We start from the raw sequence: 60,948 nt of genomic DNA, 5'->3' as shown, positions 1-60,948 counted from the left end.
AGAGAGAAAAGCCTCGACGATCTCTGAGTCACCAATGCTGGGCAACTCGGTGCACTGTTTAGAGAAGCACTGGATGAAGTCTCGGAGAGACTCGTCTGGTTTCTAGCGACAACTCTTAAGGTCCTAGGAGTTTCCAGGGCACACGTATGTGCCCTGGAAATTCCCGACGAAGATCCAAACCAAGTTGCGCCAGTCGTGGATCTAAGAGGGAGGAAGGTGCTCGAGCCAGGCTCACGCTGAGTCTGATAAGAGCAAGGGAAGGTTGCGGATGATGAGCCGATCATCGTCGGTGCCACCTAGCTGACAAGCTAGGTGGTAATCGGCAAGCCAGAGCTCGGGGTTGGTCTCACCGTTATACTTGGTGAGGTTGGCTGGCTGGCGAAACCGAGCTAGAAACTAAGCATTGTGGATGGCTCTACTAAAGATTCGAGGGCCAGGTGGTTCAGGAGAAGGACTGCGGTCTTCCTCACTGTCATATCGGCTACCTCGATGCGGATGGTAGACTCGAGCGGGCCCCTCCCTGTCGTGGTGCCATCGCCGGCTGATCACCTCATGGTTGCCCTGGGCCTCACATCAGTTGTCGAGGCGGTCGTGGACCAGGGGGACCCTATTGATGGTCGGCGCCCGAGCAGGCTCAGGATGAACCGAGGCCTCCCTATCCTGCCGATGCGGTGTTGAGGGGAGCTCCGAGACGACACCGCGCCACCTGGAGGCGGAACTCTCGGCCTGCTGCACTGCGGTGGTCTCGAGGAGATCCCAGAGCTCGCTGTGAACCCATCATCCTTCCGTGGTGGAGGGCTCGGGCATCGTGCGCACTAGCATTGCCGCAGCCATGACATTCTGGCTAGCGTGATTGAAGATTGGGGGACGATCGTCCCCTTCGTCGTCGTTGATGCGATGGTGCACGTCACGAGCCCATCGCCGGGCTCCTCCGCCGTCACCGTGGCCTTGCTGCTCCTGCTCGAGAGTGCTTCGAAGCTATTGCAGAAGGAGTCGATCTTGCTCGACCTTGGCCTGAAGCTCGCGGAGTTGTTCCAGGTCCGGGCGCTGGAATTGTCTGAGGGCAAGGTTCTCGTTCCGTGCTGCGGGTGGGACAATGTGCGAAGGCATAGCATCGCCCGTTCCTTGATGAAGCGGAGTGTGGTTGTCTGCCCCCTCATCCTCGTTGCCTGTGCTTGGCATCCCAAGTCCGACATGGAAGCACTCACGAGTGGGATCATAAGTACCTTCATCGTCAGAATCAGAGTAGCCAAAGCAATAGTCGCTTGCGGCCAAGAAGCGACGCATGGTTTCATGGTCGTGGAGGTCAGAGAAATCTGCTCTGGCCCATGCCTTGTCCTCCTCCGAGGAGTTGGTGTGGGTGTGGGTCGACGTGGCAGTGTCGAAGTTGAAAGCGAAGCGCTGGCGGCGCTCTGAGAGATCCGCGTGAGCGGAAGCGTAGGCGTAAGCATAAGAGGCGGCGGTGTTTCTCAACCCGAGGGGGTATGGAGAAGGCACCGTCGCTAGGCTCTGCTTCGCTGGAGTTAGCTCCTCAGAGAGCGGCGGAGCGGAGCTTGATGTCGGGGTGTCACCGGGCGCCACCGGCGTCTTTCCCTTATCTAGGCTCAGGCTAGACAGGTCCCCAATCAGGGGCCTTGCGCCAATAGCTGGTCGTGGGATACCGTCGGAGAGCGGCGAATCGCCTTGGGTTTGCGTGGCATCGGGGTAACCCTGCTCGCATCGTGCCTAGCGAGCGCGGTGAGAACGGCCACCCAGGCGCCGCCTGCGCCTGGGCCACCGATGCATGACATCGTCGTTGGCAGGCGGGGCTCAGGGTGTGAGAAGTACCATGTCGTACTCGTGCCCTAGAGACATGAACTCTAGACTCCCAAACCAGACCACCGTGCTAAGACGCAACGGTCGTACGGGGTCTGCCATCCAGAACTTATTGGGATGACGAAATTGACACGCAGAGTCCCCTACCTGGCGCGCCAACTGTCAGTGTTTTGGACTGGGGGGTCCTCAACCAACTAGTGAATTTGTTCTGCGTGTTCCCGATTCCAGATGGTGATGCAAAGAGACACAAGGTTTATACTGGTTCGGGCAATTCGAGCCCTACGTCCAGTCTGGGAGATTGATCTTGTATTCCTTGCACCAAAGTGCTTGCAGTAGGGGGTTACAAGCTAGGTGAGAGAGGGAGCCAGTCCCAGGTCTCGGTGGGGAGTGATGCGGGCTGCTTGAGATGTTGCTCTCAAGCGGCAAGGAAGTGCGCGTGTTACAGAGTGTTGCTCTTCGTGAGAACCTGTCTCCCCCCAGAAATGGCCCAAGTCCTTTCCTTTTATAGTTTGAAGGGAGGACAAGGGTAGTACATATGCTAACTATACGGTGTCATGCGAACAGAGGTGGCGTGTCCGAGCCCTGTAGCCTGTTCCTGTGGCGGCGTAGTCATCGGAGTGGTCCGTCCTTGGAGCACTGGGGCGGCGTGCTGGTCACATCCAATCCCGTGTGTCATGGGAGCTCTAGGGCTGCCTTAGAGCGGGTGTAGCGGTCAGCGTGCGAGTCACTGTGGATTGAGTGTGCACGAGGCCGAGGCTCGGTCGGTGCCGAGGCCAAACCTCAGCGGGGGGTCTCGATAGACGTGAATCTCGAGATAACCGAGACCCTGGTGCAAAGTGCCGAGGCCCGGAGGGAGCGGTTGATCTGGTGTGTTGGTTCAGAGGCGATGATGACACGGGCCATGCTGCCCATGTCGTGTTGTTTTCGAGGTGGGGATCATGGGGTACAGTGTAGTGTGGGCGCTGATCATGGGCACAGCGTCAGAATACAGTGGCCGGTAATCCCCGCCGTGCCCTGTCTCAGCCGGTATGGCGCTGATGCGACCTCATGTCCCGTCGGCCACTCCGCGGTGTCGAGCCGTCGTCCGGCTGAGATTGCGGGAGTGGTTGACGTATTAATGGGACATGACATGCTGTTGGGAAGACCGGTTGAGGCAGAAGCGACGGGTTGTTGACAAGCCGGCCTCGAGCGATACGGAGAATAGCTTTCTTATTCGAGGCTATTCGCACGGGGCCTCGGGCGAGACGGAGATTGGGCTCCTTGCCGAGACCTCTCGCGAGAGGCCTTGCGCGAGGTGGAGATTGCGTCAGGGCACCGAGACCTCCCATGTGAGGCCCGAGGCGAGGTGGAGAGCCTGATGGGCTCGGACGGGGCTGGTGATGAGCCCATGGCTTACCCTCTAGCTTTGTTGTTGATGGGATTTGAGTGCCCCTTTTGGTGTATGCTCGGGGTACCCCATTTTATGGTACCCGACAAGGGGTATCGTTATTATGACCGTCTTACTCCCTTAATGATCACATTCATCTTTTATAGATCACTTTTACCTTCAATGCATAGTATGCATTGCATTATCTGAAGTATGGGGAAGTATCTTTCTTAATTAATCTTACATTTCTCCCCCTCGAAATGTGGTATGAACTTTTCTACCATAATTTCGAAACATTCAGAACTCTTGTGAATGAGGAAACTTTGATTACTTACTTCATCCACATGATTACATCATGCAAACAAAATTCGTATGGGAGTACATTTTCCTCATTACACTTTAAAACTCAATATAGTCTATTATTATCAATACTTCTGCTAGTCACACTTGCATATCATTCTTATCTTTTGGTTCACATGCAACTTTCTTTTGTTCTTAAACTCATTGAGTACTTAATGACCATGACACAATCAGAGTGTACGGTCAATACTAGGATAGCATAAGAGCTATCCCAAACTTCTCTCCATGTGCGGGATATTTCTTTAGAGCACATGAGTCATCACATCCTTCTCCCACCATGCGGAATAAGTACTATGCCAACTTTACCCCCCCATGCGGGTATTTTCTCAAACTTTTCCCATCATGCGAGATAATTCTCTTAAACAGACATAAATGCCAGGATTGGCTCGTGTTCAATCATCAAAATCAGAAATAAATCCAAATATTCTTTTAACACACATGTTTAATCCATGTATATGACTTTTACAACTCTCATAAGTAAAACTAAAAATAAATTCTTCTTCACAGAGAGTATATAAAAGACATTTCTCAATGAAGACTCTCATTGATCTATCTCTTTTCTTGAATCAATATCCTAGAATTCTTTTCTTTTGAAACCATTCTTTAAAGAGAACACAATCTCTTAAACAATGGCATTCTTTCATACATAACTTGCCCTTAGGCATTTCATCATCTGAGTCATAAGTACCCAGCTCATTTCTCTTACTGCCTTCAAGAGTGAAAGCATGGAGGTCTTTTGTCTGAAAAAATATTCAACAATAATGCTCATTAAACTTTGAAATCTTTATGTTCTATTCTATATCACCGTTGGATAGAAATAGAACAAAATATCATTCTTCTACATTAATTCCACATCACCATTGGGCAGAAATGGAATTAACGTATAGAAATTCAATAATCTTGAAAACATAGAACTGCTTCTCAAAATTAAATTCTCCTGTTGGTTCGAATTTAATTAGAAGACAATCAACTTCATTGCAGCGGAAACATGAAAATACATTTCTCTAGTTTAAGAGCATTCCTTCATCTTTATCTATTCTCTGAAAATTGGTCACTTTGATGCAAAATTCATCAGAGATTTAAACTTTAATCATAAAACTCATAGAATTATAATATTGTTATCATCAACGTTGGTCAGAAAATAACAATATCATAATTTTACTTTAACTATTAACTTACTATTCCTCCAAGTAAAATTTTTCGTTGGTTCCAATTTTAACTGGAGAATCAACTTTTCATCATTTTCTGAATAACTATAATTGCTCTTCAAATTAAATTCTCCCGTTGGTTCGAATTTAATGAGAAGACAATAAACTTTAACTTCGCAGCGGAAAATTGAAAAATTTTCTTTTCTACTTTTCAGAAGCATTTTACTATACTTTTCTACTCTCTGAAAATTCTAACACGTTGGTGCAATAATTATCAGAGATTTTAAATCACTCTTTGAATGAAATCATCGAAATTTGCTTCTGAAAATAATAAAATAATTCTCAATCACCACTGTACATTCGGCCCAACCGAAGATACGGCCCGACTTACTTTTCTTGAATTTTACCCATAGGAAAAAATCTCTTTTCTATTTTCTTTTGAGCCAATACGGCCCGACTTACTTTTTTTTCTGAAAAAAAAGAAAAAACAAAAAAAAACAAAAAACCAGGCTCATTCTTTTCTTTTCTCGGCCCAAGACAGCAGAAGCTGGCTCAGCCCAACTCAACATTCAGCCCGACCCCTCTCCCTCGCGCGCACGCACTGCCTGCCCAGGCCGCAACGTGGGCCTGGGCCGGCAAAGTGCCACGGCCACGCGCCCCGCCTGGGCCGCGATGCAGCCCGCTCAATCTCGGCCGTCCGCGCGCATCCGACGGCCGAGCGCGCGTCTAGGGCGAACAAAACGCCGGGTCGGCCACGGGCGGAAAAACCCTAGCTTCATTTCCTCCGTTCCCCTTCTCTCTCGCACGCCTCACGCGACAGCCGTGGCAGCCGTGGTTGCCGAGTGACTCGAGCGGGCGAAATGGCGGAGAGGGCAGCCATGGCGCCGTCGTCGGCCCCTTCGCCGGTGTGCACGCTCCCCAGCGGGTGAGCGCGCCGCCGTCGAGCGGCCTGACCGCGACGCTTCTTTGGCCGAGCCCGGGCGGATAGCTCCCCCGGTTCGGTCTTCTTCTCCCGCTCCTGCAAAAGGGTCTCCCCGAAGCACGGCGAGGTAGACTACTCCTTCCCTTTCTTCCCCATCAGATTTGGTTCTCTTTTGTGTTCGGATTGAACCGATTTGTAGTGTGGGGATCGAAGTTAGGGTTTCATTTTCTCCGAACCGAAGTTTGTTTCTCTTTCTTTTCTTTCTTCTTTTCTTTGCCTCGAGATATGGTCGCGGGTTTAGGGTTCGGATCAAGCGGTCTTGAAGCCGAGCCCCTTCCGTCTTCACCCAGCTAGGGTTAGAGTCTGTTCTTCTTCCCCACGCGCTTCTTCGTAGGGTTAGGGTTCCGGTCTGTTGGATCCGAATCAAATTCGAACTCCACTCTTTCTTTTCATTCGTTTTTCTTTGCTTTTGATTCGGAAAACCCTAGATCTACACCCTAGGGTGGCGAACTGCTAGGGTTAGGGTTCTTTTGTTGAAACCGTGTTTCAATCTCATCCACACTTTTCCCGTACACGATCTAGGGTTAGGGTTCGATTTGCTTTTCTTTCCCCGATCCAGATCCAGATACTAAACTGGACCATGCCACCCTTTCCCTCTGAATATTTAACCCCGAGATTGCCAATGATGAGCTTTTCCAGGGAGATAATTAAAGCGCTAATAGTAATAACGACAGCAATTAGCCAACACACTCATAATGATAAGCCATTTTATACTTTTATACTCCCAAACAAAATAATTTTCCAACCTTTACCCATGCCAATTCGTAACCCGACAGGTGGTACCGATAAACAATGAGATAATGCTCGTCAAATCCTGTCACACGGTGTCCAAATTATACACTCACGAGGAGACCGGAAAACCAAATGACAGGCATGCTATGAATTACTACTTGTGCAGCAGCAGTCTCACTCATTAGATCCTGCATCCTTGACCAGTGCTCGGTTTGCCCATGGAAATTCAGTGATGACACCAGACCGGTGGAAAAGGTTAGAGTTATACATGAAACTATGGCAGCCTTTGGTCTCCATACCACCATCATGTATTCATGTTGGCTGCGTGGATGCTCATTCTTCTCCTCAGCTCCAACACTCATCAGCACCAGCACCACAGAGTTCTGAAGAATAAAATATTCTGAAAACGTGCAATCTTGCAGTATGGTGTACACAAACAGAGGCAGTTGATACCAGCATGTGGTTGCAGAGCCAGAAACTGATACAGTTGAGCCCAACAAGTCGTTGCAAGCACTGATGCATCCTCCACAGACGATTGATCACCTACTTACTTTCTTCGAATATAAGCCAGTAAGTAGCTAGTAGTAAGCAGCGAGCTAAGTAGCTAATGGATTTGGAAATGCAGTTCATTTGAAGCATAATGATGGCTGCGATCTCCTTTCCAACAACCGCAATTCACCAATGATCTAATGAGCTCCACCGGTTCCTGCTGGGGTCCTTGGCTCTAAATAAAATGGTCAGTAAGTGCTTCAGTGAATCAGTGCCCAAACCGGCAGGGTGCAGGATCGCATCAGTGGCCCCTGATTAGCATGTGGATTAGTCTCGCCGCGGGTATGTTATGTGCCTGGAAAAGATTATTCATGTGGAAGTGGAACCCATGGAAAGATAAGATTGGAAGGCATCATCCCATCCCAGTGAAGTATTAGGCTGCCAGGTGGTGCTGGTGCCTGAGTCTGTAACCATTTGCCAGCAAGAAATTATTGTTGTTTCCCCAGTTTTTTGTATGATCCTGTAAGCAATTGTAGCAGTACAATACAACTCTACATGCTAGTAATCATGCACATCAAAAACTCACAAGCCATTCCTTCGTCTAACAATCAAATCGATCTGCTTGAGTTGACAGTAGCATAAAGTTAAGCAATGAAGTCTGAATGTTCTTTCTTTCATTGTCCCAATTATTTCTCTAATTACTTGTGAGTTGTGAGCATGTAATTAGATGCGCTGATGGCATATCCTTGTATGGTGCATCTAATTATTTCCCACCGGAAATGTGCCTTTATTCCCCAGACTTTTTCACCACATGTCTTTCTTTTTGTCCAATAGGATAAATATACAATGCAGTGTTTAGTATATCTTTTGCATGGAGTGACACGAGATCTGTTTAGAAAGAGGAGTGATTCATTTTGCTTTATCGCTACACAAAGAAAAAAGCAGGGAAAAAAGAAACGTTACAAAGGATTTGTTAATTAAGAGAACGAGATGTTTCCTTTTATAAATCTACTTGTCCACTGCTTTGCAGAACAAACCTACCAAACATGTTTGCTAGAAACTGTATTATCTTCTGAAGACAATGGTAATTTGTCGCTGTAAATTGTGCAGTCCTATTACCATCTCTCTGCTCTCGAATCTCGATACTAAATCGCCAAAAAAAAAGTTCACTTATACTGAGGCTCCTCTAGATCTACTGCTTGGGTGCGGTCACACTTCCTTCTTTTCTTAATGAAATACGAGTTCAAGGGCGTTCGTAAAAACTTGCACTGAGCTCTGCATGCCTGCATACACTGAATCAGAAACTTGAGGTCTCGAGTTAGTTGAGACATGCTTGCAGGTCCCATCGATTCAGTTGCTGATGAGTATAGCCCTTTTGTCATTGCGTCAGTTGACCTTTTGCTCTGCATATCCCAAAGACGTTGAGGCGATTTGATATGCCAACCACCGTTGCTGAATTTCCTCTATGTGAAGGGAAAGCAAAAGGCACTCAAAAGCTTAACCATCCATGTTGTACCGGATGATTCGTGGACTCACACACCAATACCATGACCTACCTAACAAAGGTATTGAAAAACACAACCTAACTCTTTTTTTCTAAAAAAACAACAACCAACGGAGTGTACCATCTTCGCTGCGGATATTGAAACTGACTACAATTTCCTCAATAAAAGTATCAAGCTCTACACAATTGTAATAGTCCCATGAAAAAAAACTATCTCGCGCATGATCATATTCAACTGATTTCATATCCATACATAGCATTACAACTCATTTTAATTACTACATAAGTCAAAGTACAATTGGATATAGCCTACTACAAATTGTAAGAGCATCTCCAAGAGTTCCCTACTTTTTTCTCCTAAAAACTTATAGTTTGGCAACTTCTAAAAAGATTTAGAGAGGAAAAAAGAAGGTCATCTCCGAGAGTTTCTAATGAATGGCATATAAAAACATCTAAGTACGTCGCACAAGCCAGTGAGCAGGGAGTGAGTGTGTCAGAGACTGATCGGAGCAAGCAAGGAAGCAAGCAAGCGTGCCGGCGGGGTACCTGAACGCCGGACCAGCCCTTGGCGACGTTGTCGGCCTGGCTGTCAGACTCGTTGGCCCACGCCCACAGCACGCGTCGGCCGTGGCGCACGTCGAAGAAGGTCTTGGATGCGTACACGTGGCCGTAGTCCAGCCGCCGCCAGGCGCACATGTCGTCGCCGCGCTCGGGCTCCGCCGGCACGAACGCGTCGGCCGCGTCGTCGTACCGCCCCACCATGTAGTAGTCCTAGAGCGTGTCCATCACGCTGAGCTTCAGCACGTGCCGCACCCCGTCGCCGCTCGCCGACGCGTCAAGCCCGACGTTATCACCGCGCTCAAGCACCAGGGACAGGTCCGGGCACTCCACCATGCCCGCGGCGCGTGAGGCGTGCAGCTGAGGAAGTCCGCGCTCCGGTACACGAGCGTGGATGCCACGCCGCGGACCTCGGCGGACACCGCGACACGCCACAGCCCGTCGTCCCCAAGGAAAGGATACGCGGAGTCGGAGGTACGCGTAAAGTTACGCGGATTGGCTCGATTTTTTCGAAGTGCCTAAATTTTAGATGTTAAGATTATGAGTTATTGGAGAGTGATTTTTCTTTATCTTTCTAAAAAATAAGGATTATGAGTAGATTTAGGGAACTTTGGGAGATGCTCTAAAATCGAGTCCATATGGATGGATAAAAAATAGAAAACAACGTCCACCAAAACATGATAGTAGAGATATTTGGCGATGTCTCCCATCTACAAGCATCCTTGAGTGCCGAGTCAGTATGATCCTTTACCATTCCCAATAATCATACAAGTCCATATCACGCCGTCAAAACACATGTAGGTTATGGTCAGCACAACTCTAGCTCCTAGATATATGCTGGATTTAGAGTTTGATGATATAATTAAAGTGGTCGTTTAAATATTTTTATTTAATCTAAAATATAAACGAAATGAGTCACGTAAATACACTTAACATGCCTGCAGCTCTAGTATACTTAACATGCCTGTAGCTCTAGATCTAGGATTTCCTATAGCTAGACCTATGCTCACACCTCTTCTCAACACCGATTCACATGAACATCTCCATACTTCTATACTCACATGTTTGCCTCACTCTCTAAGTGACTAGAAGAGCTCCATCCTCTTCTCATCTTAGCGGCCTCGAGCTGGATCTTAATTCACTAGGGGGGAGAGAAGAAAGCAATAATTCACGCTAGTCTGAGTATAGCACACAGCATTGTCCATGACCGAGAACGTGGGCTTGTTGTCGACGAGTCCACTTCCACCACGACCATGAGTTCATCAATCAGAATGGACTGGACTAGGCCCACCTGCCAGCACTACTGGCCCGCGAAGCGAACCCCGGCCACGCCCGGTTCCTACACGTCAGCGCCCAACCCGTCGTACCTCGATCCCCGAGTCCACCTCTTTCACCCAGCCCGGCGACCCGGCCGCGCTCCCGCCTCGCCTCGCCGCCGGCGACCGACCCCACGTCTGCCCGGCGATGTCCTCCTCCGTCTCCATTGCGGCGGAGTGGGACCTTCTCTCCGACCGCTTCTACCGCCGACTCACGCTCCACTCCCCACTCCCGTGGTCCACCCCAGCCGCGGCCGGCGCGACCTCTTCCTCCTCCGGCGTCGGCGGTGCTGTGATCGGTCGCCTCGACCTGTCCACCCACATCGTCTCCGCCGCGCCCTTTGGAGGCCCGATCGCTGCCGTCCGCGACGACTCTAAGATCGTGCAGCTCCACTCCGAGCCCTCCCGCCGCCGCCTCCTCCTCTTCTCCTCCTCCGCCCACCCAATTGCCTCCGCGCCCTGGCCACCCCTTCTCCCGCGCCTCCACTCGCTCGCCTTCTCCAGTTCCCTCAACCTCCTCGCGCTCCTCTCCGACGGCTCGCTCCTCCGCTTCCGCCTCCCCGATCTGCAACCCAGCCCTAGCTCCAGTCCCGTTCCCCTGCTCCCGCCGGCCTCCGGCGGCGTCGCCGACGCTCTATTCTGGGGCGGCGGTGTAGCCATCCTCACGGAAGACAACCGCATCGTGGTGGCCACTGACATCGAGGCCGACGACCCTCACCCCCGTGACCTCGCCGACCCAGGCATCGGTGACGAGGAGCATGTTCTGTGTATGGCCGTGGTGGAGCCACAGTTTGTCATGTCGGGGAGCCCAGAAGTGTTGCTTGCGGTTGGCGACCGGGTCATCGCGGTTGACGAGGATGGCGTACAGGTGCTTGGGGTGGAGCTGGAGATTGGACCCGTGCAGAAGATGGCAGTGTCACCCAATGGCAAGCTTCTTGCAGCGTTTGCACATGATGGGCGCCTTCTCGTGATCCCCACTGATTTCTCTAGGATCATATTCGAGTATGAGTGCGATGTAAGTTATTTAGCTCCACTGCACTGTGCTATCGATGTCTGAGCTTACTTAGTGCTTTTGTTGAGCCTCCAAGCATGAATTGTTAGATCTAACTCTGAAAATACATAATTATCAAGCCATTTAGATTAGTTTTCATTGTAGCTGAGGGGGATTCTGACTAATGATTGTTCCTAAATAAAAATGGCACTGAATGTGTTTTTTTGGCTAATTTATGTTGTGCAGTCTTGTGCCTGAGAAGCAACAGTTTTAGTTATGTCTGTTATTGTTTGGTCACTGTTGGACTTTAGTAAGCAGATAGCTCTGTATATGTGTTTATTTGGCTGTGGATATTGCTTCCACTTGAATTACCACTTGAATTTAGTAAGCAGATAGCTCTGTATATGCTCGGTGCCACCTTCATACCTAGCACCTAACAGCTCCCTAACAAAAGAGAAATATAACTGTACAACAACAACAACAACAAAGCCTTTAAAAGAGAAATATAACTGTACTTGGAACTTTTCTCTTTTGTTTTTTTGGTTTTGCTCTTTTGCCCTAGTTTTCATTTGGAACTTTATCTCTGCATTTTAAGCAATAGAGAAAGAGTTATTGAATTGTACTCTAGATTAGATATGCTTCTGCCCTTTATGTTGATTTTAGCACTGTCTTGTACATTTGTTCATTAGTTAACTGCCTTTTCTTTTCTTTTGGCTATCTTGTAGTCTGCATTGCCACCAGAGCAAATAGCTTGGTGTGGACTAGACAGTGTACTCGTCTACTGGCCTGAGGTGCTGTTGATGGTTGGTCCAAATGGAGATCCTGTCCAATACAATTATGATGAACCCATAAAACTGATTCCTGAGTGCGATGGTGTAAGAATCCTCTCTAACTCAAGTATGGAATTTCTACACCGAGTCCCGGACTCTACTACATTAATTTTTGGCATTGGAAGCATGTCTCCAGCGGCATTACTGTATGATGCTCGTGATCACTATGACAGGCAAAGTGCAAAGGTACTTTCTATCATCCAAGGAACTTTTTTAGCTCCTTTTCTTATGTCAATAAATTATGAATGGACGTAAAGATCATTTCATCGGTGTACTTTGCCTTATAGGAGTACTAGTATACATCTATACACTTGTTGCTAGCTTAGTGATTAGGACCTTCTGCATGCTACATTTTATCCACTAAATGCATGTTGTATGAGCTAGGTTGTGATACGATTCTAAGTTGTTCTAGATATGCTGAAAAGAAGTTAGGAAATGCCTCAGTTGTTAATTTCTGTTATTATCAAGAGAATATTCTCCTTTGACCTTTTGTATGTTCACACACACAAAATTGCTAAAACAAACAGAATAAAACTAGAAGAAACCACTTTATATCGCCTCAAAATATGAATTGCCAACTGGTTTGGCCTTAATGGCTGTTCCCACACAAAAGGCTAAACAAATTGGGAAATGACTCCTTCCCTGACGCTTTTATCTATTCATTGTTCACTTCTCTTTTTATTCATATTTGAAATTGGTTTTCTATGGTAGACCACAGCAAATATCAAATGCTGGTTTTATATGCAGGTGCTGTTAACCATGTACAACATTAATGATTCTACATATCATATTTTCAGCCTGGTAGCATATGTATCTATAGTATATAGCGTATTAGCTTGACTTGTTTTCTTATGCTCCACCTTATAGAAGTTTGTCAATATCTCAAGTAACACAGGCACCATAGAAATACTTGTAGTCATTTGGGACATTAATCTCATCTTATCTTGTGAACGAGACATTAACAATATTTCACACTTGCAGGCTTATGACAACTATCTACTCATATCATCTTCATTGCCTGAGGCAATTGAGGCTTGCATTGACGCTGCTGGCCATGAGTTTGATGTTTCACGCCAGCGCACATTGCTGAGAGCTGCTACATATGGCCTAGCTTTCTGCAGGTTCTCTTTTTTGCCTTTAGGATGCTATATTTGAGCATTTCATTAGTACTATTAATTTGCTTATTTGTCAGTCATCATGTTTGATTGCTTTTTTCTTTTCCACATTACTAATTTTATAAGTTGTTGTTGGAGAATACTTTGTATCCTTGACTGGTACTGTGGTACACATTCTAAATTTTGACTTAAGTGGTTTTAGATAAAGTATGGGAGTACTGTTTCTTTCAAGTATCTATTTTATGGTAACATGTAGAGACGTAGAGTAATATTCATGCAGCAGACAATTTTGCTCTAAGTATCTGTACCCTGTCAAGTACTCCCTCCGTCCCAAAAAACATGTCACTCTGGCAATTCTAAGAAAGATTACTGGCCAAGGTCATTAACCTAGGTACCCCTAATTATTATAGTGATTCAGTATTGTTTGCCACACTAGCCAAGATTCTCGAGGTGAACTGGTTAGAGCGTTGAGCTCCGGGAGTCATTGGAACTCCCATCACACCCATGTTTGAAGCATGGCACCTTGTAACAAAGCCCAGGGGGGATTTCTTCTCCCCCCCTGTGGTCCAGTGTTTTTTTTTGTTTGCCACACTAATTAATGGGAAAGGATGCAACCTTCCCTAGTTAACTACACACATTCATGATCTACTCAATAGGAAAGGAAGCAAATCATATGATTACCCACACATGCATGAGGGATGGAATTAATGCAGATGGCCCCACTAGCTGTCCACAAGCTACAATGACATGTTCTGTGGGACAAATTTTAAATCCTAGAGTGACATGTTTTCTGGAACAGGAGTATGTACAAGTAGATGGGATTACCAGGTTGGGTCAAAGACTCACAGGGTAACAATGCAAGAGAAAGTTATATGTGAGCTTGCTCTCCAATACTTGTTAGTATAGTTTAGTTCTGCAAAGGCCAAGGTTAGGTCCACAAACTTCTTGAAGAAGCTGCCTCCTTAAGCCTAATGATTAGTCGACTGTGCAACTATACTAAACAGTTAATCCTCTCAACTGGAGTAAACATGCAAATCAGTTTTATGAGTCCAGGCTACTAATCGTCGAACTCATGTGAACCGGCCACTTATATCATCAAAATTGCGCAATTAGTTCCTAACAAGGTTGCCAGATGACATTCCTGATTTCAAACACTGGGAATTTGGGCAAGGCCCTGGATAAATGTAGACAAAGGGGTGATGCTTGATAGGTTTCCTTGCTGCAACGGTTTCAGAACCTTCCTACTGGCGTGGGAGGAATCTGAACTCTGGATGCTTGCAGGTGCATAAGGACTTGGTGCCGTGGCCCCCCTGTCCAGTAGTTGGGAGTTGGTCCAGCTGGTCGTAACATATCTGTCTTTGGCGCAAATGTAAAAGTATAGCCCGATGATCACGGGCAAGTGGTGTAGGCGTGTGTGCGTGCGTGTGCGCTGTGTATGGCTATTTTGGCCTAACTCTTCTTCTCTTAATGCAATGATATGCAGTCCTCCTGCATATTCGAGAAAAAATGCTTGATAGATTTCTTTTAGTTCTACTATATGGTTTTCAGCCAAATCTGATCTTGAATAGAAATGCAAAATTAGTTTAGGTGTTGAAAAACAGAACAATAATATGAGAAGATAGCTGAGTAATTGAGCTTTTGCTTCAAAATACCCAGGGAAAAACATTATGTTTAGGAGATGCTGGTTGTTTTTCCTGCTACAATATAAGCTTCTCCATTTGCCAAGTTTTTTCTTATTGCCTATGTGGCAGCTTGCTGTTTTTGTCAAGATTATGGAAGGCTCTAATTTAAAAATTAGCTCAAACAGATCATAAATAATATTGCTCTTTTCTGACCCTAACTTTGTTGATCAGTGGAGCATATGTTTTCTGGCTAACAGCAACTGCTGTAGTGCTGCATGCCCATGCCTTTTAACTTGGACCTGGACCATAGTCTTACACATTACTGCTAGTTTGGTACCTCATGTTGCAATATTTAACTGTTATAGCTCAACTCAATTCTTTTATTCCACCAAGTTTGGAGCTATACTAACGAGTATCTTTGACAATTAATTACTTGTAGTTGTTCTTTTTGAGTAGTGCTATTCCTCTGTACAGAATAGTTTATTGCTGATATTTGAACTTGGCATTGATACCCAGTTGGCTTTGGCAGTCGATTTCCTCATGAACGCTTTCAAGAAATGTGCAAAATGCTGAGAGTTCTAAATGCTGTTCGTGATCCTGAGATTGGGATGCCACTGACCATTCAGCAGTACAAGGTTTGTGTTACCCTCTGGATTCTTTGATGAACCTCATATTATCATTGCTACCTGCTGTATCTTAATGTGGCTGTTCTCTTTAGCTGCTTACTGCAACGGTGCTCATTGGACGTCTCATTAATGCTAATCAGCACCTTTTGGCGCTTCGCATCTCTGAGTACCTTAACCTGAACCCGGTAACGTCTTTTTTCTCTTCATTTTTTAATCGGAAATATCTACTTTGCTGTGTGCAAACACTGTGCCTTTGCCCTTTGGCATATACAAACTTAGAAGCACAAGTTGGCACTGTTAGGTTCTAGCATTACATATTTTTGTTTTAAGTTACTTGTCATATGCACAACAAGGTTACTTTCAGATAAATCGGATCACTTAATCCAACTCGATATTGTAAAGTAGTGTGGGATCTTCACTGGTTTACCATAAATTGTCTTGGTAAAGCAATATTATTCCATTTACACCTTAAACCTTTTATAGGAGGTTGTGATAATGCATTGGGCATGTGAGAAGATAACAGCATCAACAACTCTTCCAGATACAGTCCTTCTTGAGGGTCTGCTTGATAAGGTTTGTGTTTACCAAAGTCACACTCAGGCTTATACTTGATATTAGTACCTGGTAAATGCACATCTACTGCAATTATGTCTCCTTGTTTTACATCATTACATATTCTTTCTGTTGCAGCTCAGGCTATGTAAAGGGATATCATATGCTGCAGTGGCAGCTCATTCAGATAACAGTGGTCGGCGAAGGTTGGCTGCAATGCTCGTTGATCATGAGTCACAGTCCTCTAAGCAGGCAAGTTTACTCTTGTGCTTGTGACTCGGGCAGATATGATGCGCATAAATATGATATTCTCCAGTTAAGTTAAATGAAAAAAGGGTATGATGAAAAAAGTAAAGATATGGTTTTTTTAGTGAAATTGTCCTAATTATATACATATTGAGGTATTGGTACACCATACCAAACAGCACTGTGTCTTTCTGATTAACTGGTTGAAGTGATGATCTGATTAGGATGTACTCCCTCCATTCCAAACTGTAAGTCGTTCTGGCTTTTTTAGATACATAGCTTTTACTATGTATCTAGGCATACTCCCTCCGTCCCAATAAAAGTGTCGTTGTAGCCTTCAAATGTTGTCCCAAAAATTGTGTCGTTTTAGGTGTGGCCCCATGGCTACCGCTGTCCACCTTAGGCTGCAGGCCTATCCCTTCACCGTGTTCACCTCCTCCCTTCCTCTCGCCTTTTTGCTAAAAAAAACAAAAAAACACACACACGGCACCGATGCGGAGACGGAGACGCAGAGGGCGGCGCGCCCTGATGTGAAGGCAGAGGCGTCATCGAGGCGGAGTTCGTGGCCTGCACCTGCACCAGCGCGTGGCTCTACATGACGTCGACCACCACCATGGCAACCGCGAGCTCCAGCTCGCCATGGCTACCGTGCGCTCCATCCTACGGGCCCGGCGCGAAGGTAGAGACGACCGGCGCAGAGGCAGAGTGGCCAAGGCGCCCTCCTCTTCTCCTCCGCCAAGATCTAGCAACCTCCCTCCTCTTCTTCTACAGTGCCGGCGGATCTAGCGGCTTCCTCAGCGCCCATGAGACAAGGACGGGCGGAGAGGCCGGCAGCCAGGAAGAAGCTCCGCGGGCCCGTGACGTCGTCGCCAGTCCACGTTGGCGCCTCCACTTCCTCTCCTCCGTCGGCGGTGGCGCCCCTCATCTTCTCCGCCTCTGTCCCCCTCCTCTTCTCCAGCAACGGCACAGGCAAGGAGGCTGAGCGTGCGGCTCGCCGTCGAGCTGAGGCGGAGCGTGCGGCCCGGCGTCGAAGACGAGAGCGACTGGCGCAGAGTTGAGTCCGCCGGGCAAGGAGGCACGGAGTTGAATCTGGATCAGAACCGAGGAGCGCAAGAGAGAGAAGAACATTGTGATAGGGGAACTATGGTCCTTTCCCTCCGGTCTTGGTACGCGCGCCGAGTCCTACAACGACTCTTTTTTCGGGACGGAGGGAGTAATGTATATCTAGGTGCATAGCAAAAGCTATGACCTCGGAAAGTCAGAACGACTTACAATTTGGAATGGATGGAGTAGTAATTAAACTAGTAGTTCTGATAAATCCGAACCTTTTGTAAAAGATATTATACTCAATTAGGTTGATGGTTGACTTGCCTTATATCTGAGTATGATTCTCTGAGCCTGAGATAACTAAGGCCTTGTTTGGATGCCTATGTATTTACTTCAATCCATGTGTGTTGGAGTTTAAATTCCACACCAACCCTCTCCAACACACTTGGATTGAGGTGAAGACATGGGCATCCAAACAAGCCCTAATATGGTTTTGTATTGTATCTTTCTAGATGCCAGTAGGTCATGACTCTGTAGGTTATGAGATATTCTTTAGTAATTACTGGAAATCTAGCATGCTTGAAAGAAAAGGGGAGGCGTTAGTTCATATCTAGCAGGAAAGAACCATGCATTTAAAATCATCTGGAACTTTTTCACCTTCACAGATTCCCTTGTTGCTAAGCATTGATGAACAAGACAAAGCATTATCAAAGGCAATTGAAAGTGGCGATACTGATCTTGTGTACCTTGTGCTATTCCATATCTGGCAGAAGGTAGCTGTAGAGAAGGTAAATCTCCTCTGTCCTCTTTTAGAGATTGATATTTCCAGTTAAGTTACATTTGTTAGTAATTTTTTCAAGGATCCAACATCAAGCATTGATTAATTGCTAATTTGCCACTTTTAATCCTTTGATTACGATTTAACTAAAATTTTGGAAGGATAGCTGAAAGTGCTCCCTCTTTAAGTTTTTATCACTGTTAATGTTCTGTAACTTATTTTACAGAAAGCTCCTTTGGATTTTTTCGGTGTTATAAATGCAAGGCCTGTGGCTAGAGATTTGTTTATGGCATATGCAAGGTGATATATGTTTTTGGTTTGCTGGTTGCTACCTCAACTCTATAAATTTGCTTGCACATAGTTGAAAGCCTCTGGTTTGCTTGCAGACATTCTAAGCATGAAGAATTGAAGGACTTCTTTTTATCGACTGGGAGACTTCAAGTAGGTTGAATACATATTACATAACGATTTGTTGGTTCTTGTATATCTGATTATTTATTACATGAATGCTGTCCTTGAAATTATTTGCAGTTCAGTACTTGCTGGCATGCTGTTCTGCTTTTTATACATATACTGTAGCAGTTACTTCCATCATCATGTTGAATTCTTTAACAAGATCTGCTGGTAGATGTACCAGATAAATTTTTAATATTTCACAAGTGCAGGAAGTACTAGATTAAAATCACATTTGCATGACAAATCACTTGCCTAAACTATTGAGAACACTTCCAGGATGCCGCCTTTCTTTTGTTGACAGAATCAAGGGAATTGGAGAGGAACCCCATGGCAAGCAAGGGGTCTCCTCTCCATGCTCCACAAGTGAGGCTCATTGAGCAGGCCCATAGACTTTTTTCTGAGACCAAGGAACATGTTTTCGAATCTAAAGCTTCTGAAGAGCATGCCAAATTGCTAAGGTATTTGATGATTTATTATGATTATGATGCCGAATTTGTCATGTGAGTATACTATTGCTTCTTTCTGAGCAAGGTTGATGCATGATTTGTCACATGAAAAATCTAAATAATGTGATGCAACTAAACCATATGATGGAATTGCATGTCTCAAAATTTATTTGATATAGTGCTTATCAGTTCAATCAGCATGGAACCTATATTTTTGCTTCACTGTGTGGGTTTTGTTGTCACTTGTCAGCTCACAAGCCTTAGTCATATGCAACTTCATGCATAAATAATTGTCTTTGAGTGACCTACAACTGGCTAATGCTGATTGTTCTATTGGGACTCTCTTATTTACTATGTTCTTGCTGAACTGGCAGTTTAGGTTTACTAGACTTTCAGTTAGCCTGTGACCGGAAGGTCCTGGGTTCGAGTCGCGGTCTCCTCGCATTGCACAAGCGAGGGTAAGGCTTGCCACTGACACCCTTCCCCAGACTCCGCACAGAGCGGGAGCTCTCTGCACTGGGTACGCCTTTTTTTCGACTTTCAGTTAGCCAATCAGGTAAGGTACTGGATTCATATAGGTTGGCACTTCATTGTGAAAATCAGGAGAGATGTGGCTGCCATTTACTGAATTCCTTGCTGAAGATAGTTCTAGGGTGAAACCATGTGCAGGTTCCTGCTAAATAGTTATGTGTTAGAGCACCCACAGCATGCGAAAACAACGATGCTTGGATTAGGCAGTGCTTGGATGAAAAATGCTAGTCTGATGCCTCTACATTCACCAATCCCAAGTAAATAAGAATGATTCATTGCTGTCGTGCCTGTTCGTGAACGGGGAGAAAAACATGCATGTGTCAGGGCAGCAGTTGTGGTCTTTCCTTTTTTTTATTAAGGGTACCCTTTTGTTAACCTGGTGGGTCTCATGAATGAAGCTTAAACGCTGCTGTGAAAATAAAGTTGAAGCATCGGTGATATGTCAGTGAAATGATGTTTCAAACCTCGCTATGCTATGGCTGCTCTCAGTAACTCTGTTTCTTCATTCCAGATCACAGCATGAACTTGAAGTTTCCACAAAGCAGCCAATATTTGTGGGTTCTAGTGTTAGTGATACAATCAAAACCTGCATTGCAATGGGAAACGAGCGAGCTGCACTCAGAGTGAAGTCTGAGTTCAAGGTATTCAAATGGCCTCGAAACATGTGGACCTGTTCAATTAATAATGTACTTTAGTCTTTCTGATGGTCCTGTTTCTGCACAGGTTCCTGATAAGAGGTGGTACTGGCTTAAAACATGCGCTTTAGCCACAGTTGGAAACTGGGATGCTTTGGAAAAATTTTCAAGAGAGAAAAGGCCACCAGGAGGTGAGTTTGTAGATATGAATTCGTTACATGAAAAGTTGAGTTTATATTGAATGCATATTTAAATGCATGCTTCTACTATGTGAGCGAGCTTTGTTAATCTTTACTCTACACTAAGGATTTTCTTATCCTGTGAAAGTAGCATTTGTGTGCCCACTATAAATTTTCTTTTCCTTCTGCTTAAAAGTTGATTAGTTGAAACCTGATCTGAACCCTTCAGCAATGATGTAAACGCAAACTTCTCAGTTCTCAGCATTGGGTTATCTTCATTGGCTAAATTTGGATTTTAAGGATATCATGTTTCATTATAATAATACGTTCACGTCATCGATGCCTTGTTAGTATGATAAATTGATGATAATATTGTGAAGTATTATGTCTCTATTTCAATGTACAGGTTATAAACCTTTTGTTGAAGCATGCATTGATGCTGGTCAAAAAAATGAAGCTGTCAAATATATTCCAAAGTTAACAGATCCTCGTGAAAGATCTGAGGTATGTTTTAATTAAGTTGATACAAACTCCCCTCCCACCCCTATCATGTTTCATTAGACCTTGGTTGGCAGACATTGCTGCTAAGGGAAGGAGGGATAAAAGCAATGTATCTAGAAAAGCCAAAACATCTTATAATTTGGAATAGAGGGAGTATTTGGTTGCTACTTGGTAGTACTATGTGGAAGTAGAACTCCATGCTTGCCTGTTCTGTGTAAAAACCTAAGAAGAATATGCCTACGAGAATGCAAAGCTGTTCAGCAACATTGATATTGATAGATTGCAGTACAACATAGATCACGTGCAGGATACATACCGCACGGGGACTTCTATGATAAAATTTTGATTCCAGATAAATGAAATGGATGATGCCCAATACGCAACACACAGTCTCTTAGTACTTGATAGATCAAACCAAATGTTTTTTTTATAACCACGATTTCAGAAAATGGAGTTGAGAACCAGTAACAACGTGGTGATTGTTTGTGTAGGCATATGCTCGAATGGGCATGGCAAGGGAAGCTGAAGAGGCAGCCTCACAAGCTAAAGATAGTGATGAGCTATTTGGCCGCCTAAAGATTACACTTGCACAGAGCAGTGCTGCCGCCTCCATTTTCGACACATTGCGGGATCGGCTATCTTTTCAAGGAGCATATTGATCTACGTGATTGTGTTGTAGGCCCGGATGTGCACCTTGATGTTTTGAACAGATCGGCCTTTTATTTGTTTTTATGCTCTGCTGTATGCATGAAGACTTAACCCCAGTGTGAATAGATGTCCATAGAAATTGCCGGTCACAGAACTCAACAGCGAGAGCACGTGTGGTTCACCAGTGACATTTTGGATTTCTGGGATCGAGGATGCGTAGACCCGTTAGCTGGACGAAGAAAGTGGCGCGGGTAATTTTCTGCTCTGGGGCCCCGTTTGGGAGACCCCGTGTGCTAACTTTTTAATTGAGAAATAACATTTTGAATTACTAATCTGTATTTTTATTAGATTATGGTTAATGAATGTTAGTGTGTTGATAAATGCACAATTAGATGGAACCGGTTTTAGTCAATTAACAGTTTCATTGTTAATTAGTAGGAGTATTTGTTATAACAAGATTAACTGGCAAGTGTTGCTAATGCCACTGTTAACTATTTATTTATTTTTAAAAAATATAAGAGAATCTATCTATATCTCTTATAAAGATAAATCTCGCTAGCAATTTATCTTGCCATGCAAAGTATCCACATTAGCATCCACTACAACATCTCACTAGCATATTCAACTATCTCGTCATGCAAAGTGTCCACATTAGCATCAATTAACACATCCAACTAACACATGATATTATGTCTTCATTCAAGCTATTCATATTAGCAAACCACATCATTTACTAACATATAGTTAGTTGTCCACATCAGAGTGTTAAAAATCATCCACTAACATGTATTATGATATTTATTCAATCATATTAGTAAACATAAGTAGTATAATTTCACCAATGATTTTCACATCATCACGCGGGGCGTTCTTCTAGCTTATTTAACTGTTGTTGTCACATCCCTCGTCCCTCAAAATAATAAATAAAAAAAAACTTGCATGTATCATTCAGCTAATCAAACATATTGCCTGGAAAACCCTTTGTTCCTGCTGGCCAGCGTGCGAATAGACACGGAAATATATGACGGAACATTTTTTAAACATGAAAACTAATTTTAAAAATGCATTTTTGTAACTTGAAAAAAAATGAAACTTAGCACATGTATTGCATCCATATGTATACTCACATTGAAATGCAAATTTAATTTTGAAAATTCTTACGAAAATGACAGTTATTTTTCATTTTTGTATGAATTTTTAAAAATGATTTTTGCATCTTAAAGTCCCGTGTGAGTACATATTTAGATGAACTATAGATGTGCCAAATTTTAAAAATTTTAAGTTAAAGAGATACACTTTTTGAGTTAGTTTTTGTGTTTTCACCGAAGATTTGGTCTCCACTGTATATTTTGCCTGACGTCCCAAAAGTCATGACCATTCTCTGTTCTAGAGGGCATGTTTGTTTGATGCTTGAAGAAGTTGCCTGGGCTAGACATGGCTTCTAGGCGTTCGATTTTGGATATCAAGGGTCAGAATCGCTTGCCTCGTCACCTTGGCAGGCTTCAATCCAAACATGTGTTTGTGCAGCTAGTAGTGGGACCAAGACTGCATTCGTTGACACAGGAATGAGAGACAAAACTCATTTAGGGGGTATTTGGTTGCTCCTCCTAAATTTTAGTCGCGGTTCCATCGGATGTTTGGACACATGGAGTATTAAATATAGACTAATTACGAAACTAATTACATAGTTTGCGACTAATTTGCGAGAAGAATCTTTTGAGCCTAATTAGTCCATGATTTGACAATATTTTGCTACAGTAAACATATGCTAATGACGGATTAATTATGCTTAAAAATTCATCTCGTGGAGTACTGACGGATTATGTAATTTGTTTTTTTATTAGTATCTGAACACCCCATGCAACATCGTAGCCGGATCAAACACCCCCGTAGTTCGTTCGTTATATACCCCTTCAATCTTGAACTAGTGGACTCTTCAGATGGCGCATGGTCATCTTCTCCAAGTAGCAGCAACAACATAACACCTAACACTACAGAAGTATGCATGGCGCAAGGAGTGGGGAAGTCTAGTTTCGCCGCCACTACGCTCCCCTCCTGTTGGCAGCGGTTGTGTCAAAGGTAGATAGTGTGTTTTTTCTACTCTATCTACACGCTAAACGTTAGATAGTCGCTCACTTTCCATTTAGTGTTTAGTTAGAGGAGACGATAAACTAGACAAATCAATGGTTTTAATTTCATGCTTCGTACATCCATCCAGAAAAGGATACAACTATAAAATCTGTCGGTCAAACTAACTTAACTTTAACCAAATTGATACTGACGCCCTGTTCGCTTGACATCAGCCTGACTTATCAGCCATAATACAGTGTTTTTGTCTCACAACAAATCAGCTTCAGTCGGCTTATTAGCCGTAGAAACCATCAGCCAAACAACTCATAGTACTAACATTTATGTCTTTAACTAAATTTACTACGAAAAATATATTTTGTAATTAATTTAATGATACTTATTTTGTATATTAGTACTTTTTATATAACTTCGATGAAACTTCAAATTGTTTGACTACTCAAAAAGTGGGAATATATTCTTTTGTGGATAGAAAGAGTACTGTTTTTTTAAACACAGTTACACAATAAAACATAAACAATTAGACAGACACATTGGCATAGATAATAAACATGTAACTCTCGCATAGTTAAATGATTAATTGTTAACAAATATCAAATAGTTTATAAAGTCGTTTTCTATCACCAAAGACTATAGTTTAAACGTCCCAACTAGAGTTTAAATGTGTCTAGATCACATTTAAACACACTGTTTAAATTTTTTTACTGTTTCAAGCGACTATTTTTTTTCTTGCTTAATTCACTGTTTATAGAGCATTGATGACACGTACATTCACAGCTTAGGATTTACACGCGACAGTTTATGATTTACACGGGCGTAAACGATGGCTTAGATGAACACTGCCCGCGCCCGGTGCTATCTACCGTGGAATCCAGCCAGTGCTCACCTTACAGTTACGACTTACAGTACGAATTTGTAACTCCATGGGCCTCACGAAACTTGGAACTTCTTCCATGAGACTTCACCATTCGTTCATTCAGTAACGGAGAAGCGATGACTGAGGTAAGGAAATAAATCACACTCCAAATAGATCAACATTACCACTTCAAGTGTGCCGAGTGCGAACAACTCGCAACACGTCGAAGCACAAATGGTTCACCAAGCACGTTTCAAAACGAGTTGAATCATCAAACCACTGAGGTCTTAGCAAGTCAAAACTTAAAACGGAACACTTACGACTCTTACCATCACATACACTGACCACAGCTAAATCACATGAACAGGTTCGGCCTCGAAGCCTTGAACGTGGTCTTCAGCTTCCTGGTCGGCGGGAGGTCTTAGCAAGTCAAAACTTAAAACGGAACACTTACGACTCTTACCATCACATACACTGACCACAGCTAAATCACATGAACAGGTTCGGCCTCGAAGCCTTGAACGTGGTCTTCAGCTTCCTGGTCGGCGGCCTGACCTTGCGGTACACGAGTGGGAACTTGATCTCACTGTTGTGGAACTGCTTGGTGTTGTCCCTCTTGCACAGCTTGAAGTGCACGGTCGCGGTCTTGATGATCTGGATGCAGGGGGACCTCACACGGTGGCGAGAAGCCATCTCATTGTACATCTGCTCCACAGCGCCATTCAGGGTTGTGTCACGGTACTCCTTGTACATGTTGTGGTAGCCAGTTCTGCTCTGGTAGCGCAGCCAGATGCCATAGTTCTTGATCGTCGTTGGGTTACGCTCGAAGATCTGACAAAGCATACAGAACTTCAGCGACTGACACAACACAAAGGATTCTTTCAAATGTGAACTACTACTGAGTCAAAGGGAAAAAATAATAAGATTCAGCTCCAAGGACAAGGGACCAGCATCATTCATCTAGGACAATTCCACTACACAACCATGACATTATGACAGTGCAGGAGAGTCACAAAGGTCAGATATGAGCAACATTGACAGCAAAACTGGAAGTAATAAAGGAAAACAAACTCATTTTCTGATATCCCGACATAATTTAAAATTGATTGTTGCAAATAGACAAACAGTTCTTTATGTAAAGGCAATGATCAGAAATACAAATAGCAAACAATACACAACTAAATGATGGTGGATAAAACACAACCAGACCAAACATTTGGTGAAAGAACTTGTCTGCCAATCCCAAAGAGTATATGACAAAACACTCTGTCTTCAACACGCTCAGACTCATTTATATATATAAATCGCTCATACTATCATCAATAATGGGTATTGACACAAATAAGGTTGGGCAGCCGGCACATAGTGGCAATCGCAAGGCACTAAACAAGCAGCTAAAGGATGGCAAGGTTCACATGTAGCAGCCCAATGTTCTAAACAAAAGTGCCCTATCGGAGAATCAGACGTACCTCGTTGATGGCAAGGACCTGGCCGTTGCTCTTCTTAACCTTCTTCAACTTCCTCAGGAAGTACCTGCGCTCACACAACAGCCGTACATTAATCGACGACCCGCATCGAAACTGAACAAAATCCTTCAACAAGGAAACCTGAAGGAAGCACAGATGTATATGGCAAGCTCACCAGAACTTGCTCTTGGCGCGGACCTCGTTGGTGGCCCAGAGCTTCATGCGATAGATCTTGGGGTGCTCGTCGCCGGGCGTCGGCAGCGCGCGCCCCACCACCTGGTACTGATGGAACTGCACAGGTGCGAGAACAGGGGGCAAATCAAACCCATGGATCAAATTCTAATCATCGCAGTCGGAGGGAGCGAGCGAAAAAAGACTCACCCTGAAGGCCACCATTTCCGCGAGCTCGTCGAAACCCTAGCCTAACCTAGCCTAAGGGGACGAAGATGACGAGAGGAGGCGGCGGCGGGTGAAGGCGGCGGCCGTGGGCGTGAGAGGAGCGTTTATAGGTGCCGATTATGGAGTAAACCCTAATGGGCCCAAGTTCTCGCCGTTCTGGCCCATTTGTTGCCAAATTATGATTGGGCTTCCCTTCTTTCGACAAGGACGTAAGCTTCATATGATACTAAAACGCATAAAAAAACACAATTCTAGCTCTGAATCTGAACACACGTCATGTCTAGATTCAGAGCTAGAATTGTGTTTTTTTTCTAGATGGAGGGAGCAGTATATATAAGGAAAAAGTTTACATTACCTCACTTAATTTTTGTGAAAGTCTGTTTTCCTCCCTGAACTCTAAAATCGGACAAAACACCTCCCTCAACTTTTTAAAACCGTTCATCTTACTTTCCTAACCCTGTTATAAGCAATTTTGAAAATAGTTTTATCTTTTTTTTTTATTTATTTCGGCTGAATCTTTGAAAAATCATAATAAATCACAGAAAAATCATAAAATGGAAAATCCAATTTTGTTGAACTCCATATGAGTAGATCTACACAGTGAATATATAATATGTTATGCTTTAGTACAAAGTTTTTGCTGTGGCTTTAGATCTATGCTTTTATGTAATTAATTGGAATAATTCATAGCTGCAGTTTCTATGGTCCAATTGTGATGAAATTTTTATAGTGGGCTAATTATTGTATGATTGAACTGTAGTAAAAATTTCATACTCATTGAATCATGTATAGCTTAGTTATAGATTTATTTATATTTAACAAGCATAAACCTAAATAAAATTTATAACTAAGTTATACATGATCCAATGAGTATGAAATTTTTACTACAGTTTAAGCATACATTAATTAGTCCACCATAAAAATTTCACCATAATTAGACCACAAAAAATGCAGCTATGAATTATTTCATTTAATTACAGAAAATAATAGATCTAAAGCTACAACAAAAACTTTGTACTAAAGTATACCATATATATATGTTCACTGTGTAGGTCTACTCATATGGAGTCCAACAAAATTGGACTTTCTATTTTATGATTTTTCTGTGATTTACTATGATGTTTCAAAGATTCAGCAGAAATAAATAAAAAAGAAAAAGAGAACCGCCTTCAAAACCGCTTATAACCGGGTCAGGGAGGTAAGATGAACGGTTTTAAAAGTTGGGGGAGGTGTTTTGCCCAGTTTTAGAGTTCAAGGAGGAAAAACGGACTTTTCACGAAAATTAAGGGAGGTAACACGGACTTTTTTCTATATATAACTGTAACATATATAATACTAATAATACTAATACTAAAGTGCACATTATTATCCAAGTAACCACATGGGTGTCATATTATCCAGTGGGAACTATAGCGAGGTGCAACTTAACTATGTGACTCGTTGTAGAGTGTCTTTCCAAAGTGCACATTATCATCACCTTTGTTTCTATGCACATTGAAAGTACCGATGTTAGGCAGCAACAAATTCTTACTGATATCATTTTGCAAATATAGAAATGAGCTCAACTTATATTCAATGGTCGTATCGCTAGGTGTCATGTCCTCGTCACCTGACTCGCACACTGGCGTAGACTTTGCCATTGTTGTGGTCAAAGCACGAGCAGAGGCACAAAGGTTGATGGACTGGACTGCATGTGGAGACGACGGTGATGATCAAACCGATAGTGGCACACGAGGCATTTCGACAACGAGCGTCGGTGAAGTGCATGATTTTAGGCGATGCGTGGGTTTGGTTGGTGGAGGCCTACATGGCTACACCATGACATGGGTGCCATCGTTCAGACACACGAAAGCACCAATAACCACTAGTACAGAAACAAAGCTGTACTATCGGTTGGGAAACCCCTTTAGTCCCGGTTTCTCAACCGGGAGCACGAATCCATGACTAAAGGGTCCCTCCTTTAGTCCCAGTTTCTCATCCGGGACTAAAGGTCACCTTTAGTCCCGGTTGATAATACCAATCGGGGCTAAAGAGGCCTCTCGGCCTAGCCACATGGGCCGACCTTACCAACCGGGACTAAAGGTTTTCTTTTTTTTGTTTCTATTTTCCAATGGTTGATTCATTTTGGTGACCAAGCCAAACTCATGGGGCATCCCCGTCTCCCGGTCGGTGATGACCTGCAAAATCACATGACGACGGCATCAGACTGGAGCTTTAATAATCCTATTGAATGAAGCTCATTGATAATTAGATTCAATCGAGAATACATATCACGAACAAGCTCATCATCATTCATAGCAAAGGAATCATAATTTTACTTAGCTAGACAATGTTTTTGCTCACGGACATTACTTATGCCGTCATGGAGCTCTTGGAGTTTTAACCAAATTTCATGAGCGGTATTTAAAGTAAACACTTGGTTAAAAACATCCATGCTAAAAGATTCAAATAAGCAATTCTTAGCTCTAGCATTAAAATGTATTTCTTTTTCGTCACTCTTTGTGGGCTTTTCGGGATTCTTAATGGGTTTCATCTCGTCACGAGTGACTCTCCATACACCTAAATCAACCGCCTCAAGGTGGCAAGCCATTCTAGCTTTATAGTATGAGAAGTTAGTGCCGTCAAAGTGTGGAGGCCTAGCGGTATCCATCCCAACCACTCTAAAATAGCGTCGGCTCAACGACGGTTAAGCCAAAGGTCCAAAATGAGCCAACCGGCTCTGATACCAATTGTAGGGACCGTGACGCCTAAGAGGGGGGGTGAATTAGACAACTTAAAAATCTAACTCTAAACTATGGCCTCTTTTTTCTAACCATAGCAAAACCTATGCAATAGATAAGCTATCTTGATGTGCAACTATAGTTTTGCTAGTGTGTTGCTATCTCTACCGCAAACGTAGTAAAGTAATCAATGTAAATGCGGAAGCTAAAGAGCAAGGTAGAGATATGCAAACTCCCGTCGATGACTCCGGTATTTTTACCGAGGTATCGAGAAGCGCACAAGCTTCCCCCTAGTCCTCGTTGGAGTCCCTCGCAAGGAATCCCTCGCAAGGGCCAAGCTCCTGGTCGAGTGACTCCGTGGATAGCCTCGGGCCTTCCCCATGCGCAAGTGGGTCTCCGATGTGCCTCACGGCAAGCCTCTCCCGGATGCTCCCCACCGTCTTCACTATTAAGCTTCCGGCCGAAACGCCGCGGGCCTTGTTCCCTCCGGTACACGGTGGCGGCCACACCACAACCGCGGTTGGTGTGATCTCGCAAGACTTCAAGCCCCTCCGATGTACAACACTTGTGCTCGCAAGCACGGGGTGGCAAAAGGTATGCAAACCTCACAAAACACTAGGCAAACACATAGAGCAAGCGCATAAGCGATGGTCTAATCAACCTAAGCACTTCGCAAAGCACTTATGCTAATCACCTAATAAAACACTAAGCACTATGCATGTGGAGATCACTAAAATGGTGTATCAACACCCTTGGTATGTTTCCTCAGCTCCACTCCCACCAAATGGCCGGTTGGGGGTTGTATTTATAAGCCCCACTGAGAAAGTAGCCGTTGGGGTCGAACTCCCGCAATTCTGCTACTGACCGGACGCTGAATCGTCCTGACCGAACGCGTCCGATCGTCCCGACCGTTGCAGCCGTGAACTGCCGATCGGACGCTGCCAGCGTCCGGTCGCCTGCCACCGGACGTGTCCGGTCGTAGTTTCGCGCGCCTGGAACCTCTCTGTACTCGATCGGACGCTGATGCCCTGCGTCCGATCGGTTGCCACCAGCATCCGGTCTAGCGTCCGGTCGCCTGTCTGCTGAGCCACCGGTCCAGCGTCCGGTCCAGAGTCCGGTCGCCTCTTGAGAGCTCGTTTCTTCACGATCTTGCGTACGGCTTGGTTCCAATCTTCATGCTTGGACTTTGCTTGATATCTTGGGTCTTCACTTGTGCTTCTAAGGTCTTGCTTGAGGTGTTGATCATCGGATCATCACGTCGCCTTCGTCCAAGTCACGTCTTGCACCCTATTGGACTATAAAACAAACACTTGCAAATTCATTAGTCCAATTTGGTTGTGTTGGTCATCAAACACCAAAATCCAAAGTAAATGAGCCAAGGGTCCATTTTCCTTATAATCTCCCCATTTTTGGTGATTGATGCCAACACGACCAAAGCAAGCAAATAACAAAATTTTTAATTTAAAAACTATCTACTTACTAGGATGCAATGCAAGGGGCAAGGTTTTATGATGCTAAGAGATACTACATGAAAGACTATGATACCAATTGAAGACCTAGCTTGCCCTTGCAAATGTCCCCATGTGGCATTATGGATTAAAGTCTTGTTTCCTATAAATTCTCCTCATTACCTAGACTAATCCATAATCCACTATCCTCCCTTTCTCGAACCATTACCATTTATAGACATTAACTTAATGCTTGCCTTTGGTCCTCCAAATTCTTCCTCTTTGGCATCAAACACCGAAAAGGAAGACATTAGTAGCATAAGGGAGGGTCAAATTCCATGATCCTTTGTGTATAGAGTGAAATTGATCACAAAATTTGACTCTCACATTATATAGACTAAGCTCTCCCTAAAAGTATGCATACATATGGTAGAAAGCAAAGCATATGCATAATTAGCAATTTATTGCACAAGAGAGTTTAATCTATATAATGCATGGAGAAAGCATATAAAAAGAAATATAATCAACATGATGATGTCAATTGAAGAATGATGCTTAACTTCGGGGACATCAATTTTCTTACAATGAGACTACTATACAAGTGATAGGTTTGAAAAATTGACACCATTTGAAAAAGTGTTAGTCTCAAAGCATCCAAGTTGTAGAAATACTCCCCCTAAATATGTGCATATAAATGTAGAATACTTTGTAGAAATCATGCACATTGATTTTAGAATCAAAAATACCACTTGAAAGATGACATCTCATGAATGTGAGAATCATTTTCAAAGAGATATCCGGGAGAGATTATCTACAATTTGGACTTTGGCACATATTAGATAAACAAAAGTAAGACAAGCTATGTGCCGTGCTTCTAAGCAATTTTAAACCATGTAGGTTTGCTCCAAGGGTTGATAATGTAATCGAGCAAGCCTACCATATGATGTACCTATTGAATGCATGACAAAAGATTTAAGCAAGTAAAGCAAACATAGGTATTAAAGATAACTAGATGCTTTAAGAGTATATCAATTGAAGTACAAAACCAATTGAAATGAATACTAATTGAAAGTAATGACGTCTAGTTACCTAACATGGGAAGGGGAATTTGGGTCCATAGTATTCACTAACCCACTTGGCAATGATTTTGTCCAACATGATGCACCCCATGAAATGCACCCATATTTTGCCAAGTCTCCAAATTCCCCGATTTCCGACGGACTTCTCACTTCCCTTTTGGGATCCAAACCTTCTTGGTGCTCTTCATGTTGAAAATGATTTCCTTTGGCACCCAAAAGTGTTTAACCCCATTGTTGGCTTACTTGTTCACCTTGATGGCCACCACCTTGTCATTTTTCTTCTTCTTCAAGAGATAAGGTGTGGAGGCCTTCTTGTCCACCTTGTTGGTGTAGGTGTTGGAGAGCTTGCTTGTTTGCTTTTGCTCCTTCTTCTTTGCTCTTCCCCCATTTTTCACCTTGCATTCATAGGACTTGTGGCCTTCCTTGTGGCATACGTAGCAAACCACGGTTTGTCCTTCATCAAGCTTCTTCACTCCCTTGATGGTGTTATCTTGATGAAGTTGGGTTTGCTTCGCCTTGCCTTTCACTTGAGTTAAGTCCTTTGTGAGACGAGCTACTTCTTGCTTGAGTTGCTCATTCTCTTTTGCAACCTCTTGTGTGCATGTATCTACAATCACTTTCTCAACACAAGCTTGGTTGCACAAAGGTGAGTCTAAACATAAATCATTGCAAGAAGTAGAGGCATCCTTTTTAATTATTTCAATTCTTTTAGATGCCTTGGTGGAGGTTAAATTGACGGCCTCAAGATTAGCAACTTTATTAGTTAGCTCATCACAATGTTTGCACATGATTTCCATTTTAGCAAGCAAACTATTATATGCTTCTTGTGAGCTAGCTAACTTTTCTTTTAGTTTTTCATTTTTCTTTAAGAGTTGCTCATCATTGATTGTGCATGCATTTGATGTTACACTAGCCTTAAGTTGCTCAATTTTAGTAGATAGTTCAACATTGAGATTAACAAAGTTCTCATATTGTTCAAGCAAAGTTTTGTATGTTTTTTGTAAACTATCTAGCTTTTCTTTTAAACTTTTAAGCTTATTTTGTTGACTAGTGCAAACTTTAGCATATTTAAGATTTTGTTGCACAATCTCATGATAAGAAGGCATATCATCATCACTATCACTCTCACTAGAGGAAGAGCTTTCGTTACCTCGTGCCATAAGGCACATATGTGAAGAGTTAGATGATGAGTGTTTGCGCCCTCGCCTCTTGTGATGGTCTTCTTCACTTGAAGAATCATCCCATGATCTTATTGATGTGAGGGCTTTGTTCTTACACGCCTTCTTCTTTGTTTTGGGTGTGGGCTTGTTTGGACAAACTTCCACAAAGTGCCCCAACTCGCCGCATCCATAGCATCCCCTCTTTCTTTGCTCGTTTCTTTGATTAGTGAAAACGAGATCTTGAATTTGGATGGGCACACCCTTGACATTGAGACTTACGATCATCTTCTCCACCTTTTTGATAAGTTTGATTGATTCTTCATCAAGGTCGGAGGTGGAGGAGGAAGATTGATCATCATCACTTGATTCTTGTTCATCATCATCATCATCCTCATCTTCTTCTTCTTCACTTGAGGAGCTTGAGCTTGAGCTTGACTCAACTTTCTTGTCCTTCATCTTTTTCTTCTCGCTACAAGCGAGAGCTTTGCCTTTGCTTGATGAAGATGCTTCTCCTTGACCCATCTTATGTGATATTTCAAATGCCACTAGCTTGCCAATGACAATGCCCGGGGTCATGTTGCTCAAGTTCTCCATGTTGTGAAGAATGGTGATGATACTTGCATATTTCTTTTGTGGTAGAACGGAGATGATCTTCCTCACGATGTCCGCATCATCTAGCTTTAATAATCCTATTGAATGGAGCTCATTGATAATTAGATTCAATCGAGAATACATATCACGAACAAGCTCATCATCATTCATAGCAAATGAATCATAATTTTGCTTAGCTAGACAATGTTTTTGCTCACGGACATTACTTGTGCCGTCATAGAGCTCTTGGAGTTTTAACCAAATTTCATGAGCGGTATTTAAAGTAAACACTTGGTTAAAAACATCAATGCTAAAAGATTCAAACAAGCAATTCTTAGCTCTAGCATTAAAATGTATTTCTTTTTCGTCACTCTTTGTGGGCTTTTCGGGATTCTTAATGGGTTTCATCCCGTCACGAGTGACTCTATATACACCTAAATCAACCGCCTCAAGGTGGCAAGCCATTCTAGCTTTATAGTATGGAAAGTTAGTGCCGTCAAAGTGTGGAGGCCTAGCGGTATCCATCCCAACCACTCTAAAATAGCATCGGCTCAACGGCGGTTAAACCAAAGGTCCAAAATGAGCCAACCGGCTCTGATACCAATTGTAGGGACCGTGACGCCTAAAAGAGGAGGTGAATTAGGCAACTTAAAAATCTAACTCTAAACTATGGCCTCTTTTTCTAACCATAGCAAAACCTATGCAATAGATAAGCTATCTTGATGTGCAACTATGATTTTGCTAGTGTATTGCTATCTCTACCGCAAACGTAGTAAAGTAATCAATGTAAATGCGGAAGCTAAAGAGCAAGATAGAGATATGCAAACTCCCGTCGACGACTCCAATATTTTTACCGAGGTATCGAGAAGCGCGCAAGCTTCCCCCTAGTCCTCGTTGGAGCCCCTCGCAAGGAATCCCTCACAAGGGCCAAGCTCCTGGTCGGGTGACTTCATGGATAGCCTCGGGCCTTCCCCACGCGCAAGTGGGTCTCTGATGTGCCTCACGGCAAGCCTCTCCCGGATGCTCCCCGCCGTCTTCACTATCAAGCTTCCAACCGAAACGCCGCGGGCCTTGTTCCCTCCGGTACACGGTGGCGGCCACACCACAACCGCGGTTGGTGTGATCTCGCAAGACTTCAAGCCCCTCCGATGTACAACACTTGTGCTCGCAAGCACGAGGTGGTAAAAGGTATACAAACCTCACAAAACACTAGGCAAACATCTAGAGCAAGCGCATAAGCGATTGTCTAATCAACCTAAGCACTTCGCAAAGCACTTATGCTAATCACCTAATAAAACACTAAGCACTATACATGTGGAGATCACTAAAATGGTGTATCAACACCCTTGGTATGTTTCCTCAGCTCCACTCCCACCAAATGACCGGTTGGGGGTTGTATTTATAAGCCCCACTGAGAAAGTAGCCGTTGGGGTCGAACTCCCGCAATTCTGCTACTGACCGGACGCTGAATCGTCCTGACCGGATGCGTCCGATCGTCCCGACCGTTGCAGCCGCGAACTGTCGATCGGACGCTGCCAGCGTCCGGTCGCCTGCCACCGGACGCGTCCGGTCGCAGTTTCGCGCGCCTGGAACCTCTCTGTACTTGATCGGACGCTGATGCCCTGCGTCCGGTCGGTTGCCGCCAGCGTCTGGTCTAGCGTCCGGTCGCCTGTCTGCTGAGCCACCGGTCCAGCGTCCGGTCGCGCTTCCAGCGTCCGGTCCAAAGTCCGGTCGCCTCTTGAGAGCTCGTTTCTTCGCGATCTTGCGTACGGCTTGGTTCCAATCTTCATGCTTGGACTTGCTTGATATCTTGGGTCTTCACTTGTGCTTCTAAGGTCTTGCTTGAGGTGTTGATCATCGGATCATCACGTCGCCTTCGTCCAAGTCACGTCTTGCACCCTATTGGACTATAAAACAAACACTTACAAATTCATTAGTCCAATTTGGTTGTGTTGGTCATCAAACACCAAAATCCAAAGTAAATGGGCAAGGGTCCATTTTCCTTACACTCGTGTCTCGTCAGCACGCAAGACACACAAGCATCAAAGAGGTACCTGCAATGGTAAGCTGCTAACTCGACGAAACTAGCAGCCCTCAGAAGATGCAATTGCAGATAAACAAACAAGCTATAACCTGCTAGTGGCATGCGTTCCCAAGTCTAAACTACGAAAACGTCTCAACGATACTCGTGGAAATATGTCGAATAGACAAGTTCGTAGCCAGGGGCACAGGCAATCAGAGCATAGTGGCATTCCAGGCAATTTTACATTAAATAAGTAATGAGAGTGCATTCATACAACTCCATTTTACAAATGTATATGACAAACAACGAATAGGAGCGTACATCAATCAATCTTGTTCCACCCTATCCTCTTTACGCACAACACGGCATGCACAACACAGATAACAAAGTAGCCGAGTAACAAACATTTACATTAAACAGACCGCTTGTAATTGAAGGCATAATGCTCACCACACCTCCGCTCCTTTTGTGGCGCCAAGCAGCACAGCAATTGCAGCAACCAAAGCCTGTTCATGGCACCAAAAAGTTTGGGGGCAAAGTTAGCACAACCTTTGTGCATTAATTTGCAAGAGAAAGCACAGATCTACAGTACCATGCTACTAAATATCACATCACATGGTCAAGTAGTAACAAACACTTTCATCATGTAGTGCCAAGCTAAATTTGTGCAGCACATTTCATTGAATTGTTGTTAGTTGAACTGACATATGCTTCCATCCAAGTAAGAGATACCAAAAGCTATGATGAAATCCATTAAACCCTTAAAAAAAATTCTTTTTTGAAAACATAAAGAGGATGTACTTCAACTACACAATGTGCAGTAAGTCTTCTTATTTGAATATCCATCTCCAATAGCTCTATAGGGGCTAGTGAAATGTCAATGATATAGGGTTTAGTGACAGGACTTGATGCTGTATTTGCAGTTCGTGTGTGTAAAACTGTTAAAAAAACCTGATACTGGCCCTAAATCCTCACATGATTAATGAATGTTTTGCATCTAAAATCCATTAGCATACAAGGGAACTCATAAATATAGCTGGAGGAGACATAAGAGCAATGCATACATTGCTAGGAAGGACTTACAGCAATAGTGCAAGCAACATATCCTGGTTTCTCCCTGTAATCACGTACTCGGACACAAATCAGCACAAAAGCTCCAATATACCATGGAATGGCAGCAAAGAAGAACCCAAGTATAAACCTGTAGCAAACGGAAACATCAGTTCCTCAGAGACCAATATGAGTTCATATGAAATTGCAAGATGATTGATGGTTAGAAAAACATACAGAAACCACCCCATGCCAAGGCCACAACATGGAAGAGGACGCATTCTAACAGGCCTTCCTTCAACAACAGGAATATAACCTACAAAACACCAAAATGCAAAACTTAATTAGCCAAGTTAGGTCAAAGTTCCAGTGTAGTTCTTGACTTCGTATCTTCCTCCATTTTGAACATAAATCTAAATTGTATACTGAATCATTCATTTTATAGTTATTTGTAGAGTTGAATTATTTATGTAATCCTTTGCTGAACCTATTTAAAAATGAACTACCCTGCATCTATTTGATTGTTCCAACAAATCAAATTTCCTGCTCATTTACTTCAACATTCCAGAACACTTCAAAGTTCAAAGAGAAAAAAAAATATCAATTCAGTTTCCCTCGAGCTCCATGAACTACCGATCTCAAATGACCTCTAATTTGGGATGAGCAACTTGGAAGTGATGGCAAAAAGGATGCAGAAGGAACTGCAGGTTCAGATACACAGGAAGGCAGCTGGGCAGGACAACACCTATTTTTGAGCTTGCACTGTAATGCCATGTGACCTAATGAGCACAAGGGGTTAGGCGATAGAAAAGATCTACACGAGGAATCAACCACACAAGACTCCTCGGACAAAAGAACGCCTCCCGTTGATCAATCGATCCCATGAAAGGAATCAACCGGGATGCAGCACAGAATTCGCACCGTAAGACGAGACTAGGACCTTCCGTACCTTGCGTGACCTGGTAGCCTTGGGCGTAGTACGGCGCAGCGGCCGAGTAGGGTTGCTGCGGGGGCGGGTAGACCGCATACGACGCCGGCGGCGGCTGCGGGTAGTGCTGCATCCCGGGCGGCGGCGCCGGCTGGGGGAACCCGACCGCCGGCTGCGGAAACTCCCCAGAGGCCCCGGACGGGGGCCCGAAGGTGCCGTACTGGTGCTGGTGCTGCGGCGGCGCCGACGGCGAGTACCCGTAAGAGGACGAGGAGGAGTCCGCCGAACGGGCCTTCTCGTCGGCGTCCGGCATCTGGCCACCCATGGTAGCTCCCGCGGTGGCAAAGGCTAGTTAGGTTTGTGGAATTGCCCAACGCAGGACGGAAGGAGAGGAGGGAAGAGGACGAGGCGGTCACGAAAAAACTTGGGAGGATTTCCGCGTTGTTGTTTCTTGATGAAGACGATTAACGTGGGCCTCCAGCCTGGACGGTGGTGTTGGTGCTTAACCTCTTTGTGTGCCAGTTTGTAGAGCCGGATCTCAATTTAGTTTTGACAGCTGAAAGCCTGAAACGTGCTACATGAGGAGCAGGTAATAAGCACAGTTTTTTTTCTTTTTTCAATTCAAATTTCAAAGAACCATGCTGATGAAAAAGATTTAGGTCCTTGTTTGACGTGATTGGGATGCCAGATGTGATTCAGCCTGATGACCTGCGGCCTGTTCGCTTGAGCGTATTATTAGCTAATGAACAATATTTTTCTCTCACATTAAATTAGTAACGGTACTTTCAGCCATGACTTATAAGTCAAACAAACCCAAACGAACAAGACGCTGATCGCATTAAATCTATCATAAAAAAAAAGACACTTGAACTTATCAGCCGACTTACCAATTAAAATCTACAATATTTTTCTCTCACAACAAAATAGCTTCAGTTAGCTTATCTATCAGTCGAACAGAACCCTCAGCTAATACATAATTCGGCTAAAGCTGTTTTATTATAAGAGAAAAATACCGACCAATAAGTTAAAGCGAAAAAGCGAACATGAGTTGTCGATATAAACTGGGTGGGTGATAGCGCATCCGTAGATGGGGTTACACCGGCTGTCTTTTATCATGACCGTAGCTGGATGCTACAGTGACTAGATTTACTGTTCTGCAGCAGTAGCAGCCAGCCGCCAGCCGCCAGCCGCCAGCCGACAGCCGATCAGGCTGATTGTTTGCTGTGTCGCAGCCTACCATAGCAGGAGCCTGTTGCCAGGCTTCGGAAATTGCTAGGAACTTGCAAGATTCTCGTTGCTAATAGCTGTTTTTTTTACAAAGGAAACCCCGCTCAGGCCAATTTAAACCAAACAAATTGCAATTTGCCAAACATGTCTCGTACCTTAGCATCTAAGTTAACAGGCTCGAACGTTGCTATCATCAGTACTGTTCGCTTGTTGGTTTCAGCCAAGGGCTTATCAGTCATGCTATAGTATTTTTCTATCACAACAAATCAGCATCAACTAAGCTTATCAGCCTAGAAACCAACCAGCGAACAGGTTGATAGTATATAGCCGCAAACAAAAAAAAAATAATGAGCTCCCCGACACTCTATTTTCAGCCTGGGTCTAGTTTTTCACAACCTAGGGCTGCTGGGCAGAGAACCAGAGAGCTCGGACACGGTATACGTTTTCTGCTTTGATGGTCGTCATCCAGCAGAACAGACGGCTTGATTTTGTTTTCACCTTTTAAAAATGAATATCCTTTCACCTTTTCTAAAAAAGAATATCCAAATAATATGATTGCGGTTCGCAAAGTGTTTTCAGAAGGGCTACTTTATTTCCTCAGCTTATGAGAACCCTGTGCAGCACAAGACGAGAGGCATCCAACTTCATTTACTACTCCGGCCATTGTTCCTTTTATCTTACCAAACAATAACCCCGTTCACGGGTCTAAAACTTTGGCTCAAACGGACTGAAAACATCGTTCCGGCTAAAAAAAAGAAGCTGAACAAATCGAATATGGGGTAAACCGAAGAGAGCAAATAGTGCCTTGCCACATGCAACCAGAGGCTACACCGGCCATTGACTAGTTTATTTTCTCGCAAACAAATTATTTAGGGGCCTTTCGGTTATTCAGGAATGGAGGCATGAACCAATCCAGTTGATGAATTGTTATACAAATTACACAATCACTCCAGCTGGGAATAGTTCCAATCCATGAATCCTAAACAACCGAACAAGCCCTAATGAACAACTCAGCTCTGGTGTCGATCCGGAGTTCATAAAGAACCAGAAGTGCAGCTGTAGGCTTCCACTGGAACAGCTCAGATCTTCGGTGGTGGATCCTGGATACCGCAGACCAAATTGGCAGGTACAGCTATATCCATCATCTTTGGATATGACAAGTTCAAGTCTGCCCAAGATGAGACCAAATGATCAGACTTCTTTCTTTCAGCCCAAAACAAGAGGATTAATTTGACAAGCAAAGTGAACATGTCAGCAGAAATGTGGCAATTCGGTATGAACCAAATGTACATATCCACTTGAGAGAACTTACTATTCATGATCGTCTTGAAAGTTTCCTGGATAAAAAAATATATATATAATTAGAAAAAAAAACATTGGTAGGTGAAATTTAAGAATTTCTTTTCCCTTTAGCTTTTTAAGAATTTCAGCCTAAATAGAAACTACCAATTACCTTATCTTTCGTGAGTCGAGCATTATAGGCAACCTCCTCTTCAACAGTACTTACCTGCAAGAACATAGATCGAGTGACTGCTAGCCTGGCCGGTGAACTTCAAGATACCAAGCGACTCACCGTGAAACCTTTATAGTCATGAGCAGGATAAAGCAGTGTATCCTTTGGCAATGTGAAAATCTGATCAGGATACAAAGTTTCAGTTAGTTAAGTTCATATTTTGTCATACAATTATACAGGATAAGATTTTGCATGCTTGCCTGTGAATGCACTGACTGATACAGTTGATCAGAACTTCCTCCCTGCAATAATACAGAATAAATGCAAGCTATTAATAGAAAATCACACATCTACGGTTAACCAAAATTCCTCCAACATATGAATTCAGAACTTTGCCTCGCAACTTCAGACACTTGTATGTAATGGTGCTTCCTTAAGCTTTATATGATTAGACAGACCACAACTACTATTTTCCTGTTCGCTAGCTTGTGAAGAAACTACCTAACCATATTACCTGGAAGTCTGTCCTTCCACATGCCCGGATAATTAAGGCATCACCAGTAAAAGCCATCCTTGGTGAAGGTTGCCCGTCAGCATCACCTGTAACATAAGTCACACAGCCAGAGGTATGGCCTGGAGTAGCTCGCACCTGAAATGGAATATTTTATTTCCATATAAAATTCCATATCCACCAATGCAACAAGAAATTCCTTAAAGTCGATCAATTTTAACGCACGTTCTCAGCTGAGGGTTGTATCTTGTATGTGATATGCATGGATTTAAGGATTTTGTTCATATTTTAGCAGCTATTGATGTGACAAGAATTGCAATACATTTATAAGCGCAAACTTTCAGTTCAGAGAATTCCGTTTCGAGCCATAATATATGTACAAACAACGATAGATGGATTCAAAAGACGAACAGCAATAAAAATACATGCCACATATTACATAACAACTTACTAAATCATTTACATTAACATCACTTAATTTTCTATGAACTAAATTAAAAGCATATTTATAAAATTCAACTGTCAAACATTAGAATCTTCAAACGTGAATTGTGTATAAACAACAGATCAGCTTACAAACATTACAAAGCAGTAAAAAAATTACGGGAGAAAAAAAAATGAACAGAAAATGGTAGTTTTATAGAAACATTTTAGTAGGAACAGTTGTATAGCTAAGCCAATTTAAGAATTCAAAGCCAACTGGCGTTCATGAAAAAAATGCTTCAAAGTCCAGACTCTTGTATTTAACGGAAGCATAAAAAAAATCTTCAACAAAAGTGACCAACTGCAACTTCTACATTTCATGAAACACAGGACAAACAATTTTCAAAATTCTTGATTCAAAATCAGTACCACTCGCCCATTAAGTTCAAGAAAACCAAAGAGCTTAAGAGAACTAGTTACAGTATTCTCCTTACAACAACAACAACAACAAAGCCTTTAAGTCCCAAACAAGTTGGGGTAGGCTCCTTGTATGTGACATTTTAAATCTTGGAATTTATGTATACTAAATGGATAAAGCAGAACGTAGTAAAGTAGTTTGTTAGAATGTGGTTGTACCTCAAGAAAAAGGTTACCAAAGTGTATTTTGTCCCCATGATCAACAAAATGATCAGCTTTTGCTCCACTAGCTTTTGAAATAACAGACTTAACTCCAGGTAGCTTAGTCTGCAAGTTCACACCATTAGCTAACCATATTACCAAAGAGAACAAAGCATGTAACCGTGAAAAGAAAAATCCATCAAAACAGTCCTAGAAGCATAAAACTGCTTACCTTTATTAGTCCTGTTCCAGTGACATGATCAGCATGTACATGAGTATTCATAGCATACACAAGATTTAAGCCCAATTCCTTGATAAGATTAAGATCTCTGTCAACTGTTCTGTCGACAGGGTCAATCAGCTGATCACACAGAATCAAACATATCAGATGGAATCATGGTATTGGACCAAATGTATATATATTATATATTTATACATCAATCAAGCATGGATAACATTACTGTAGCTCAAAACTTGGTCAATAATTGCTTCTGCTTTAGTTAATTACTTATGTGGTGTATCCTATGCCAAGTGTTGAAATTTTGGTTCGCACTGTTTGATAGACAAAGTGACAAACCCACACGCAGCTCAGAAAATTTCAATGTAATATTCAATTAAAGGAAAAGGAGAGAGAGAAAAATTCTCCCTTAGTTTGCTTCAGTCAATAGAATCCTGAAATTCCAGACGATTTAAAGCATGGCTTCAAGTTAATATGGGAACCCTCAATACAGGTCAGATGCAAACGTGATTCATTGAAACTAAGTACTGAAATCAGCCATGGATGTAGGATAAGCAGTTTGAACTCCAACTACTACAAAATTACTGAATCGACGCAATCCAATTGAACAAACTGAAATCACTTCCATAACTTATATAAGTGCAGATTCTGAATTGACGAATTACAATCGCTCTCACTAATTGCAACATACTCATGAGAGGTATAAGAATCACCAAAGATCAAATTCGGCCACGAATTACAAGCAGGGAGTAGTAGCAGTTGCGCAGATGACAGGCAAATCAGTTAATCCTGTTGCAGATTGGTTCAGTGTTCACTAATAATAATCGCACCCACCGTATCTACATTCCGATGCTGCAGTGGTTATGGTTTGAACTCGACGCAAATAGTAACAGCTCAGTTTACTGTGTGCAGGCACATGAAACCCAATATTGGCCACGCGGTCAAGCTACATAGCAAATCCATTCCCACCAAAATTAACTACCCAAGCCAATGCCAGTCCAGTTCCAGGAGCCAAAATAGCCTGAAGCTCTGAGCCAATCCCAATCCCAACCCCAACCTATGAAGCGCTGGATGGACTCACCACGGCGGGCTTGTCGGGGTCGGCGACGTCGGCGAGGAGGTAGGTGTAGGTGGAGCTCTCCTTCTCGAACAGCTGCCTGAATAGCAGCCTCCTCTCGGCGCCGGAACCGGCGCTGTACGTCGACGCCATCGCGAGGGCCGGTAGTAACGGCGCGCGCCGCAGGACCAGCCGGGGAGCGCAGGAGGCCGCGGGCGTCAACCTGGCTGCGGAAGCCAAGCGCGGGATCAGGCGGAGCGGAAGAACCATTGCCCCGCCCCCTCGCCTGCTATATACTGGGAAGGAAGGGAGGGGGGACGACCTGGTTGTTATCGCCGCGATTTGGACGGGGTCGTGGACCTCGCGGGTGGCGTGGTTGGGTTGCTTTGGGAGGTGGGACGGGCCAACGAGGCGACGAAGTAAAGAATTCGGGCGGGGAGCGAACGGGCGACGGGGGCAATGGGGGATGTGGCGAGTTCGCCGAGGGCGGAGGAGCCGCCCGGAGAGGAGGGCAGCTGGAAGCGGACGCGAGGCGAAAACCCGCGGGCGGAAGGAGTAGCGAAAACCCGCGGCGGAGGAGCCGCCGGGAGAGGAGGGCAGCTGGAAGCGGACGCGAGGCGGGAGGCGAAAACCCGCGGCGAGAGGAGTCGGCGACGGGGACGTGTTGCCCGCCGCAAACTGACGAGGTTTATGCGCATCGGCATCTTATCGCGACCCAATTTTTTATAATTTAGACTCTCTCCAAGCATGAGAGCGCAAATATCAGACCCATTCCGCATTTGAGTCCCGTACAGAAAAATACGTCACGGACCTAAATCCCTCGTTCTCCAACGACGAACCCAAAACAAGACTCAGCGCTCCTCGCCGGCGGCGCTGCTCCGGCCCCAGCCCGGTCCCCGCGCGCCTGGTCCTCCCTCTGTCACCAAGCAGCACCACGGCCACGCCCTTCCGCGCTGCCTCCAACCGAGTCCGGCCGGATCCGGGGAAGAGAAGGCAGGGGCGCCGGGGAAGGAGCCGGCCGGCCGGATCCGGGAAAGAGAAGGCAGGAGCTCCTCCGGTCGTGCCCCTCCTCCCCAGGCGCAGCGCCTCCAGCCTCGCCTCCAGCGCCCCCTCTGGATCTGCACGTAGGTGCAGACGACGCCGGAGGAGCCGCTCCCGTAGGGGCACACCTCGCCGCGACGTCGCCGGGGATGTGAGCCGCTCGCTGGGGATCCACACAGGCTCGCCGAGGGAGCAGAGCCGCTCGCCGCGACCTCGCCGGGATCCGCTTTTGCAGGGGCACCAGGTCGCCTACCCCTGCTCCCTCCGATGGCGGCCAGGCGGATCCGGGCTCCACGATGGCAGCCGCGCCTCCACCGACCTCCATCGGCCCCGTCCCTGTGCAGCGTCGGTCGCTCCTCCCTCTCTCTCTGCAGCGTTTTGCGTCGCCGAGAACGACGACGCTTTTTTGCCTTCCCACTCGGTTCCTACGCAAAATGGGTGCCGTCTTTGCGTCCTCCGTTGGAGCGTAATTTGAGGACGCAAAACACTGTGCGCGAGGTATTTTGGGTATAGGTCACCGTTTGCCTTCCCGGTTGGAGACAGTCTTAGGGCCTTGTTTAGATTGCAAGTTTTTTCACTCTCTCTCCATCACATCAAATCTTTGGACACATGCATGGAGTATTAAATGTAGATAAAAAAATAACTAATTACACAGTTTGATTGTAAATTACGAGACGAATCTTTTGAGCCTAGTTAGGCTATGATTGGACAACAATTATCAAATACAAACGAAAGTACTACAGTGCCAAATACTGATTCCTAAGCTCAATCTAAACAAGGCCTAGCTTTTTTTAAGGAAATTTAGGTTTGGTCTCCTGCGAGACGTAAACTCATCTTCGAACCCTAAGATCAACGTCAGGACTCATGACGTCGAGGTAACACGTTTCAACGCCACAGATCTTGGCTTTGAGGTGCCTGGTCGTGCACAGCAGACATTCTAGATGACGTTGACGTGGCTAATACCTCGACACCAGAATACATAGCGCCGAGCTCAGCGTCATAGATCTTGACGCCGAGCTCGGTGCCACATATCTTAGCGCCGACTTCGGAGCCCTGTAATCTGGCGAGGTGGCAGCGCATCATCGTTCGGGTTCCCGCCGCCATGTGCCGGTGCTCGGAGTCATATCCGTCCTCAGAGGTCAGAGCCCAGAGGCACGCTGCTGGGACACAGACGGACGGGAACGAGATAGACATCGCGCAGCTGCAGCGCAGCAGGTTGCATTGCATTGCAGTGCCCACTGCCCACTGATGACTGGGCAGTGGGCACTGCAATGCAATGCAACCTGCTGCACTGCTGCGTGAACCAATGTCTGTCCTGTTCCCATCCGTCTGCGTCCCAGTAGCGTGCCTCTAGGCTCTGACCTCTGAGGATGGAGATGACTCTGAGCACCGGCACATGGCGGCCGGAACCCGAACGGTGATGCGCTGCCACCTCCGCCAGATTACATGTTGCCGACTTCGACGCCATAGATCTTTGGCGCCTATTCTAACGTCGAGGTATTGACCACGTCAACACCACCTAAAATATTCTGCTGTGCACGGCCAGACACCTAAGAGTCAAGATCTGTGGCGCCATCAAGAAATGGTTTGCGGATACGGCTGCAAGGAAGTGGAAGGACTACAAGGCAAACTTAAAAGATAAGTTTTTTTATGAAACATTATCTCTTTACATGTCTTAATGTGCACATACACTTCACTGGTAGCAGGTCAGGCCCCTCGGAGTCAAGATCTGTGGCGCCGAGACGCCGAGACGTGTTACCTCGGCGCCATGAGTCCTAGCACCGACTCCCAGGGTCCAAAGATGAGTTTACGTCTACCAGAGGACCAAACGTAAATTTTCTTAAAATAAATGGTTAAATTGTAAAAAAAATGGGTTATCGCGATGCTCAGCTCAACGTTGTCGTTCAGTAGTCCATTCAACTTGATCGGACCAGAATTCAAATTTTGTACTGTACCGAATAATTTTTTAGAAAAAATCTTCAAGCAATCGACAGCCATTTGAGGCTGTAGATGAGGATACAGGTAATTTGGCCGAAAATAGACACGAGTAGTCGTCATTTGAATGAAATTGAGGCCACGTTTAGTTCGGCCGAACCGGCGCCGCCAAAGCACTGTAGCCACACTGTAACTACAGTGTCGTTTTGTTTTTATTTGGTGATAATTGTTCAATCGTTGACTAATTAGGCTTAAAACGTTCGTCTCGCAAAGTACAACTAAACTGTGCAATTAGTTTTTGATTTCGTCAACATTTAGTACTCCATGCATGTACCGTAAATTTAATGTGATGAGAAATCTTTTTTTTACATAGTATTAAAGTTGGAAATTTGGTGAAACTAAACAGGTCCTCAAGAAGCAGGTAGCAACAGCTTGTCTTGGTGCAGCTGTGCATCGTGTCAGCTTGGCATCCGACAAATCACGAGCCATGCCGTTAAACGCTAGTGGTCACTGACATCATGGATTACATACTGTGGAAAGGATACCGGACAGTAGTAGGGCCTTGTTTAGATTGTAAGTTTTTTCACTCTCTTTTCATCATATCAAATCTTTGATATATGCATGGAGTATTAAATATAGATAAAAAATAACTAATTACACAGTTTGATTGTAAATTATAAGACAAATCTTTTGAGTCTAATTAGGCCATGATTGGATAATAATTGTCAAATACAAACGAAAGTGCTACAGTGCCAAATACTGATTTCTAACTTTAATCTAAACCGGACCTAGTTCTGGAACTTCCAAATAATTAATGGCCATAAACTGAAACCTGTGACATCTTTGCGTATTATTATACAAGTTGGTGCGTGGGTGCCATCAGCCATGTCGATCACTTGCGTATCCAATTAAACATTTTTAAAACGTATCTTGATCTGATTCATCCTTTTTCAGTCAGCTTATTGCTTGATAGGGCACCAAAGATGAATGCCAATGGATTAGCTTCGCTGTCCGATCAAGCGAGCCGAGTAATCACGCACTTGTTCAGGTGGATACCAGCAGTGCCGAAAAGAAAAAGGTCCTGGATCAGCAAACAATTACCAGTTCTGTACCTGCGTATACTGCACTTGGACAGCTGACAGCAATTTTTTTACGTCAGCGATTGGCACGGTTGGCATTTGGCACGCAGGCAAATCTCTTTCAGTGAGAGGTCCCGGTCGCTTCGAGAAATTTAAAGGAATCTGTGAGAGGAAAATACTGTTCCGGATGAAAAAAAAAGAAGCGGATTAAGTCGGGTTTAAGGACACGCGAACGGGGCTAGAAAACTTTGTAGCCAGCAGCGTACAAGGTCTTTTTTCGAAAGCTTGTATCAGCACGTGCTTCATTAAAAGAAGTGAGAACTGTTACAAACCCTGTGGCCCACAACGGTGAGATGCCGCAGCCAACCAACGGGCGGAACACAGACAGTGATCACCGGCTTCAACGGTGGAGCTAAACAGATGTACTAAGCGAAAAACTATTTGCGCGACTGGTAGGTAACCTCACTCTCTAGTTCACTACCGTGAACAGCGAAGACAAGGACCGAAACCCGGCGGCGATGCAGGCGTCGGCTTCCTTACGGATAATGGCAAGGACCTCACTTGAGGTAACAACCAATCTGTTCTTGAACCTCACTACACCTTGATCATCAATATTAAAATGAGGACCACGTCCTTTGGCAATTAACTTCTTGATGTGCGGGATTTTCAGAGCATCATGCCTTTGCTCTATAATAATTTGCTTGAGTAAATCCGAGACTAAAGAAATATGGGCTAGCACCTCAGCATGGTTGAGAGACAAGGGTGCTTCTTCAACTTGATATGACTTCTGGCTCAAAGCATCAGCTACCACATTAGCTTTTCTAGGATGGTAATGAACCTCTAAATTATAATCCTTGATTAGCTCTAGCCATCTCTGTTGCTTCATGTTCAGCTCGGACTGAGTGAAAATATATTTGAGGCTCTTGTGATCCATATAAATATGCACCTTATTTCCCAACAAATAATGCCTCCAAATTTTTAGAGCGTGCACCATAACAGCTAGCTATATATCATGGGTGGGATAATTCACCTCGTGCTTTTTCAGCTAGCGTGACGCATAAGCTATCACACGTCCATCCTACATAAGCACGCATCCCAGTCCAATCCTTGAAGCATCATAATACACATTAAATGGCCTGTCAATATCTGGTTGGGCAAGAACAGAAGCAGTGGTAAGAAATTTCTTTAGGGCTTGAAAAACTTCTTCACAAGCCGGACTCTATACAAACTTGACATCCTTCTAGAGCAGCTTGGTTATTGGTTGAGCTATTTTGGAGAAGTTAGGAATGAAGCACCGATAATAACCAACAAGACCAAGGAACTGACAGATCTGATGCACGGACTTTGGAGACTTCTAATTTAATACATCTTGCACCTTGTTTGGATCTACAGAGATACCTTCAGGTGTCAGAACATGTCCCAAGAACTGCACTCAATCTAACCAAAACTCACACTTGCTGAATTTGGCATACAGCTTGTGTTCCCTTAATCAAGTCAGTACTATCCAAAGATGCTGTACATGCTCTTTATTGTTTTTGGAGTGTATCAAAATATCATCAATAAACACCACTACAAACTTATCCGACTCCGACATGAAGACTAAATTTATGAGATACATGAAGAATGCAGGAGCATTGGTGAGACCAAAAGACATGACTATGTATTCATACAACCCATACCTAGTAGAGAAAGTTGTCTTTGGTAATTTTGTGACCGGATCTTAATTTGATGATACCCAGAACAAAGATCAATCTTTGAAAACACTTTGACACCAACCAACTGATCAAACAAAGTATCAATATGAGGTAAATGATACTTGTTCTTAATGGTTACCGTATTAAGAGTGCGGTAATCCACACACATCCATAGAGTACCATTCTTCTTCTTCACAAAAATAGCTGGACAACTCCATGGTGAAGAGCTAGGATGGATAAATCCCTTCTCTAATAATTCCTCTAACTGCTTCTTCATTTCAGCTAGTTCTTTAGGAGCCATACGGTAGGGACACCGTGAAATAGGAGTAGTGCTAGGTTCTAACTCAATGGAAAACTCCACATCTCTGTCTAGTGGCAACCTAGGTCGATCTTCAGGAAAGACATCCGAGAACTCACAGACCACAGGAATAGAGGCAAGATCAGGAGAAACTTTAACATGAGTGGCAACTGATAAGACTGGATCAGAGGGCATAAGAAGATACATCCTATCCTCAGAAGAAGGAAGCCGTAACTCAACAACTCTCTGCTTAAGCTCTAAGACTACCCCATAAACTCACAACCAGTTCATGCCCAGAATTGCATCTATGCCTTGCTCGGGCAGCACCATGAACTAGAGGCGGTAAGTGTGAGTGGCTAGCACTAATTGAACTATGTCCATCCGAGTATTAATGCACAACTATGTACCCGAAGTACTGATTCTATAGGGAATAGGAATAGCCATAAGAGATATATTGTGCCTCTGTGCAAACCCCATGCTTATAAATGAATCTAATGCACCAGAATCTAACAACACATATGCTGGGTGGGAATCAATGATAAACATACCAGTCATCACCGGTTCATTCTACAAGATTTTCTCAGCCTCAGTGAAGTTAACTTGCCCAGAGCGGCTTACGGGCACCTTCTTCTTGATAATCATCCGCTTGACCAAATAGGAGTTGGCTGAAGGCTGGGAAGATTGCACAGGCTAGTTTTGTGGACACTCTCGAGCATAGTGGCCTTTCTTGCCACACTTGAAACAAGCACTAGGCTTGTTCCCCTACCTCTAATGAGGTGGAACCTGCTGTTCCTAGGGCTATTGTTGTTGCACTTGCTGAGCAGATGCACAATACTAAGTGGGAGATGCCTGGTAGGTCTACTGAGGTTAACGAAATGGCTACCCACCCAAAGACTGATAGGGCACCTGCTTGACAACCTATACCTTCTGAGCCTAGGAGTGACTAGAAGACCTAGTAATCACCCGCTTGTGCTTCTACTCAGCCTAAGAATCACGCTGAAGTCCCTCCATGGCAATAGCAACATTCAACATAGCACCAAAAGTCTGGTAGTTCCTTGTGTACAGCTCCTTCTATAGACTGCAAGAGAGGTCGCGGTAGAAACGGTCCCTCTTCTTCTCATCAGTATCGACATGGGTCCTAGCATACTGTGATAGATGGTTGAACTTGTTCACGTAATGCATCATAGACATGCTCCCTTGCTTTAGGTCTAGGAACTCCATCAACTTTCGATTCAGCACACCAGCAGGAATGTAGTACTCTCTGAAAGCAGCGGTAAACTCCTACCAAGTCACACAGTGGTCCACCGGCTGTATGGCATTGAACTTGTCCCACCATGTACTAGCAGAACCCAATAGCTGCTAGCGCACCTTCTGCTCCTCAGTTATAGTGAGTAGTAGAAACTTCTGCTCTAGAATATAAAGCCAATGCTCTGCATCCAGAGGCTCAGCAGTCAGCATGAACATGGGTGGGTGCATCTTCAAGAAATCTTGGTAAGAACAGGGTCCCTCGAGACCGCAAGCACCACCCCCATTCCCACCATTGCCTCTGTGGCCCTCATGGGCGAAGCCACCAATCGCCTGAGCTAGCATCTCGAAGGCACAGGCTAACTCACGCCGAGTAGCCAGCATCTCCGCCATCATCTTTGCATGGGTCATCATAGGTGGTGGTGGTGTTGGAGGAGGAGCCAGAAGTGGGGCCTCGTGGCTCTTCCCATTGGTGTTGCCAATGTCCTCACCGTGACCATTATCACCCTGGTCTTCCCCAGCGCTGGTACTCCCCCGACCAGACCTCAGGTTCATCTATAAACAGATAAGAACCAACCATCAGGGACAACCCTCCAGATTAGGAACAAGAGACTTAGAGAAATGATAAGACTTTTAGTAAAGCATTCTTTTAGGTTATCCTATCAATTCACTAATCCAAATTATACATGTGGGGGAAGTTTAGTGCAAGTGAGATTCTCTTTTTATGATGCATGCATCGTCCTATTCGTTAACTCAAGCCAGAATATAGCGGCATTCGCAAAATTTTTTGGCACATCGCACACTCACTTTCCATACGCTAAACGATTCTTATGCAGCATAAGTTAGTGTACTTATAGAAATTTGATTAGATAAAACCAGTGTCGCTATCCTAGATAGACCATATTACTAGGGCTTATACTTATTTATATAATTTCATCGCATCCTACTTTTCGCAAAACTTTTGTTGGTCAAATTTTAGGTTTTTAAAAAGAGTTATGAAACTCGTAGAGTCATTATTGGCTCTGATACCACCTGTGGCAGAACTGCCAAAAATAGCACGCTTCTGGAGGCGCTCGTCTTCCACCAGACACTAAGCGCCCCGAGAGCTGGCTACATCGGACGGTTTCCATCGAACACACCCCAAGAGAGGGAACTCGAATAATCCACATTTTTCCTCCAGGATCCAATAATGAGAACGAGTTTACAATACTTAGTCCATTTCATACAATAGGAGTTCTTAGAAATACATTATTACAATACTAAGTTCAGAGTGTAGAATTTAAACAGCGGAATTACAATAAACATCTAACGGTAGAATACAAGGATCCGTCTATGCCCACCAGAAGAATCCTCCACACAACAGCTACTCTTCAAGCTGCACCTGCAATAGGGGTGAATAAACCCTTAGTACACAATGTACTCACAAGACTTACTCGACTAGTGGGAATAATTTCCTGACTCCAAAGGATATGATAAGCTTTATGGTTTGTTGGGTTTCCTCTTTGCAAAAAAGCAATACTAGTAGTGAATCCTTTTGTATGTTTCTTATTAGCAGTCATGATTAGTTCATTATCTAACCATTCTAGATAAGCACCTATTCCACTTTCAAGCAAGAGTTGAGCAAACAGATCTATTTCACCATCTTTCATCTTCTAATTTTACTACGGTGCTAGATTGTAGACAAGTCATACCGGATTACTCGGTGATTCGTGAATCAATGTGCCCAGCTGGGTACCCTGAAACACATGCTCCACTTGTACTTGAAAGCTCTAGTTTGGTTTTGGTGAATTGATGAAACCCTAAGTGCTAACCTAGTTTATCAAAGTGATTATGAGATAGGTAGCACTACTCCAAGTGATGAAGTAATGGTGAAAATCATGGTGATGGATATGGCATAGTGATGATCAAATGCTTAGACTTGGAAAAGGAGAAAGAGAAAAATAAAAAGCTCAAGGCAAAGGTGAAATTGATAGGAGCTTTTCGATTTAGTGATTGAGACACTTAGCGAGTGTGATCACATTTAGGATCGATAGTCATACTATTAAGAGGGGTGAAACTCATATCGAAATGCGGTTATCAAAGTGCCACTACATGTTCTAACTCATTGCATATGCATTTAGGATCTAGTGGAGTGCTAACACCCTTGAAAACATTTGTAAAAATATGTTAACACATGTGCACAAGGTGATACACTTGGTGGTTGACACATTTGAGCAAGGGTAAAGAAGATAGAGTTAAAAAAGAGTTGATTGCACTGGTCATGAGGTGACTGGACGCGTCCGACATGCGTACCGGATGCGTTCGGTACTGTCTCAGGCGGAAGTGTTCCTGACGTGACCGAACGCATCTAGTATTCTCGCTAGGCGTGGGCAGAGTTGCCGAGGTGACTGAACTCTGGCTTGTAGCAGTGACCGGACATTGAGCAATCACTGTTTAGAGTCAGGTCGTGGTGACGTGGGGCATGGGTGTTGGTCCAAAGAGGACCGGATGTAGGGGCGTGTACGATCGGCCACACCGAACGTGTCCGCTCGCAGTTGAGCGGCTCTAGGAGCTCTCTGGACTCAATCGGACGCTGCACCTCCTGCGTCCAGTCGGCCACACCGAAAGCGTCCGGTCATAGTTGAGCAGCTCTGGGAGCTCTCTAGACTCGACCAGACGCTACCCTTCCTATGTCTAGTCAGCCACACCAGACGCGTCCGATCATAGTGAATGTCTCTAGGATCTCTTTGGACTTGACCGAATGCTGCCCCTCCTACGTTCGATCGACCACTGCAGTGCGTCCGATATGTCGCATCAGAGCATGTCAGAGAGGGCCATTGGGCAGCAATGGTTACTTCATTTGAATGGGACACATGGCGGTCAAGTAGTGATCGGACACAGTGACCGAACACATCCAGTCACCACACCGGACGTGTCCGGTGCAAACGACCTGCGCGTCTGGTCATCCCACAGTCAACCCAATAATTGAGCCAACGACTCTATTGTTTGGGATGTCTATAAATATCGTTTGGCCAGCTCTAGCTTACTCTTTTGGCCATTTCCATTGACATATCAACCTTGTGAGCTTTGCCAAAGTCCTCCCACTCATCTCCATCATTGATTCATCATCTTTGTGAGATTAAGAGTGAATCCAAGTGCATTGTTTGAGTGTTTGCATCTAGAGGCACTTGGTGTTCATGTTTCGCTGTGGGATTCTCTTGTTACTCTTGGTGGTTGCCGTCACCAAGATGGCTTGGAGCAACGAGGAGCATCAAGCGAAGGTTGGTGATTGTCTCTGGCTCCGATCGTGGTGATTGTGAGGGGTTCTTGACCTTTCCCCGATGGAGATCCAAAAGGTACTCTAGTAAATTGCTCATGGCTTGTGTGATCCTTATCTAGTATAACCATCTTGCTCTCTCTCTTTATATCACCACAAACTAGTTGTCAAGCTCTTTAGTGTAGCTAGTCATGAGAGCTTGTTAGTTTGGTTAGTGTGGCTCTTTAGTTAGCCTTTGAGAGCACACTAACTTAGTATAGTAATATAGCAATTGTGTGGATAGAGACTATAGAAACTAGAATTATGGTAGGTGGCTTGCTTTTTAGTAGGCTAGTGCAACACTCGCTTTGCCTCATATTTGTCTAACCGGTTTGCTAAGTGTTGTTCTAGAAATTTTTAATAGGCTATTCACCCTCCTCTAGCCATTAGGACCTTTCAAGTGGTATCGGAGCCATGGTCATCGTGATTTAAGGCTTAACAACCTTCGGTGTCAAAATGGCTCAAATCAACAACATCAAGAAGCCACCCCAATTCGATGGCTCCAACTATCCCTATTGGAAGGCTAAGATGACAATATATATAAAGTCAATCAATAGGAAGGTTTGAAAGGTGGTGGAGACCAAGATTAAGATTGATGATGAAGCGGCTTACACTGCCACCGAAGAGGTGCTACTCCAAAATAATGGCATTGCTCTTAGTGCCATTCATGATGCTTTGGATGAGAGAATATTTGAGCAAATCAAGAACATCGAGAGAGCTCATGAGGCATGGAAGAAGTTGAAGGAATCATTTAAGGGCACTTAAGCTATGAAGGGTGCAAAGGCATACATTCTCAATGAGAAGTTTGCAAGCTTCAAGATGAAGGAGGATGAGAGTGTGCCGGAGATGTTCCATAGGCTTCAAGTGCTTGTCAATGATCTCAAAGCACTTGGAGCAGAGGTGAAGGACAAGGACTTCTTCCATAAGTTCTTGAGATGCTTACCCTCAAGATTTGGCACATTGGTCACTATTCTAGTGAGGAGTGGTTTGGACACCATAACACTAAACCAAGTGTTGGGAGATATAATAACCGATGATATATATAGAGATGATGATGAGAAGGAAGAAAAGAAGGAAAAGAAAGATAAAAAGAAGAAGAGTGTGGCATTCAAGGCCTCATCATCCAAGGGCAAGGCAAAGCAAGAATCATCAAGTGAAGATGAAGACTTGAGCTTTGATGAGATGTATGATGAGAAGATAGCTCTCTTTGTTAAGAGATTTGGCAAGTTCATGATGAAGAAGGGCTACCATGCTAGAAAAAAGAAGTCTTCATCCGAGAATAAGGAAGAGTCGAGAAGGTGCTTCAATTGCGGAAGCAAAGATCATCTTGTTGCTCAATGCCCCTACAATAGTGACAATGATGGCAACAAGAAGAACAAGGAGAAGGACACGAAGGAAAAGAAAGAGAAGAAGGACAAAATGACCTTCAAGAAGAAGAAGAAGGGTGGTTCATATGTGGTCACTTGGGATAGTGATGCTTCCTTAAGTGATGATGATGATAGTGATGATGACAAGACCACCAAGAGGAAGACACTTGCAAGCATTGCTATCAATGAGAAGCCTTCTCTCTTCGACACTTCATCATGCTTCATGGCTAAGGCCACTAAGGTACAAACTTGTGATGATGGAAGTGATGAGGAACATGATAATGAAAATGAAAGTGATAGTGATGATGATGAACCAACCAAGGATGAATTACTTGACATGCTTGATGATTCTAAAGAACACTTTGACATTAAGAGAAGGGAATGCAAAAGCTTGCATAAGGAACTAAAAGCCCTTAAGCAAGCCTTTGATGAGCTCAATGCATCTCATAAGAGGCTAGAGGAAGCCCATGAGAAGCTTGGCAAGGCTCACAAGAAGCTTGAAAAAGCTCATTCCTCTTTGCTTGATGAGCAAAATAAGAAGAAGCATGTTGAGACATGTAATGTAGGCTTAACTTATGACTTAATTGATGAATCATTATATAAGCCTATCATTATTGCTCCCACTAACCCTTCTTGTAGCACTTCTACTTCCACCTCATCTAATAGTGATGGTTTTACTTATGATGCCTCACTAATGGTTGAGAATGAGACCCTCAAGAAGGAGGTCAATGAGCTCACTCACACTTTAGCTAAGGCTTATGATGGTGAGGACCGCTTGCTTATGTGCTTGGGTAGCCAAAGAGCTTCTCTCTACAAAGAGGGATTGGGATATACCCCCAAGAAAGGCAAGGTGGCCTTTGCTCCTCACAAGACTAGCTTTCTAAAGAACAATGGTTGGTTGTGCACTAGTTGCATGAAAGTTGGTCATATAGAGCAAAAGTGTATGAACAAGAAGTCACAAGCTAATGTATCCTCAATTAAGATTAATTCTTTCTATATGCTTACTAAGGGTACAAATGGTGTGAAAGCTAAGTTCATTGGTACACCATGGATTGGCTCAAAGAAGAAAGCCATTTGGGTGCTAAAGAGCTTGGTCGCTAACCTTCAAGGACCCAAGCAAGTTTGGGTATCTAAAAAGAATTGATCTTCTTTTGTAGGTCAATTACAAAGCCGGAGGAAGGTATTGGGTTCTTGATAGTGGGAGCACTCAACACATGACCGGTGATGCAAGAATGTTCAACTCAATCAATACTAATGGCAATGATGGTTATGATAGTATCACATTTGGTGACAATGGCAAAGGCAAGGTCAAAGGGCTTGGTAAGATTGCAATATCCAATAACATGAGCATATCCAATATGTTGCTAGTAGAGAGCTTGAACTTTAATTTGTTATCCGTGGCTCAATTATGTGATCTTAGATTCAAATGCATATTTGGGGTAGATGATGTAGAGATAATAAGTGTAGATGGCTCTAACTTGATCTTCAAGGGCTTTAGATATGAGAATCTATACTTGGTTGACTTTAATGCTAGTGAAGCTCAATTATCTACATGTTTGTTCACTAAGTCTAGCATGGGTTGGTTATAGCATAGAAGGCTTGGTCATGTTGAAATGAAACAATTGAATAGATTGGTCAAGCATGACTTAGTTAAAGGCTTGAAAGATGTAGTGTTTGAGAAAGATAAGCTTTGTAGCTCTTCTCAAGCCAGAAAACAAGTTGGAAACACCCAACCTAAGAAAAGCACGATGAGCACTAGTAAAGCATTTGAGTTATTGCACATAGACTTATTTGGGCCAACTTAATACACTAGCATTGGTGGCAACAAATATGGCTTTGTGATAGTGGATGATTACACTAGATACACATGGGTATTCTTTCTAGTGGACAAGGTGATGTATTTGCAACATTCAAACCATTTATCAAGGGCATTCACAATGAGTTTGAAATAACCATCAATAGAGTTAGAAGTGACAATGGTAGTGAGTTTAAGAACACTAGAATTGATAAGTTATATGATGAATTTGGAAATAGACATCAATTCTTGGCCAAGTATACTCCATAATCAAATGGCCTTGTTGAGAGAAAGAATAGAACACTCATTGATATGGCTAGGTCTATGCTTAGTGAGTATAATGTGAGTCAATATTTTTGGGCTGAAGCTATCAACACGGCTTGCTATTGTAGCAACCGCCTCTATTGTCACCCAATAAAAGAGAAGACACCATATGAGCTCTTGAATGGTAGAAAGCCCAACATTGTATATTTTCGTGTCTTTGGTTGCAAATGCTATATCTTGAAGAAAGACACTAGATTGGGCAAGTTTGACAAGAAATGTGATGAATGATTCCTACTTGGTTATTCCACTACAAGCAAAGCATATAGAGTTTGGAATTTAGATGGTGGTACTCTTGAGAAAGTTCATGATGTTGAATTTGATGAAACCAAGGGTTCACAAGAAGAGAATGAGAACTTGGAAGATGTTAGAGGCATTCAACTTTCAAATGCCATGAAGAACATGGATGTTGGTGAATTGAGGCCTAGGTAAATGAATGATGATGAAGATGATCGAGTGCAAGTGCTCTCTAACTCCAATGTGTAAGATGATACAAATCAAGCTAGTATAAATGACTCTCATGATTATGAGCAAGATCAAGTGGCTAGTGCATCATCTCAATCCAATGATCAAGCAAGTGCAAACAATCAAGTTCCAATACTCCAACCAACCAATATTACAAGGGATCATCCATTGAACACTATCATTGGTGATATTTCAAGAGGTGTGCAAACTAGATCAAGATTGGCTTTATTTTGTGAGCATTTCTCATTTGTGTCATCCAATGAACTAAAGAAGATAGATGAAGCTTTAAAGGATGTTGATTGGGTGAATGCTATGCATAAAGAATTGAATAACTTTACAAGAAATCATGTATGAGAACTGGTAGAGAGACTAAAGGGACACAATGTGATTAGAAGCAAATGGGTCTTTAGAAACAAACAAGATCAAGATAGGATAGCAGTAAGGAACAAAGCAAGATTGGTAGCACGAGGATATACACAAGTTGAAGGCCTTGACTTTGGAGAAACATATGCCTCGGTTGCTAGATTGGAAGCAATTAGAATCTTATTAGCCCATGCTTGTGCCCACAACATCAAGCTCTATCAAATGGATGTCAAGAGTACATTTCTCAATGGTTCCATCAATGAAGAAGTATATGTTGAGCAACCTTCCGGTTTTGAAGATGATAAGAAGCCCGATCATGTGTACAAGTTGAAGAAGGCATTGTATGGCTTGAAGAAAGCACCTAGAGCATGGTATAAGAGATTGAGGGACTTCATACTCTCTAAAGGGTTCATCATGGGCAAGGTTGACACCACTCTTTTCACCAAGAAGATTAGCAAAGACTTATTTATGTTGCAAATCTATGTTGATGACATCATATTTGGATCAACTAATCAAGACTTTTGTGAAGAGTTTGGAAAGATGATGGCTAATGAGTTTGAAATGTCCATGATTGGAGAGTTAAGTTACTTTCTTGGTCTTCAAATCAAGCAATTGAAGAATGGTACATTTTTTAGTCAAGGCAAGTACATCAAAGACATGCTCAAGAAGTTTGGCATGAGTGATATCAAAGCCATTAGTACACTAATGGGAACAAATGGCAACATGGATAGTGATGCAAGTGGCAATATGGTGGATCAAAAATTATATCGGTCTATGATTGGAAGCCTACTCTATGTGACCGCATCAAGGCCGGATGTCATGTTTAGTGTATACATGTGTGCAAGATTTCAAGCCTCACCAAGAGAAAGTCATTTGAAGGCTATAAAGAGAATATTGAGGTACTTAAAGCATACACAAAATGGTGATTTGTGGTATCCCAAAGGAGCAAAGTTTGAGCTAGTTGGTTATTTCGACTCAGATTATGCGGGATGCAAGGTTGAAAGAAAGAGCACCTCAGGCACATGTCAATTGTTAGGATGATCACTTGTTTCATGGTCATCAAAAAGCAAAATAGTATTGCATTATCAACCACCAAAACCAAATACATATCCGTCGGTAGTTGTTGTGCACAAATACTTTGGATGAAGGCTACCTTGAATGACTTTGGAATCAAGTTCAAGAAAGTGCCATTGCTATATGACAATGAGAGTGCAATCAAGTTAACCCATAATCCAGTTCAACATGCAAGAACAAAGCACATTGATGTCCAACACCATTTTATAAGAGATCACCAACAAAAAGGGGACATTTGCATTGAGAGTGTAGGCACCGAAGATCAACTTGCCGATATATTCACCAAGCCATTAGATGAGAAAAAGGTTTTGCAAGCTAAGGAATGAGTTGAACATATTGGATTTCTCAAATATGTGTTGATGCAGTCCCCACTTATATGACACGCCTCTCCATCGAGCAATCCAAGGTAAAAGTTGATAGGCATGGCATACATTCTTACTAAGGACATGTTTAGTACATCTAGTCATCTTTCACATTTGGTAGGCTCATTCATGAAAATCAAATGATTTTGATGTTTGTATGGTACCGCTATTGCTTCTATGCTTAATTTGGTCTAGTGGTAGCATATGACATGTTTGTGGGCTTGTAAACCTAGTGTTTGATCTAGAAAATGAGCTATAAGTGTTTAACTCAACATGGTACAAGATAACCCTTATTTGGAGGTGTGAAGAAGCTTGTCCTTGGATCAAACCGAGTTAAATATCTTTGGTAAGTATTCTAGATTGAACCAAATTTGGGAAAATGAACCTCACCTCATTGATTGACATTGATAATCTCAACCTATCTATATTTTGAACCTTTGTGGTCATTGATGACAAAGGGGGAGAGATAGTGTACAAAGATAGTGAGAAGATAACAAAAGGGGGAAATTGACATAGGAGGAGAGATATGACAAATGAATAGGATCAATTAAAATTTTAAGCACACAAGTAGGGGGAGCAAGCTCATAAACTTGATTGATGCATTTGAATGTGTATTTCATATGTTTTCTTGCATGGCACAAGTTTTAAATCTCAATATCCATGCTTGTGTGGTGTATGCTAGTTGTATGTTTGAATGATGAAATGAAAAACTAGCATTCATAGGTTAAGTAACTAGACTCATGGTCATATTATGAAAACTAGACCCTTGCTTCTAATATTGATCTCATAGGGTATTCTAGTTTTTGTGTATGTCTAGTTACTCATGGTGCTAAGGATGGTATATTGGTGCACTCCGATTGGTATCATGCTTCAAAGGTCCATCTTTTATACCTTAGCATCATTTGGTAGACATTGTCTCCTATATTTCCTATCTAAGCATATGTGCAAGCTACAATCCAAACTCTTAGCACATATGTAGGGGGAGCAATTGCAACCATTTGGGATTCATGAAACTTGTCCATATCCTTTTACACATGGTAAATATGCTTGGGCAAGCAACATGGATTCAAATGAATTTCAATTCATATCTTTGTGAAAGGGTTGTCATCAATTACCAAAAAGGGGGAGATTGAAAGCTCTTGTTTGGTTTTGGTGAATTGATGAAACCCTGAGTGCTAACCTAGTTTTTCAAAGTGATTATGAGATATGTAGCACTACTCCAAGTGATGAAGTAATGGTGAAAATCATGATGATGGTGATGGCATGGTGATGATCAAATGCTTGGACTTGGAAAAGGAGAAAAACAAAAAGAAAAAGCTCAAGGCAAAGGTGAAATTGATAGGAGCTTTTCGGTTTAGTGATCGAGACACTTAGCGAGTGTGATCACATTTATGATCAATAGTTATACTATTAAGAGGGGTAAAACTCGTATCAAAATGCAGTTATCAAAGTGCCACTAGATGTTCTAACTCATTGCATATGCATTTAGGATCTAGTAGAGTGCTAACACCCTTGAAAACATTTGTAAAAATATACTAACACATGTGCATAAGGTGATACACTTGGTGGTTGGCATATTTGAGCAAGGGTAAAGAAGATAGAGTTGAAAAGGAGTTGATTGCGCTGGTCACGGGGTGATCAGACGCGTCCGACATGCGTACCGGACGCGTCCGGTACTGTGTTAGGCGGCAGTGTTCCTGACGTGACCGGGCGCGTCCGATATCGATACCGGATGCGTCCGGTATTCTGGCCAGGCACAAGTAGAGTTGCCGAGGTGATCGGACTCTCACTCGTAGTAGTGACCAG

At 43.6% G+C, this 60,948-nt stretch overlaps 4 protein-coding genes and 1 pseudogene across 4 annotated transcripts; 1 reads left to right on the top strand and 4 right to left on the bottom strand.

The window, feature by feature from the left end:
* Positions 1-8,270: 8,270 nt before the first annotated feature.
* LOC136460839 (beta-fructofuranosidase, insoluble isoenzyme 7-like) lies at positions 8,271-9,916 on the bottom strand (annotated as a pseudogene).
* A 273-nt stretch (positions 9,917-10,189) lies between these two features.
* On the top strand, positions 10,190-21,906 carry LOC136456344 (protein VACUOLELESS1-like). Its single transcript, XM_066456175.1, is given in 16 exon segments — positions 10,190-10,374; positions 10,376-11,285; positions 11,987-12,277; positions 13,073-13,212; positions 15,358-15,463; positions 15,547-15,639; positions 15,938-16,027; positions 16,145-16,258; positions 17,965-18,087; positions 18,304-18,377; positions 18,464-18,518; positions 18,810-18,991; positions 20,022-20,151; positions 20,234-20,336; positions 20,731-20,828; positions 21,317-21,906. Coding segments are annotated over 16 exon segments (2,844 nt in total). The 5' UTR covers positions 10,190-10,207; the 3' UTR covers positions 21,485-21,906.
* Positions 21,907-24,572: 2,666 nt separating this feature from the next.
* On the bottom strand, positions 24,573-26,422 carry LOC136456343 (large ribosomal subunit protein eL20). Its single transcript, XM_066456174.1, has 4 exons — positions 26,265-26,422; positions 26,059-26,174; positions 25,887-25,950; positions 24,573-25,248 (listed from the first exon to the last, which is right to left on the bottom strand). The coding sequence occupies exons 1-4, from the start codon at positions 26,277-26,279 to the stop codon at positions 24,907-24,909; spliced, it is 537 nt and encodes a 178-aa protein (XP_066312271.1). The 5' UTR covers positions 26,280-26,422; the 3' UTR covers positions 24,573-24,906.
* Positions 26,423-35,531: 9,109 nt separating this feature from the next.
* Positions 35,532-37,762, bottom strand: LOC136456342 (large ribosomal subunit protein eL20z-like). Its single transcript, XM_066456173.1, has 4 exons — positions 37,303-37,762; positions 36,591-36,669; positions 36,387-36,504; positions 35,532-35,809 (listed from the first exon to the last, which is right to left on the bottom strand). Exons 1-4 carry the CDS (start codon positions 37,604-37,606, stop codon positions 35,750-35,752), a joined length of 561 nt encoding a protein of 186 aa, XP_066312270.1. The 5' UTR covers positions 37,607-37,762; the 3' UTR covers positions 35,532-35,749.
* A 1,591-nt stretch (positions 37,763-39,353) lies between these two features.
* On the bottom strand, positions 39,354-43,502 carry LOC136458677 (persulfide dioxygenase ETHE1 homolog, mitochondrial-like). Its single transcript, XM_066458606.1, has 9 exons — positions 42,833-43,502; positions 41,746-41,874; positions 41,532-41,639; positions 40,476-40,610; positions 40,222-40,263; positions 40,082-40,141; positions 39,962-40,015; positions 39,821-39,845; positions 39,354-39,676 (listed from the first exon to the last, which is right to left on the bottom strand). Exons 1-9 carry the CDS (start codon positions 43,076-43,078, stop codon positions 39,588-39,590), a joined length of 888 nt encoding a protein of 295 aa, XP_066314703.1. The 5' UTR covers positions 43,079-43,502; the 3' UTR covers positions 39,354-39,587.
* Between the last annotated feature and the right edge of the window lie 17,446 nt (positions 43,503-60,948).

The sequence above is a fragment of the Miscanthus floridulus genome, chromosome 6 (assembly GCF_019320115.1).
Source record: "Miscanthus floridulus cultivar M001 chromosome 6, ASM1932011v1, whole genome shotgun sequence".
In the NCBI taxonomy this organism is placed as follows: Eukaryota; Viridiplantae; Streptophyta; class Magnoliopsida; order Poales; family Poaceae; genus Miscanthus; species Miscanthus floridulus.
The sequence above is the reverse complement of the archived record's forward strand: the minus strand, read 5'-3'. Positions and strand labels throughout refer to the sequence as shown.

Bases quoted from the DNA above. Each gene is read 5' to 3' on its own strand.
- LOC136458677 (XM_066458606.1), bottom strand. From the start codon at position 43,078: ATGGTTCTTCCGCTCCGCCTGATCCCGCGCTTGGCTTCCGCAGCCAGG. The intron at 40,611-41,531 runs GTACAACCACAT...ATTCCATTTCAG, and splicing joins TTGGTAACCTTTTTCTTGAG to GTGCGAGCTACTCCAGGCCA. The intron at 40,016-40,081 runs GTGAGTCGCTTG...ATGTTCTTGCAG, and splicing joins ATGACTATAAAGGTTTCACG to GTAAGTACTGTTGAAGAGGA.
- LOC136456342 (XM_066456173.1), bottom strand. From the start codon at position 37,606: ATGGGTGGCCAGATGCCGGACGCCGACGAGAAGGCCCGTTCGGCGGAC. The intron at 36,505-36,590 runs GTATGTTTTTCT...CGTTTGCTACAG, and splicing joins CTTGGCATGGGGTGGTTTCT to GTTTATACTTGGGTTCTTCT. The intron at 35,810-36,386 runs GTAAGTCCTTCC...TGCCATGAACAG, and splicing joins ATGTTGCTTGCACTATTGCT to GCTTTGGTTGCTGCAATTGC.
- LOC136456343 (XM_066456174.1), bottom strand. The intron at 25,951-26,058 runs GTGAGCTTGCCA...GTGTGAGCGCAG, and splicing joins CGCGCCAAGAGCAAGTTCTG to GTACTTCCTGAGGAAGTTGA. The intron at 25,249-25,886 runs GTACGTCTGATT...ATGCTTTGTCAG, and splicing joins AGGTCCTTGCCATCAACGAG to ATCTTCGAGCGTAACCCAAC.